The sequence below is a fragment of the Salvia splendens genome, chromosome 1 (genome assembly GCF_004379255.2).
Source record: "Salvia splendens isolate huo1 chromosome 1, SspV2, whole genome shotgun sequence".
Classification (NCBI taxonomy): Eukaryota; Viridiplantae; Streptophyta; class Magnoliopsida; order Lamiales; family Lamiaceae; genus Salvia; species Salvia splendens.
Window position 1 is genome coordinate 16,215,542 of NC_056032.1, and position 72,089 is coordinate 16,287,630.

Genomic DNA, 72,089 nt, shown 5'->3' on the forward strand with positions numbered 1-72,089 from the left:
AATCTTTTTCCATTGCAACTTTCGACATTCAATAGTCCAATCCCATAGTCACCAAAATACTTTTACCTCTTTCTTCGCGGTTGGGCGTGACGAGTTGTGGTGTTGAGCCTTCGATGTTTATACCTTAGTCAATTAATACAAGAACAGATTTTGACTCAAAAGGACTCTTGGGTCCAGAGCGGAAAGAAACTGAGGCTCTGATACCAAACTGTCACGACCGCCCTTTTAGGGTCAATAAATATGGGCGATCGTGATTAAGAGAATTTAATAAACCGTTGAAAAGAACTAGGGTTTCAATAACGAGCTTGACCAACAATTAATATTCAAAGAAAACGACCAAGAGTGTGACATAAACTGGTAAAATCCCAAGTATTCAATATCCAAATAATTTAAGTCGCAAGCCCATAAAAAAAATAAGTGAAAGCAATGTCACAGCGGAAACGAGCAAGAGAAAGAGTGACGTCATGTGTGAAGACACAACGACACCCATAATTCAAAGATAAACAAAATTCAATCACCAATTACTTGCTCAACACCACCGTACTCTCGTCGCCGCTCAACCTGCACATAAGGAAAACACATGCAGGGCTGAGTACTATAAAAATACTCAATGGGCTCATGCCGAAAATAATTTCAACAAAAAAAACTTATTTATCATGCCATACTTAAGTAGCCATCAGGGTTTAGCTTTAGAAAGGCCCGAGGCACTCAAAAACATTTTCCATTGTAAAAGTCGACTGATCAGTCATTTTCCCATAGACGTTAGCCATATCTGCCAATACATGACTTGGAATGTGGCCACAAACCGAACCACTAGACCGACCAGCCCGTACGCTAGCACACGATCTACCATAGGTGTACACTAGTCCAGGTAGGGTTTGCGGCCCTACGAGGACCCGAATTCGATTTATATAACAATGGCGCATAGCCACATCAGATAGGCACGTTTAAAAAAACAAATCACGGCATGATAAATACAGTTTCATTTCCATCGATAAAAATATTTAGGACGTTGTCCTTATTTAAAAGAAAACTCACCTCGATTGCTTAAAATCTCAAGTACTCTCTTCCCTTTGGTCTCACGATTCAGTTGCGATGATTCACCTTTAACATTTAGATAATACATAAATCAACACGCTTTTCAAATAAATAGGTAAAAAAAAACATGCATCCTAAGCGAAGTTATTTATCTCGGTTTTTGATTATTCGGCGGCCGCTTACGCCCTTAATTCCTCCGTTAGCTCCTCGTATCGAAATAAAATCCCCAAATTGCAGACAAATTCTCCATCTGTCGTCGCCTCTCCGGTTGACCCCTCTTCGCCGGCCGCCGCTGCTGCTCTGTCGTCGCCGCTGCTACGCAGTCACCGCCGCTGCATCGTCGTTCGATCCAGCCGGGGGATGCCGCCGCCGGTGGTCGTGCAGCCGTCGCCAGGAGGAGCCGCTGCTGTCGCGTACCCGCCGTCGCTGCCGGGAGGTGCCGCCTCCGGTCAGCCCCCAATTCCGCCCCGATGGTAAGTCCTTTATTTGATTTCGTGAATTAAAATTTGTTTCTTTAGTTTAGTTTGCATCGATTCATTCGATTAGGAGATATATCGCAGATTGTGGCAACAGTAGGGTGAAATATATATGGATGCAGTAGTATGACATTGGAAATTTGGATGGGAGAGGGGTATACCTTCGATTTGCAGACGGATTTTGAAAGAGTAGATGATGAATCTTTTCCCGATTTCAGAGCATGTAGAATAGAGAGAAAAAATTCTGCAGAGTTTACCTTGAATTGAAGTTGTGAAGAAGAAGGCTTGGTTTTCTTGCTGCAGAGGACGTGTAGAATAGGCAGAATGAATTGATTTGGTGATTAAATTAGAGAGATGAGTGGTTTGGATGTGGGAGAGATTTAAGGGAGTGGGGAGAAAGGAGAACGGTTTTGACGTGTGTTAAGGGGAGGAAGGATTCGAAATTCCCCTTTCTTTTTCTTCTTTGAATTAATTTGAATTTATTTGGTATTTATTTGCAGATCACGGAGGAGGAATATCTTCTCATGGAGGGGGAATATCCTTACAGAATCTTTAATTAAATAAAATTACAGCTGATTGATGATCAAATCAACTGGGAAAATAATTCACGGTCCTTTATATTTTATTTTAAATTGTGCAGTCCGCAATTTATTTATCACGGACTGGATTTTTATAATATTTATTTAATTTATCAGATCCAACACGGAATTGAGTCCAATAAATATTCCTCATGGACAGGAATTAATTAAATTCGCGCAGTCATTTATTTGACAAATCTCTAGCTCTAATAATAAAATATCAATTATTCACAAACATTTAATTTCACCCCACATCAATTATTCAAAGTAGCGACGTCACATATTCAACAAAGTTGACCCAGTCAAAATTCCAACTCAAAATTAGGTCACGAAAAGTATCCAACAACAATTCCACTCGACAATTAATCCCCGGACTTCGCGACATTAAAAGCATTAAATGCAAGTACTTTAGGGTTCGAAATTTAGGGTTCCGAAAAACGGGGCGTTACATTAATAGGCAGAATGAATTTATTTACTAAACTCGCTAATCAGGCTTTCCTCTTTGGTGAGAAAAGTGGCCAGTTGGGAATGGTCCTTCCGGCTTAATGCATCTGCCACCACATTTGCTTTGCCGGGGTGATAATTGATGCCACAATCGTAGTCCTTTACCAACTCGAGCCATCTTCGTTGCCGCATGTTCAAATCTTTCTGCTCGAAGAAATACATCAGGCTTTTGTGATCCGTGAAGATCTCACATCGGACTCCGTAGAGATGATGTCTCCAAATCTTTAAGGCGTGTACTACCGCTGCTAGCTCCAAGTCGTGGGTTGGGTAGTTCAACTCGTGTGGCCTCAATTGTCATGACGCGTAAGCAATCACCTTGTTATTTTGCATCAATACGCATCCAAGTCCCACCTTCGAAGCGTCAGTGTATACCACGTAGTTCACTCCAGGCTCTGGCACAACTAGAATTGGTGCACTGGTTAGCTTTTCCTTCAACAGTTGGAAACTTGCCTCACACTCTGGTGTCCAATTGACTTTTACCCCCTTCTTGAGTTGTTGGGTCATGGGTATCGCTATCTTGGAGAATCCCTCTATAAACCTTCGGTAGTATCCTACCAGGCCTAGGAAACTCCGAATCTCGTTTGGTGTTGAGGGTGCTTTCCATTGCTGTACTGCCTCAACCTTGGCGGGGTCCACTCGGATTCCCTCTGCTGACACAATGTGACCAATGAAGTTCACTTCCTTAAGCCAAAACTCACACTTGCTGAATTTGGCATACAGTTTCTCATTCCTCAACGTCTCCAAAGTGATTCGCAGGTGCTACTCGTGTTCCTTCTCGTTCCTCGAATAGACGAGTACATCATCTATGAATACCAAAACAAATTTATCCAAGTTTTGGGATGATGCTTTTGTTACTGCTGTATACTTGATCAACTTCGTGCCATCCAAGGTTGCCAATAACATTTCTCCATATGAAACACTCTTTCTTAAGAAACCCGACTATTCAGCCTGGAGAGCCTTTGGATGTCTGTGTTACCCTCGTACTAGACCCTATAACAAACATAAACTTCAGTTCAGGTCAGCCAAGGGAACATTCCTAGGATATAGCCTCTCTCACAAAGGATACAAGGTGCTTCTGCCTGATGGAAATGTGATAGTAACTAGAGATGTGATTTTTTATGAGTCAGTGTTTCCTTTTCAACATTTGCCACCTGCTACTGCTGTGTCTGTGCCTGTAACTCCACCTTGTCATCATTCATCTCTACTTCCCATTCCTCCTACTCCAAAACACACTACACCCTCTCATTCTACTTATTCTTCATAATCTCTCTCTGATTTTCCAGATAATCCTTCTTCCCAAGATCAGCCTCACCTTAATATTCAGCCACATGAGTCACCCTTGTCGGCTCAGTCTCAGTCTCACTCTACTTCTGATCCTACTCCTCCAGTCATTCAGCCCACTCATTCAATGACCACCAGATCAAAATCTGGTAATGTCTCATCTATCCCTCTTCCTAAAACTGCTATGGAAGCCCTCCTAATTCCCAACTGGAAATCTGCAATGCTGAGTGAATTTATTGCACTTATTAAAAACAAAACTTGGATATTAACACCACTCCCTCCAGGCAAGAACCTCATAAGTTGCACCTGGATTTTCAAGCTTAAGTTACATTTGTCAGGTGATATTGCTAGGTACAAAGCCAGATTGGTTGCACATGGTTTTTCTCAACAACCTGACTTTGATTTTAATGAGACATTCAGCCCAGTGGTTAAGCCTACTACTATAAGGATTATTCTCAGTCTAGCTGTCTCCATGGGATGGTCTGTTACTCATCTTGATGTCAACAATGCTTTCTTGAATGACACTCTGAAAGAAGACATCTATATGAGGCAACCTTTGGGATTTGAACAAGGTGGACCTCATTTGGTGTGTAAGCTCAACAAAGGAATTTATGGTCTAAATCAAGCCTCTAGAGCTTGGTTCTTCACTGTGCATTCAGTTCTACTCGACCTTGGTTTCTCAAAATCCAAAGCTGATGCTTCAATGTTTATCAGACAGAGAGGTGGAGAGATAATATATTTACTCATCTATGTAGATGACATGCTTATTACAGGAAACTATCCAGCTTCAATCCACAAGATCATATCTCAACTTAACTCTTCTTTTTCTTTAAAAGATCTTGGGGAGGTGAGCTTGTTTTTAGGAGTTGAAGTAGTCAAGACTACTGATGGAGGTCTCCATCTTTGCCAATCCAACTACATCAAAGATCTTTTAAAGAGAACTAACATGGTAGGTGCCAAAGGGTATCCAACCCCTATGGTCTCGAGCACAGAGCTAAGCAAACACGCTGGAGAACCTGTTTCTGATCCGAGACATTACAGGAGCATTGTGGGAGCATTGCAGCATGCAGCCATCACTAGGCCAGACATCAACTTTGCTGTAAACAAAGTGAGTCAATACATGGCAGAACCACTGGATATACATTGGAGGGCTGTTAAAAGGATTTTGAGGTATCTTTCAGGGATACTAGATTATGGTATTCAGATCAGAAAGTCCACTGGAGAGATCGTAGCACAGTAGTTGCTAGATCTAGCACAGAAACAGAGTATAGAAGTTTAGCTCAAGTGGCTGCAGAAGTAGCATGGCTGTCTTCGGTGCTAAGTGAGTTGAAAATTAAAAGAAAAGGAAGTCCAGTGATTTGGGTTGATAACTTGAGTGATATTGCGTTAGCATCAAATCCTGTGCATCATGCAAGGACTAAGCATATTGAACTGGATATTCACTTTGTGCGTGATAAGGTTTTGGGCAAAGAGATTGAGTTGAGACATGTGCCTACTGCTGATCAAGTGGCAGACATTTTCACCAATCCATTGAGTCACCAACCCTTCGTGAAGCTAAGAGAGAGATTGGGTGTTGTGTCTCTAGCCTCACTCGGTTTGAGGGGGTGTGTTAAAATTAATCGCTTAGTTGATCAAGCTGCGGATGTTAGAAGTAATCGCCAAGTTGATCAAGCTGCGGATGTTACAAGTCCATCGATGCATGAGAAGAAGATTGGCTTGATCAAGCCATCGATGCATGAGAAGGAGATTAGCTTGATCAAGCCATCGATCAAGCCATCGGTGCATGAGAAGGAGATTAGCTTGATCAAGTCATCGATCAAGCCATCGATGCATGAGAAGAAGATTGGCTTGATCAAGCCATCGGCCGATGGCTTGATCAAGCCCGTTGAAGGAGATGGCTTGATCAACCAAGCCTTGTTGCTTGAAAGTCGTACACGAGAAAAGACAAGTGACAGCTCCCAGCAAGCTGTCGTCGCACAAGCCAACGCCTCACGAGCTCAGCTCGTGACTGTACCCATGCTCACAACTAAGATGGAGGACCACACATGTACTTAGCGCTACGTGGTGTTGCGTGGTTTAAAGAGGAAACATGCTTTGCATAGTTAGTTTGATTAACAGTGTAAAAGCATGATTAACATTGTACTATGGAGATTAAGGAGATATTCTAGATCATTCCAATATGGAGTATATGTAATTGAATCTTGCTGTAAGTTCAATCGATTAATAAAAATTCTCTGAGCATTCTCCACAATCCTCGTTTTCAATATGAGCTCGTTTATTCTTCTTCTTGGTTTTATTGCAAGTTTTAAGTTTCTTATAGTTCACCATTTAGGAATGATGTTTTAGCATCCAATTGCTCAAGCTCCCAATCTTTCTTGGCTGCTACTGCCAACAAAATTCGAATAGAATTATGCATAACAACTGGAGAATAGACCTCATTAAAGTCTATCCCTTCTTCTTGATTGAACCACTTTGCTACAAGTTGGGCTTTGAACCTGACCTTCTGTGATTGTCCAACCTCAAACTTCTTTTTGAACTCCCATTTGCAACCAATGACCTTCCTGAACTCGGCCTTATCTACCAAGATCCAAGTCTTGTTATTCAATAAATATTCAATCTCTTCTTTCATAGCTATAATCCACTGCCTTTTCTCTGGCCGATTCACAGCTTATGTGTAAGAACTTGGCTCAGCAAGCTCTATCAGCTCAGCAACATGAAGCGCATAGAACACCATTTCATAATCACTAAATCTTGAAGGTGGCTTCACATTTGCTCTTCTAAGCCTATCTCTGTCTGATAATCTTGTGGTGTAGGCTGATGTTGCTGACTTTCACCTTGGTCTCTCAAACCAACATCTACACTCTCAGTCTGCTCTTGACTTTCACTAGGACATATGTCAGTCTCCACCTCAAACTGACCATCAGCTGCATGAACATCTGTCGCAGCTTCTGGAGCATCATCCTTTTCTTCAGAATTTTTCAATAAAAGGGCATCTTGTCTTCAATGAAAACCACATCCCTGCTCACCAAGATCCTTTCTTTCCCATGCTCAATGGACCATAGCCTACATCCCTTCACACCCTTCTGATAACCAAGCATAATACATTGAATAGCTCTAGCATTGAGCTTTCCTTGCTTCTGATGTGCAAAAACCTTATATCCAAAAGGCTTCAACCTTGAATAATCTGGCTCTGATCCATACCATTTTTCATCTGGTATAGCACCTCCAATTCCTAAAGATGGACACTTATTTATCAAATAGGCCGTTGTATACAAGGCTTCAGCCCAGAAACTCTTTCCAACTCCAGAAGAAGACAACAAACATCTAACTCTTTCTTTCTGCTACCCCATTTTGTTGAGGGTTTGCTGGCATAGTCTTGTGCCTTTTTATACCTTTATCTTGACAAAAAACATCAAACTCTTTAGACAAATACTCTAACCCATTATCTAATCTAAGAGTTTTTGGAGTCTTGCATTTCTCAGTCTCCATTTCCTTACACCATATCTTGAAGGTATTAAAAGCTTGTAATTTTTCTTCAAGATATACACCCATATTTTCCTAGAAAAATCATCAATTATGGACGTATAGTACCTTCCTCCACCCAAAATCTTCACTGGTGCAGGCCCCCATAAATCTGAATGAATGTAATCTAGTTGTGAGGTTGAAGTGTGTTTACCTGATGGGAAGGAAAGTTTCTAGGCCTTTCCCAGCAAGAAATCATCACATGGCTCCATTTTGTCTACATCACTGACATTAATCAGCCCCCTATTGACCATAGCCTTCATGGTACCCTCAGATGGATGTCCCAGCTTCAAATGCCAGCTTCTGAAGTCTAGCTTAATAGCAGCACGAACTTCACCTGATATTGCAGTAGCTTGCAAATAGTAGAGTGAAGGGTTCAGAGATGTGCTGACTGCATGATTCTTTTGATGGTGAATTCCTAAGTCCAGAGGATTCGCTAGAGCACAGGGTCTAGGAGATCATGAACTTTCAGAATGCAGTCGGTGTCACAGCAACCCCCGCTTCAAAACCTCAACCCTCTACACTATTGGCTAGTATATGGAAGTCGGGATCGAATCCACGAGGACGGAAAAGTTAGAATGCATTGAGGGAACTTTTGGATGGTTCGGCTGCTGCCACGCAACATGAGGGTTGAGTTTTAACTACTAGGTCTGGGAAATTAAATCTAATCTATTCTAACTACCAGATCTGGAGAATTGAAAATACGTAGAATATAAATGCATGCATGGTTCTGAACAAAATTCAACTTAGAATATTCACCAAACTTCCTGGGTCAAGTAAATGAGTTTCCTAAAATAGCTAGGCACAAGACATGAAAAAGTAACGACAAAACAGATTTCCCTAACTGGCTACTGACATAAAGCTGCAATTAACAAACTAAAGCAAATTCGACTATAACTACTGATCAACTTCATCTTCTGCAACAAGCGGGCACGAAATGAACAAAACAAAACATAAAAATATAGCATACTTCAAATCAAACAACGAACGCTAAGATTAAACTAAGAACTGTTAGATCTAATCTACTAGACCAAGTAAATCAGCGACAGCAGAGATTTCCATGCAGATCCAAACTCACGTACTCAGATTCGGACAATCAGAAGAAAATCTAAGCTAGATCTATCAGATTCATCACCAACTAAACCAGATCCACAACGTTCTATACCATTCCGACTACGATTCAACCTCAATTCAATAGATCAACTCTGATCTCAACTCCGATCAATAATTCAATTGCGAAAAGCATCCAACTCAGTAAACAGAACAATAAGCATCAAATTCAAAACAAAACCGAGAACGAAACTAGATTAACCATAAACTGCAAATCAAGTCACAAAACAGTCGCTGAATTTCCGGCAAAGAAATCGGCGAAAGAGAGTACGTGCGAAAAGTAAATTGTTTCTTCGCTCCTTATCTGAGCGGTGTTACACTTCCAAACTGAACAAAACACCACACTATACTACCCCAGATCTCCCATGGAACCAAGTGCGCGAGCTAAGTGCGTGAATTCAAAGAGCGGACCGAAATACCCAAGGAAATTTTCTAACTAAGAGTCTCCCGAAAAAACCTTCCCTTCCTTTGATATTTTTCCTCGTATTTATAGGCACGGATCCAATCCCTAGGGCAATCGGTCTTTGTGATTTGACAATTGTGCCCTTGAGGATTCTGCTCTTTTTCTTCACTTTTTGCTCATGTTTCCTCTGCCCTGGTAAATAGAACACGTTCCTAGGTCCGACAGATATTTCACGCACCCGGACTCATAAATGCGCGTTAGCACTGTAGAAAACACAGAATTTATATCTAAAATAGATGCATGAAGTGAGTCTTATCAAACTGCTCACACTTAAACCATACTTGCCCTCATGTATGAAAGACAAGGAAAAGAAAGAAATAAAGCAAGTTTCGATGCATCCTCCCCTTTTAACCATCCTAAAAAAAACGTAAACTCCTAGACCTAGATAAAAACAAAACACACAGAAATCACAAGACAAAGAAAAGAAAACACATAAGTGCATATATTGGTATATTTTTTTTAGCTGCCATCCCCACAAGTTTAAGGTCAATCCAAGCATTTACAGCCTCAGATTCTTCCCACTCTCTTCTTCTATCTAGTTGAGCTGTCAGTTCGTCAAGATAGCCTAAAATTTTACTTCCTGTTGGATTCGCTCGATCGCTAATTCCTCACCAGGGACGTAAGGAATAATTTACTCTTCATTTTGCCATACCATTGATGCCTTAAGATTGATGCCACAAAATAGTTCCTTAAGGTCTTTCAATGGGTTGTAATGGGGCTAGGGGATTATAGTGTATATCGGTGAGAATCCTAAGGGACCTAAGTTCAGAAATATAAGTAAAAGCATGATGCGGACATGTGGACTTAGGGACAAAACTTAGCAACAAACTCTCGTGTATGATTTTATCTTTTCCAACCTTATGGAGACGTTTCCTGGCTACTTAACCTTATCTTATTTCCATTGGGCCATAAAACTTTTTCTGCCCCTTCAAGATTATATATATATATATATATATATATATATATATATATCTGTATTTTTTTCTTGGGTCAGGTAACAACTGTTCCTGCCCATTTTATTCTTCTTTTTTTCCTGGGCATGATAACATGTATATATTTTTCTGCCCATATTCTAACTTTTTTCTTGGGTCAAGTTACAACTTTCCTTGCCCGTTTATCATCTTCTATTTTTCATATTTCCCTTGTTTCCCAATTTTCTTCTTCTATCCCCTGCTATCGACCTACTCCATCCCTGCCCCCTTGTTCACATGGCATGAAGGCTAAAGGTTCCAATAAATGGATACAGTTTAGTACAGGCCCAAAGAATTCACTAAGGTGTGCCTTTCCAATGAGGCAGGTTCAGCGAGTTCGAAAGAATTAAGCTCAAAATGACACTAACTCTTTATTATACCAGTTATGCATAAACACAGATCCTAAAAAAACTTCTACTAACTCTTAAACCTAACATAGTATGTACATGACACTAACTGCACTAACTGATTCCCCCATCCCACTTCATTTATGCTTGTCCCCAAGCAATCCTCATGAAGTGGAAAGCAGGGCAGTTAGTGGCAACACAAACAGAAAAATTGAAAAACACAAAGCACAAACTTCTCACACTTAGACCAAGCATTGAGCTAAGTGTAAGAAGGAAAAACACAACAAAATCTATACAAAACAATCTTCTCACACTTAGGCCAAACCATGGGCTAAGTGTGAGCAGATACACAAGAAACACGAAAAACATCACACGTTAATTACACAAACTCTTCACACTTAGGCCAAGCCATTGGCCTAAGTGGAAGAAGGCACACAAAAAAAAACGACATCCTAACATGCATACTAAAAAGGAAACTAAACTAAAACCAAAAATAAAACAGAAATTAAAATTACTTGGTTACTGGGGGGGTGTCGGATCAATTCTGTTCTTGGTCCCTGCGGGGGCCAGGCTTCCTTGTTACTCTTCTGGGTGGTGGTGGTGTTGCATCCATCCTGGCCTGTTTTGGTGGGCCGGTTGGTTGCTCTGGTACTTGCTGAACAAGGGTAGCGATGGGGGCTGTGCTGTGAGTCAGCAGCCTCGCCAAGCTTGACCAGCATTGCGTCTGTTAGTTTCCTCCAGTCGTTCTCGCTTTCCTTCGACGTTGATGCCTCTTCTTCTTGGTTTGCTGTACAACCACCACTTCCTGTCCTCCACCTTCGTAAAATTGGACTTCACCATCCTTAAGCATAGTGAGTCCCTTATTAAAGAAGAAAGGGAGATCAAAACTCCCTGAGGTGTCACACATGGGCAGGTTGGTGATCGTATCAGCAATTTTCATCACTATGTTTCTCTTGAGGAACGCTCCCAGCAGGTTACAAGTAAAAAGGTGGCGATCATGATGGGTTCGAACCATATGGCAAGCGTGAGCTATCCAATATCCTAAATGCACCTTGACTCTATTGACCATGCACCACATAACGTAGAGCTCTGGTGTGGTGAGAGTGGCCCCAACTTGCCCCAAAAGGTTGTATCCAATGTAAACCTGGGCTAATCGGAGGGCGGGGTCAGTGATGTGTGCTCATTTCGAGTGGCTTGTCTTAAACTTCCCCCTCTTCTGTGAGCCACTATCTTCCAGGATTCGTCGACGTTGAACCCCTTTGTCTTCTTGGGCGGGCCAATGGCTCTTTCATTCCAAGCACCTTGTTCGTCCTCATATGATGTGAAGAGACCCAACCGTAAGGACAATTCCCTGATACTCAATACGAATTCCTGGTTGAACAGCCGCAAGGAGATAGAGTCTGCATCTGGATCCGTGGTGGATTTGAACGTGAAGGTTGTAAAGAATTCTCTTGCCAGAGTCACCAGAACCTCTTCGGTAACGTCGCTCAAGAGCCATTGAAATCCAATTTGTACAAAGTAATTGGTGAACTTTTCATCCACTCCTAAATCCTTTAGGTCCTCAAGACATAGCATCTTTCCTGACTTAGCCATCTTCCCGCTGGACTGTTGCCCTGCGTACGCTGCAATTTGGTTAGGATCCTCAAATCTGGCCATGTCATACAACAACCTCTTAGTCACCAGAATTTCTATCCTCTCAAATGCCTCATCCTCTTCTTGGGTTTTATCCATCTCCACCTCTTCCTCATCATCGGTCCATGATATCTCTGGGGACCACTATAGTTTCAGGGTCAGCCTCTTGGACTCCCAAGCTAGCAGGTGTTCGGTGGGGTTTCTTGAGAATAGGTTCGCCTACTTGTTTCCCCTTTCGTTTCCCCTTTCGTTTCCTCTCTGAGGCATAGTGTTCGTCCAGGGCCTCATCTGTAGGCACCTCTCTGTTTTGGGAAAAGTCCCTTTCTGTAGCATTCGGCTCCTACCCCTCTTTTGCAGTTATGTCTTCCAAACGTCTGAATCGCCGCAACTGCCTTCTGGCCAGCCTTTCATCCGCTGAAACTTCGTTGTTATCCGTAGTCACATCATCGAGTACAATGATCTCGGCTTCTATCATTGTTTCTCCTTTTTCTTTCTCAGTAGGACTGATTTCATCATCAGTGGTTGTCGGCTCTGCTTCATCAGGGTTTCCAAGCATCCTCTCCAACAGTTCTTGTAACTCATCGAATTGCACATCATCTTCTGTCCCCAACTTGTTTTTCCCCGACACACCGGCCTCAGTTGGCTCCATATCGCCTTCATCAATTGACTCTGCAACTTCTACACTCTCTGTTCTGACCTCCACACCTTTTACTCCCAACCGTGTATCTTGTTCATTGATGGTTTCGGCTGGAATGCTAGGGTTGTTTCTTATCGAGTTTAGTGCTTGGGCTGTAGGAGTCTCAATAAGTGATTGAGGCCTCGGTGTGATTTCCAATGGGGTTAGGGTTTTGGTGGCCAGTTCCTCCTGACAAGCCGCAGCCATACGCGCAAAAAGCTAGCTGGCATTTACACCCTGGCCAAATTTGTTGAGGAATTCTCGCATAATCTCCTCTGGATTAAGTTTGTCGGCTTCCGCACTCGCGACATGGGCGGTTGAAGAGGTGGGTCTTCCTAAAGTTGGATTGGTTGCGGTTCCCCCAATTTGAGTAGTAGCGAGTCCGGCAGTTCCAGACTCCTCTCGAAATTCCTGGGCAGCCCTTTGTGATGGCTCCCCCTCCGTTTTTTCCTGTGAGTATGCGTTCTACTGTCGGGGTTGACTGGTGGCAGTTTGATTCTTCATCGCAGTTGTGTGTAGCTACGGCGAGGGTTTCTTTTGTTTCCTGCGAAGAATATTCGTAGCTTATGAGAGAGATTTTTGGGGTTACGGGAGAGGGTTAACAAATTGAAAGGAGTTTATTTTGGGGAAGGAAAGATTACGGAAATATTGAGGGGAAAATAGAAGGTTGCGCGATGACATCAGCGACCGTTCGTTCCCTTGCACTTTTGAATTTTAAATTTCAAAATCAAAACTCCCGCCTTTTCCTCTGCTCTCCCCTAACCTTAACTGTTGTGTTCATGCACACGACAAAACTTAAAAACACATTAAAAAAAAGTATGAAACATTGAACTCCCAGGTCGAAGGAATTAGATAGAAAAACATTTCAAAGTTCATCTGACCTTTCAAGGGTTGTTCGATATTTCAGAAATATTTTTGGGTTAAATGATTTTTTCCTTTGTTTGGGTTTTCTTTAGAGAACTTAAAAGAAATATTCACAATATTTACAAAAAATTGTTTAAATATTCTTGGGAATATGGTTTTATCTTTAAAATTTCCAAACTTCATGCCATTTCTTCGACCCAAGAATTCCCGAAGAATACTTAAACCTTTCAACAAACTAGGCGATCGTGGGAAGCATGCGCAGTGGAACTTCTTCCACCACTCACAGCTCCGAACTATCCCTGAGCCGTTTGACTCTATGACCATTAATGAGAAAAGAAATAGAGTTAGGAGTACATCCCTGAATTTCCACAGCTCCATTAGCTCTAAGGCTCACAATAGTGTAAGGTATTGTCCACTTACAGTTCAGTTTCCCGAGCATCAGGTTCAGCCTTGACTGGAAAAGGAGCACCTTCTGTCCAACGTGCAGTTCCTTCACCCGGAGGTTTTTATCGTGCCACAACTTAGTTTTCTCCTTGTACCACATTGCAGCATCATAGGATTCGAGTCTTAATTCCTCTAGCTATTCCAGTTGCAGCTTCCTTTCCTCTTCACATGCCTGAGGTTTCATGTTCATTTCTCTGACTACCCAATTAGCCTTGTGCTCTATTCCAACCGGAAGGTGGCACATCTTGCCAAATACGAGTCTGTACGGAGACATACCGATTGGGGTCTTGAATGCAGTTCGATAGGCCCAGAGCGCATCATCTAGCCCTTTGCTCCAATCCTTTCTTGATGGGTTAACAGTCTTCTCCAAAATCCCCTTGATCTCTTTGGTGGAGATTTCTGCTTGACCGTTGCTCTGTGGGTGATACTGGGTGGAGAGTCTGTGATGTACCCCGTATTTCTTCATAAGCGCTTCCATCCTCCGATTGCAGAAATGCGTTCCTTGGTCTGAAATGACCGCCCTTGGTACCCCATATCTACTGAAAATATTCACTTTGAGGAACTTCGTGATCTCCTTCGCCTCACACGTGGCCGTTGCCTTGGCTTCTATCCATTTTGACACGTAATCTACTGCCACCAATATGTAAGAGTTACCATAGGAAGATGGGAATGGACCCATGAAGTCCATCCCCCAAACATCGAACACCTCGCAGACGATCACAGGAATCTGGGGCATCTCGTCTCGAGTGGAAATTCCCCCGGTCTGCTGGCATCGAATACAATTCTAACAGTACTCGTAAGCATCCTTGTTCAATGTCGGCTAATAGAATCCGCTATCTAGAACCTTTCGAGCAGTCTTCCTTGGACCAAAATGTCTACCGCACGCTAATGCATGGCAGTGGTCTAGTACGTTTCTTTGCTCCCATTTTGGAATGCATCTCCTGATTACTTGGTCGGATCTCATTCTCTATAGATATGGATCGTCCCAAAAATTGTACTTGGCCTCGCTTCTTATTTTCATCCTTTGGAAATCACACCGAGGCCTTAATCACTTATTGGAAATCAGCTGTGGCTTGGACTCCTTCTTAGCCAGTAGATATTTGATCGCTGCTTGATCAGTGAATACTATTACTTTCCACCCCAATAAGTATGGTCGGAACTTCTCAAAGGAGTACACGACAGCCAGCATCTCTTTTTCTGTGGTGTCATAATTCTTCTGGGCTTGGTTCAGGGTTTTCGATGCGTAGAAAATCACATAGTTCTTCCCTTCAATTCTTTGACTTAGGACTGCTCCGACTGCATAATCACTGGCGTCACACATTAATTCAAAGGGATAATTCCAGTCTGGAGCTCTGATAATGGGGGCTGATACAAATCTTTCTTTCAGAAGTTGGAAGGCCTCTTGACATGCCTCGTCAAAGTTGAAGTCCACGTCATTCTGCAGGAGGCGGGTAAGTGGTTGTGCGATCTTTGCAAAGTCTTTGATAAACCTTCGGTAGAACCCAGCATGGCCCAAAAATCCCCTAATCTCCTTCTGATTTGTAGGGTACGGGAGCCTTGAGATTACGTCTACTTTTGCCTTATACACCTGAATACCCTTTTTCGAGACAACGTGTCCTAGAACAATTCCCTCATGTACCATAAAGTGGCGTTTCTCAAAGTTTAACACCAGATTTTTCTTTCTGCATCTTTGTAATACCAGATCCAAATTGGCGAGGCAGGCTTCGAAGGAATTTCCATAGACCGTGAAGTCGTCCATAAAAATCTGGATACATTCCTCCAACAGGTCTGAGAAAATACTCATCATGCACCTCTGAAAAGTGCCTGGTGCGTTACACAATCCAAAAGGCATCCTTCTATATGCGAACGTCCCAAATGGGCACGTGAAAGTTCTCTTTTCCTGATCTTCTGGATTAACGTAAATTTGAAAGTATCCACTGTATCCGTCCAGGAAATAGAAAAACTTCTTGCATGCCAACCTTTCCAACATTTGGTCTATGAATGGTAACGGAAAATGGTCTTTCCGTGTGGCCTCATTTAGTTTCCGGTAATCGATGCACATCCGACAACCAGTTACTAGTCTTGTAGGAACCAACTCATTTTTCTCATTCGTCACCACTTGGATTCCTGATTTTTTGGTACCATATGGACGAGGCTTACCCATTTACTGTCGGGTATGGAGTATATGATCCCCAATGACAGCAGCTTGAGCACTTCCTTCAGAACCTCTTCTCTCATGTTCGGTTTCAACTTTCTCTGTGGGTCTCGGTGGGGTTTCGCTCCTTCCTCTAAACGAATGTGATGCATGCAGAGGTCAGGACTGATTCCCACCAGGTCTGACAGAGTCCATCCTATTATTGTCTTATTCCTCCTGAGCACTTCCAGTAATTCCTCTTCCTGCTTCCTGGTCAGGTTGTTGTTGATGATCACCAGGAACCTCTCGTTTTCTTCCAAATAAGCATATCTGAGGCCTGGAGGCAATGTCTTCAGTTGTTTCTTTGCTGAACTTGTATCCTGGGGTAATGGGTTCTTCTTTACCTCCTTGGTGATTAATCCTTCAGGCTCATGTAAATTTTCCATCTTGGCTATACAAGCTGATCCCTTAGACCCGACAGATTCAGGGCTCTTACAGAATTCCATAATTGCTTCGGCTAACTCTTCATCTGTCATTCCCAGTGTGTTTACTACACTGGACCAATTGGCCACCTCCTTGTCAATGGAGTGACTTAATTCCGAATTTTCCACATGTTCGTGCATCAATTCTGTCTCAAGAAATTCTTGGACCAGGGGGTTAATCATATCTACAGCATGCATATTTTCTATATCCAGTGGCTTTTGCATAGCCTCATCAATGTTTAAAGTAAACTTCTTTCCATGATAATCTAAGCAAATAGTTCCATCTGAAACATCAATGATTGTCTTAGCGGTGCGTAAAAATGGTCTTCCTAAAAGCACTCCGCTAGACTTAGCAGAATGGTACTCACCCATCTTGATAACGTGGAAATGAGCAGGATACAAAAAAAATATGCACTTTGACTATTATATTTTCTAACACACCCTCGGGACTGATGCACGACCTATCAGCTAATTGAATTATCACCTTTGTATCAACCATTCTGACTCCTTCCAGTTTCTTATAAAGCGAAAGCGGTAAAACATTTATTGATACACCTAGATCACACATAGCATGCTCGACTTTAATGTTCCCAATCGAAATGGAGAGAGTGAACATACCTGGATCAGTACGCTTGGAGGGCATCCTTCTCTTCTGAATCACTGCCGATACGGTTTCTCCAATCACTATTTTGCCGCTGGGTTTAGTCTTCCCGGCAATAAACTCCTTGATAAACTTGCTGAAGACGGGCAGCTTTAAAGTTTGGAGAAAAAGGAACATTAATTTCCAGTATCCCAACAATTTCTATGAAGTCCGCTGGATCCTCCTTTTTCTTCTTAAGTTCCCCTCTGTAGGGAAAGGGTTTCACTTGCCTTTCTTTGTTGCTACTATCTCCCTTGGAAGACTCTCCAGCCTCTCTCCTGATTTCTTCTATCTCCACCTCAACTCCTGGGCCTGAAAAGTGTTGGTCAGCTTCTTGGGGTACTGTTTTTTCACCGTTCTTTTCCTGATCATCATCCTCTGTTCTGATCTCCCCTGTTTCAGCTTCCCATGTTCCGGTTTCCTCTTTTTCGGTTTCCTTCCCAAGTGAAGTTGGAGTTGGTCCTTCATTTTTCTCCACACTCGGTCCGCCATATCCACGCCCCAATCTTAGGGTTACCTGGCTGATGTTTGCCCTATCTGGTGGTTTAACCGAGGCGGGGATCCTTCCTTCGTTCCCGCGCATCTTGCTAAAAGAAGTCACGATCTGAGAGAGTTGGTTCGCTAACATGTCCATGGCCGCCTTCTGCTCAGTTTGCGCATCTTGAAGCTTATGCACCACGTCATTGTTAGACTACATGTTGTTCTGAATGTGCTGTTGCGAGTTCACCAGATCATTCACCAATTCGTCAATGCTTTTCGGCTGTCTAGAATTCTGCTGGCTGGTATTCGGCCCTTGAGGGTGGTTTGGACCATTCCTCTGATTCGGGCGGAACTTTCCTGGACCTCCAGGGTTGTTGTATTGAGGATTCTGACCCTGATGGGCTTGGTGGTTGGGCTGAGAATTCTGAGTGTTGCTTTGGTAATTCCGTTGCGGCACATATGAACTTGCTGGGTTATTCTGATTCCTGTTTGCCCAGTTGGGATGGTCATTTTGCTGCCGGTTGCCCCAATTATTCCCTTCCTGATTTCTGTTCATCCAGTTCAGTTGTCGCTCCTGAGGATTTGAATAGTTGTTGCTCTGTTGTTGGGGTGGCAGATTCGGATCATTGTCGGACCATTTGAAGTTTGGGTGGTCCCTCCAGGGAGCATCCCTTTGCCTGGCTGGGTTCCAACTTCCGTTAGGATTTCAGCTCCCTGTGGCATTTGCCTGAGCTTGGATATCTCCCTCGCTTTTCTGACCATAGCACTGGTATACTTCCTCTAGACCCGGCATTTGCTTGTTCTTTTCTCCTGGGTCTGAGGGATTGTTCTTCCCTAAGCAATCAGAATGGCTTTCTCCAGCTTATCTATCCTTGCATCTATCCGTTCTTCACTCTGCACATTCACTGCCTCTACACTCCCCGTGTTTAGGATGGTGCGAGGTGAGTCGTACGCCTTCTTAGCATCAATCAGCCTACCCAAAATATCTTGGGCCTCGCTGACGCGCTTCTTGGTGAAATTTACCCCGCTCGAAGAGTTTAGTAAATCCTTGGATTCCAGATTCGCCCCTTCATAAATGATGTTGTAAACCTCTGCTTCGCACATTCGGTTGTTCGGGCATGAATAGAGAAACCCCTTGAACGCGACCAATACTGGCTTAGAGACTCATCATAATCCTGTCGACATGCCAGGATTTCCTTCTTAATTGCATTCGTCTTATTCGACGGGAAAAAATAGTCCAAGAATAAAAGCTTGAAATCCGCCCACGAGCTTATAGAGTTTGCCGGCAGCCTCAGTAGCCAGGTATTTGCCTCTCCCTTCAGTGCGAAAGGAAGAGCACGTATCCTATAGTCTTTCTCGGTTGAGATGGGTGGCCTCTTCTGAATGCTGCAGAGCTTGCAAAACTCGTGTAGGAGCTCGTAGGGACATTCTATCTTGCGGCCATAGGAATGTAACATAACCGCCAGTACATTGGTCTTTATGTCTATTAACCTCTAAGCTGGGGTGATCACTATCGCTTGTGCCGGCTCGCCGTTCAAATGAGTGTTGAGCGAACCGATCTCTGGATCGTTGTCTAGTTCATCCGCCATTCTGACGGTTCTTTCTTCGTCTGAGTCTGCAGTTGACTCAAGTAAATGAGTTTCCTAAAATAGCTAGGCACAAGACATGCAAAATTAACGACAAAATAGATTTCCCTAACTAGCTACTGACAGAAAGCTACAATTAACAAACTAAAGCAAATTCGACTATAACTACTGATCAACTTCATCTTATTCAACAAGCGGGCACGAAATGAACAAAACAAAACATAAAAATAGAGCATACTTCAAATCAAATAACGAACGCTAAGATTAAACTAAGAACTATTAGATCTAATCTACTGGACTAAGTAAATCAGCGACAACAGAGATTTCCATGCAGATCCAAACTCACGTACTCAGATTCAGACAATCAGAAGAAAATCTAAGCTAGATCTATCAGATTCATCACCAACTACACCAGATCCACAACGTTCTATCCCATTCTGACTCCGATTCAACCTCAATTCAATAGATCAACTCCGATCTCAACTCCGATCAACAATTCAATTGCGAAAAGCATCCAACTCAGTAAACAGAACAATAAGCATCAGATTCAAAACAAAACCGAAAATGAAACTAGATTAACCATAAACTGCAAATCAAATCACAAAACATTCGCCGAATTTTCGGTAAAGAAATCGGCGAAAGAGAGTTCGTGCGAAAAGTAAATTGTTTCTTCGCTCCTTATCGGAGCAGTGTTACACTTCCAAACTGAACAAAACACCACACTATACTAACCCAGATCTCCCATGGAACCAAGTGCGCGAGCTAAGTGCGTGAATTCAGAGAGCAGACAAAAATAACCAAGAAAATTTTCTAACTAAGAGCCTCCCGAAAAAACCTTCCCTTCCTTTGATATTTTTCCTCGTATTTATAGGCACGGCTCCAATCCCTAGGGCAATCGGTCTTTGTGATTTGACAATTTTTCCCTTAATGATTCTGCTCATTTTCTTCACTTTTTGCTCATGTTTTCTCTGCCCTGGTAAATAGAACACGTTCCTGGGTTCGGCAGATATTTCACGCACCTGGATTCATAAATGCGCGTTAGCACTGTAGAAAACACAGAATTTATATCTAAAATAGATGCATGAAACGAGCCTTATCATAGAGACTGCATATTTTCTTGGACAACATCTTCACTTCTAGCTTCATCTCTCCATTCTCTAAAATAATTAAATATCCCTTCTTCTCAAGAGTTCCAAGGGAGACAAGATTTCTTTTAATTTCTGGAATGAACCTGACATCAGTGAGGATTCTTACTGAGCCATTATGCATCTTGAGCTTAATGCTCCCAATTCTCTTGATGCTATAAGTGTTATTATTCCCTAACAACACAGATCCCTCACACTCCATGATATCCAGGAACTAGTCCCTATTTGGACACATATGAAAGGAGCATCCTGAATCCATGATCCAAGAACTTCGCTCACTTCTATCCATCACATTCATAACCTCAGCCGCTTCATCACCATCACTACTAATCACATTACTATGGGACTGAGTTTCATCAGCCTGCTTTCCCTTCCAAGCAAAACAGTCCCTCTTCAAATGCCACAGCTTCTTGCACCAATGGCAAGAGCGGGTTTCTTTTACCCCGGATGCATCAGGCTTTGATTCCTCCATTTTCTTATTGAACTTCTTCTTATGGAACTTCTTGATATTGTGAGACTCTGGTTGTGGATCCGTGTGCCTCACAAATCTCTTTTGAAGCTCCTTTGCCATGAGAGCGGAATGAATTTCAGCCAATGTAATAGGCTTATCACGACCATAAAGAATTGCGTCTCTCATTTGATCATATGATCTCGGCAAAGCATTTAGCACCAAGATTGCCTTATCTTCATCGCTGATATTGACATCAACAGATTCAAGATTGATAAGGTTAATTTCATGCATTGGTTAGGAGGATAAACTCACGCATTTACGGGGTCTAACGCATTTTTAAGCCAGGTGTGTGGAAGATATCGCCAGGCCAAGGAAGAAAGGAAGACAACTGCCTGGCGAGGGAAATTTGGCAATAAAGTGAGCATTATGAAGGAAAAATAGCCAGACGGAGGAGATCGCTAAGCTGAAGGGCAGAACAGAGATTTCAAGTGAAGGCTTCTAGAAGATCACCTCCGCATCTATATAAGAGAGAGCATGCAATTTACAAGCGAGAGGAGAAATTTTTCTTTTGGCTCTTAGCTCACTCGCACACACTTCTACACAATTGGGTTTCGGAATTTGAGAGGGTTTCGGGTTTCATTTTCGGTTTGATGTTGCGTACCACCGTCCTCACGTAGGGCGAAGAAATAATTTACTGTTTTCATTTCAGTTTCTGCTGTGAATTTCACCGAGTCTTCGCTGTTCGAAGCATGACTTTTGTTGACTGTTGAAGTATTATTGATCCTTCTATGCAATTTCTATTTTCCGTTATGATGATGTTGATTTCGAGTATGGATGATGTTTGTTTCTGAGTTTGTAGTTGTTTACTTAAATGGATGCTTTTCGCACTTGATCTGTTGAACTGGAGTAGAATCGTGGTTGGTTTGTCGTTGATCGGAGCAGATTTGTTGAATCGGTGTTTATGGAGTTGTTTTTTATTGTAGTTGAGTCCGGATTGCTTGGATCCAGAGTGGATTGAGCCTCCGACGTGTGGATCTGAAGCAGAGTTGTTTGATTGTGCATGAATTTGATGACTCGTTTCTGTGTTTTTGTTTCCCTTCGTCTAGTATATGTAGATCTTTTCTGTTTCCTGTTAATCGCCAATTTCCGACGTCCGAATTATTATATTCTATTTGAATCTAGTTATTTGCTCTGTTTTCTCCATGTTCGTGTTTGAATCTGGTAACGAGATGCAGGTTGTTGTTAGTTAAATTCATAGTTTGTTATCTGCAGCTTTTGATCCGTACTTTACTGTTTCTGGGAAATGGTCCCCACTGCATGTTTACTTTCTGTTTAGCCAAATTAGGTAGCCGTTTACTAGGTCAAGGAAGTTTGTTTGAGGTATTGAAGTTAAGAATGTGTTTGATGTTTTCATGCTGTGCTCTGTTTCCTAGGTCTAGTGTTAGATTTTATTCCTAAGTCTAGTAATAGTTTTCCTCAACCCAAAATTTGCGTGGCAGCAGCCAATCACTTTTCTAGAATCACCTAAATGCCTTCATACGCATTCATCTTCGTGGGATCGATCCCTACTCCCCTGTACTAATTTATAGTATAGCGGGTTGAGGGTTTTGAACGCGGAATTTGTGTGTCCGACGACTGAGACTTCTAGGATCCTCCGAGTTCCTAGACCATGTGATTTAGCGGATTCTCTGGATTTGAGAAGCTTGACCTAGCACAAAAGTACACACAGTTCTTACGCACATCGAGCAAGTTCAAATGGCGCCGTTGCCGGGGATGGATGGCGTAGTTCACGATTGTGTTTAGAAGATTTTGGTGTACATATTTTTTATCTTTCTTTTGCCTTTATTTTCAGTTTATGTGCAGAGACTCACGGTTTGGACACTGGGGTAACTCATCTGGGTGGAGGAATGATCGGTTTATTTGGCAGGTGAGGGACACAGTATCTACGGTCACCACCAGATTGGGATTATCTACGGGAGATTCATTTCCGTTTAGTTCAGGAAGTGACGACGATTGGAGTTCGTCAGGAATGGAGGATCCCAAGTTGGCTTCAGAAACAGAAACAGAGGAGGAAGAGGTCAGAGACATTGCACAGGTAGTTGATCCGGATCCAGAGATCGGTTCGCTCACTGCCCATCTAGATGGTGAGCCAGCCTAGGCTGTAGTCATGAATCAGCATCAGAGGTCCATCGATATTAAAACAAATGTGCTAGGCATTCTACCGACGTTCTCCGGGCGTAGGAACGAGTGTCCATACGAGTTCTTAAATGAGTTTAGCAAGCTGTGCAGTATTCAGAAAAGGCCCAACGACACAACAGAGGAAGATTATCGCCTACGTGCAATTCCATTCGCCTTGAAGAGAGAGTCCAACACATCGCTACTAAGGTTGCCTCCAAATTCCATCCGTACATGGAAAGATTTCAAGTTGGAATTTCTGGATTACTTTTTCCCTTCAAACAAGACAAACGCTCTTAAGAAGGAAATCGTGGAATGTAAGCAGGAGTATGACGAATCTCTGAGTCAATATTGGTCGCGATTCAAAGGATTGCTATATGTTTGCCCGAATCATAGAATGATCGAGGCAGAGATTTACTACCTGTTTTATGAAGGAGCAAACCCTGAATCAAAGGATCTGATGAATTACTCGAGCGGAGGAAATTTTACGAAGAAAAAGGGAAGTGAAGCGAGAGAGATCTTGGGAAAGTTGATAGAGGCCAAAAAGGCTTACGACAGCCCGAGAAACATTATGATGAGAGGGTCAGCAAATGCGCTGAGGGAGGAAGATGACGAAAGGGTCGAGGCTAGGATAGACAGGCTTGAGAAAACACTCTTGAGTGCAATCGAGAAAAACCAACCCACCAGCCTCACAAGAGAAAAGAGAAGCCTCCGGGTCCAGGAGAAGCTTCATCCCAGCAATATTATGGCCCTCAAGAGGGAGATTACCAGGCCCAGGTTAATTCGATGGGGAGCTGGAATTCAAATGGAAGTTGGAATCAAGGGAAACAGAGGGATGCACCATGGAGAAACCATCCCAATTTTAGATGGTCTGACAACGACCCGAGCTAGCCACCTCCACAACAGAACACCCAGTTTACACATCAACCAGAAAGGCATACTAATTGGTCTAGGAGAAACCACGAGGTGCAAAACAACTGGAACAACCGGAACCAGGGCGATCATTCTAATTGGGGGAACAGGAATCAGAGCCACCAGGGGCGCTCTTATGTACCGCCACACCAAAGGAATTACCCAGGAAATTATCAGAATTCCCAACCTACTTACCAAGGGAACCAAGGGCCAGGAAATCAGTACAACAACAGTTCAGGGGATCAGGGAAACTTTCACCAGAACCAAGGGAGTGGACCAAACCTAGGTTCGGGACCGACTCCCAACCAACCTAATTCTAAACCACCAAGGAATCTTGATGATATGGTGCATGATCTAGTCAGTTCTCAACAGCATATGCAGAACAATTTGCAATCCAACAATGACGTGGTGCATAAGTGTAACGCCCGTACTTTTTAAAGTACTAATTTAATGTATATCACGAAATAATTAATAAAATTATTTCGAATTATGATGCTTCTCGATAAATGTGCTCTAGGAGAATTATGGTTATTGTGGTTAATATGAAAAGAAGCGTGCATGTTTATATTTAATTATGAACGTTGGAGACACGTTTAAGGTCTCGTTGAAAGATCGACAATGAAATTGTTGATTTATAGCAAGACGAAAAAAATATAAGTGGGAAGGAATATATGTTTTTATAGATAACGACGCGCATAAATCGAGGAATGGTCAAATGGATATTATATTTGGGACAACACCAAATATAAAATGATGCCGTTAAACGTACTTTGATGTTTGGTTATGAAGAACGCGATAACAAAATAAAATAAAGACCCGTGAATTTTAATTAACGAAGGAAAATACGAAAAATATAAAAATGTATGAATTTATTTTGGACTTTCCAAAATAAATTTGAAGTCCAATTAAATATAAAATAACTTGAATTTTAATTACTCTTTAAATCCATCAAGTAGTAGTTTTTTTTAACTTGGGCTTGTAACTTCTTTATTTATTGAGCCCAATTGAAATTAAATCATGGAAGCCCAAGTATGGTTTTTAATTTAGTGGACCAAGCCCAAGTTTCTTTTTCTTTTTCTTTCTTTCTTCATCTCCTTTTTTTCCTTCATGGCTGACGGCCTTCAACCCAAGGAGGAGACTCTCCACTTCGCACCCCTTCCATCTTCCACCATTACTTCCACCACCCCAAGAGTCACCACTACCTTCCATAACTCCACCTCTAACTCCTCTCATCATTCACACTTAGCAAAAAAAAAAAAAGTGAGAGAGAGCCGAGAGGAAGTCGACGGGAAGAAGGGAGGAAGTTTTGGGCCACCATCCTTTGTTTTTCCTCTACCATTTTCACCCATTTTGGAGGTATAATCCATTTCTATCTTAAAGCATGAGTTGTTTATTAGCTTTGCATGCATAAAATACGTCTTTGTACCATATTTCTTCCATACCCACTTCAAGTAAGAAACCAACTAAGAAACAACCAAACGATCGCCGTATGTAATCGAAAGACTCAAAGAACGTAACTTTGTAATGAAAACGTACCATGCGGGTTGTTTCGGGGTGGTTTCGGGTTTTTCGGAGTAAATCAGGGAAAGCGGCGGCTGGCAGCGGCTTTTGGTGGACGGCAGAGACGCCGCTGGTTCCCGGTGGCGACGGCGGCAGCTCCTCTTCCCCGTGGCAGCAGCGGCAGCGTCGTGGCGACCCAGCAGCGGCGTCGCGGCAGCAGCGGTGTCACGGCGAGGCAGCAGCGGCGGTAACTCCACGACGGACAGCAACTTTCCGACGGCACAGCAGCTTCGATGACGGTGCAGTGGCGACGACCCCGACGGTGGCGTCGAGCCGGAGAGAGGGCGACGGCGGCGGGGCTTCGTCGTAGGGCAGATGGCCGAGAGAGAGGGAGTCGGGGAGAGAGAAATAAGATAAGAGGAGAGAGAGAAGTGGGGAAGGAGATAGAGTTTTGGGCCATGTGTTTTTTTTTTAAGTTGGGCCTTGTTTTAAATCTTTTAGTTGGGCCTCATAAGTGATTGAAAAATTTATTTGATTTTGGGCTCTTTTTTTAAATTGTTGGGGCTCACTAATTTAATTTGGAGATATAAGGTGGCTAAGGAATTAAATCTTTTGGGCCGGAAATTAAAATTTAATCGGGGGAAAATATTTAAATACTTCCGTAAGTTCTTGTTTTAAGAGTGAATAATTTACCTAAGTATGAAATAATACTTTTTCAACGGTAAATAATTACAGAAATTAAAGTATGCGCTTAAATAATTTTTGGAAATTATTTTCGACGTTATAGAAAATACAAGGAGCCAACGAAGGAAAGAACGAGCGTAAGCGGCCGACCGGCGTCGCACGCGACGCCTTGGGAGGCCGCCGAATAATCGAAAATGCACGAAAATCGAGAAAGAGAATTAAAAGATTTTAATTAGAGTGCATGCATTCTAATTATCGTCGTTACAGAGATTTGATATGAATTTTATGTGTTTTCCCGAAAAGGTGATTCGCACGCACGTTAACAGTCGGAACGAAGAAGTTTTACGGAAATCCGAAGCGTTTGAGGTGGGCTTTATTACTTAAATTCTTTTATTTTGAAATGATATGTTTATGGTGAAATAAGGGTGGTTTAATATAGTATGTCATGCCGTTTTTATGTTTTGAATTGCCCATCTGGTTGTCTACTAGGATAATATCCTACTAGACTTTGATAGTTAACGAATTCGGGTCTGACTAGGGAGTGAGTCCCTACTCGGACTAGTGCACTGATAGGGATCGTGAGCCGTCCCCTAGGTCGGCCGGTCCAGTGATCGAGATTGTGGCCACATTCTCGTTTCACATGATAGTTCAGATATGGTATATGATGGAGGATGATGTTAGTCCGCGCGGACACTTTTTAAAGGAATGATTTTTGTGCTTCTCGGTCTCTTTTAAAGTAAAACTCGGGATTCACACGATGATGGCTTGACATATCTTAACGATAAATGTATTTCAGGCATGAGTTCACTAGGTGCATCAAGTACTCAGCCCCTGCATATGTTTTCCCTATGTGCAGGTTGAGCGAGGTCGGGAGGCGGAGGAATGTTGAGCGACGAATCAAGATCTATATTCAATAACTGTTCTAGTTAGTATTATGTCTTCATACATAGTAGTAGCTAAACTCTCAATTGCTTCCGCTACTCAATGTTTTAAGAATTTCTGTTATTTTTCTTGAATTGTTGAACTCTGTCATTTTCGTTATGTACTTTCGGGTTTGACCTTTGGTTTGAATAAATGGAATTTCATCGTTGATTGTTAAGTTGCAACGCCTTGAATTGTATTCCCCCCTTCTTCCCCGCTTCTTATTTCCCCCACGAGTCACGATTTCCCGTGCCTCATATCCTTAGGAAGTGCGGTCGTGACAATAAGCTTCAAGACATTCATGTTGGAAGTAGAAGATCACGAAGAATCACAAGGCTGATTCTCCTACATTCACAATTAATAGGAGATTAGAAATTGATTTTAACCATGTATATGAATTAGGGTTAGGGTAGTAGAACTTACCTTAATTGTATCTCCCTTGTAAAGCCTATAAAGGAGGCGTGTATAGTCGCTCATATTCAATAACACAGAATGAAATCATTCCCCAAAATCGATCCTTTAACCTATTTTATCATGGCTTCAGAGCAGTGTTAGAACTAGGGCTCAGATTTTTGCTTCATCACTGCCCATACCAATCCCGGCCAAATCAACAAAAAAACAAGTGAGCAAACGATTGATACCAGTGAGCAAACAATTCATACCATACCAAAAACATGGCAGACGACGACAAGAAACCAACAACAGAGACAGAGTCATCGAGCAACAAGATACGAGCAAGTAAGTACGTGACAGTAGCGTTCAAACTTAACGGGGGAAATTACCCGTTATCGTCGTGATTGATGAAAGTCGCGATTGGGAGCAGGGGAGGCTACTCCCATATAACCGGAAAGCCAACTCCACCACTGCCAGGGAGCAAGGAATACGACAATTGGGAGGAGACGGACTTGATCGTGTTCTCATGGATTGTGGATAATATCGAGAACGATATTATTGCCGACTTCGCCCATCACCAATCGGCTAAGGCGATTTGGGACAGCCTAGCCACAACATACGAAAGCGAGGCCGACCTCTACCTTGTTTATGACCCGGAAGATAAAGCAAACACAATCAAACAGGGGTCAATGGATCTGGAGATCTATTACCGCAAAATCCACGGGATGTGGATCAATATTGATCGGTGTCAAAAGCAACCGGTCGATTGTTGTGAGAAAGGTGTGAACCAGTTCAGAGTCTACACCAACACTAAGAGGCTGCTCAGATTTCTCGCGGGACTCAATGATGAACACGAGGGAGTCCGGTGGGACATCCTCAAAGAAGTATCACCCCCTCCGCTAGAAACCGTCTATGGGTAGGTTAAAAAGGAGGCGGCCCGACGAAGGTTAGGGCCACCAGAATCCCCAAACCAAGTCACCCATAACCACGGAGGAGGAGAAGCGCAGGGAATCGGACATGGACTGGCGGCTCAAGGATAGCGACCAGGTGGCCATCGGAACTGAAACCCAAGGCAAACCGCCACTGCTCACCGCCCGGGGAACAAACTGGTGGACAAATCAAGGTTTTGGTGTTCCCACTGCGGAATGCAAAAGCACACTCGCGAAACATGCTTCCAATTGCACGGATACCCCGAGTGGTGGGAAGAGAGGCAAACGGCGAAAGCCAAAATGGTGGTTGGAATATCAGCCGGAGAAGAGACTGCTAAATCAACTGGAAATCACGATTTGATCGGACGGGAGAAACAGAGGGAAGAACCAGAGGCCCCCAGCAGAGGCGGGAGCGGTGGAGGGGTAATTGGAGCAGACAGGGGGACGGCGGCGAATCTCTCGGAGGTAACGGGTTAGGGTTTATCTCCCCTAACCCTAATTGCAATGTTATACCCCGAATTTGGCACAAATCATGTAACCCTCCCTCGAACTTTCCTAAATTGCACCCAGCACCCCATTTTTTGCATGGAGGACCCCTGACAGTGTTTGAATTACAAAATGAACCCCATCAATATGATATGTTACAGCACGGCCCCCAAATTATAGATTATTGCGAAAACCCCCCTGATTATTTAAAAACAGTGCATATTAGTCCTATCCCACTGAAAAATCAATTTGAGCCCTTGGACCATATTTCCGCTGCATTTACAGTAAAACGGGATAAAGGGGGTGAGAAAAAGGGTTGGATATTTGATTGTGGGGCAACCGACACCATGACACCAAATAAGAGTGATTTTGTTAATTTTAGTGATATCACTAAAACCTACATACAGACTGCTAGTGGTGAATTGATTACAGTGGCTGGGGCAGGAACTATTGAAATATCCCCGACCTTGAGATTATCCAATTGTCTCTATGTTCCTACTTTGTCTCAAAGATTGATGTTTATATGCCATGCCACTAAAGAATTGAACTGCACATTGCTGATGCATCCCGACTTTTGTATTTTGCAGGATATTCGGACGAGGAAGATACTTGGGCGTGGCACTGAGAGCCAAGGACTCTACTACGTGGATGAGATAGCTCAACAAGGCAGTGCAATGCTGGCTCACGGGTCCACGAAAAGGGAGATTTGGCTTTGGCACCAACGACTGGGACACCCTTCCCATGGTTATTTTAGTTTACTTTTCCCTAAACTTTCTATTCCAAAAGACTTTTCTTGTGAAACATGTGTTTTGGCCAAGAGCCACAGACAATCGTTTAAACCTTCGAATACTCGTATGAATTCTATTTTTTCCCTTATTCATGTTGATGTGTAGGGTCCTGCACCTGTTATTGGGGGAAATGGGTGGCGATATTTTGTGATTTTAGTAGATGATTGCACTAGGATGACGTGGATATATTTCCTAAAACACAAATCTGAGGTAATCGATAAATTCATCCTGTTTTTTAACCTTATCCAAACACAGTTCCAAACCACAATAAAAACTCTTCGATCAGATAATGGGAGAGAATTTGTAAACCAAAGAATGACAAAATTCCTCACCGAAAAAGTCCTTATCCACCAAACCTCCTGTCCTTATACTCCAGAACAAAATGGAGTAGCAGAAAGAAAAAACCGAACCATTCTCGAGATAACCCGAGCCTTTATGTTTGAATCCAAAGTCCCCACACACTTCTAGCCCGAAGCAGCTGCAACCTCTATCTATCTCATGAATCGACTTCCCACGAAAATCCTACACAAAAAAACCCCACTTGATATTCTCTCCAAACTCACCAAAATACCTCCACACCTTAACCTCCAACCAAAAGTTTTTGGATGCACTGTTTACGTCCATATTCCAAAACATGAGAGAACAAAACTTTCACCTTGTGCCACCAAATTCGTGTTCGTGGGCTACGGGGTTAACCAAAAGGGATATAGGTGTTATGATCCGCTACAAAACGCATAGTCTCCACAATGAATTGTAACTTCTTGGAAACAGAGTTTTACTACCAAACCCAACTTAGTAGTCAGGGGGAGAGTGAGTTATACAACACAGTGGACTACCTAAGTTGGTTTGTACCTAATTCAAATCACTCCAACGGGGATCCAACAGAACCGGTTAGCACTGTCACCGAGCAGATCTCGACCACTGCAGAGTCTTCTCAACCGCGTCCCAGTATCTCGCCTCAACGGATATCCGAGGAATCTGAGGTAATTTCTCATCCACCTCAAGAAAATAGCACTGCTGATCCTGTTGTTACAGAAACTATTGATGAAAGCACTACTCTCGACGAGGATACAGGTCGGTATATCCTTCCACCTCGAAGCAACCGTGGAATTCCGCCAAAGAGGTTTTCACCTGAAAAGACGGGCAGAAGGAGCCAGTATGCGGTGGCTAACTTTGTGAAAGGGAACCTGGCCAAAATGGCTAGGGCATTTGAAGCAGCACTCTATGAGGAAGAGGAGATCCCCTATACAGCCGAGGAAGCATGGAAAGTTAAACATTGGAGAGATGCCATGCTTGTCGAGATGGATGCTTTACTAAAAAACAAAACTTGGGAGATTAGCGAACTACCAAAAGGGGCTACTACAGTAGAATGCAGATGGGTGTTTACAATTAAAAGAAGACCCGATGGATCCATTGACCGGTATAAGGCGAGACTCGTGGAAAAATGGTATACACAAACCTATGGCATTGACTACGCAGAAACCTTCTCACCAGTTGCGAAGATCAATACAGTGAGGGTGTTATTCTCGATAGCAGCTAATCGGGACTGGCCGTTACACCAGTTCGATGTGACGAATGCCTTTCTGCATGGAGAATTGACTAAACCAGTTTACATGGTTCATCCACCAGGATTTACTGGAGACTTCCGAAATGGGGAAGTTTGTAGACTCAAGAAGACACTGTATGGCCTCAAACAATCTCCAAGAGCGTGGTTCGGAAGATTCACTGAAGTGATGAAGAAGTATGAGTACTGTCAAAGCAACTCAGATCACACCTTGTTCCTTAAAAGGAAGAATGGTAAGATTACATGCCTCATTATTTACGTTGATGACATGATTATCACTGGTGATGATGTAGAAGAAATAGAGCAACTGAGGAAGAACCTGTCCAAGGAATTCGAGATGAAGGATCTTGGTCATCTAAAGTATTTTTTGGGAATAGAAGTACTTAGATCAAAACAAGGGATCTTTATCAATCAAATGAAGTATGTGCTTGATATCTTGGCGGAAACCGGAATGGTTGATTGCAAACCAGTAGACACTCCAATGGCCCAGAATCACGGACTACAAATCCGTGAAGGAGCTAAGCTAGCTGATCGAGGGAGATATCAAAGGTTGGTTGGGAAACTTATCTATTTGTCCCACACCAGGCCGGATCTTGCGTATGCAGTTGGGGTAGTTAGCCAATTCATGCACGCACCACAAGAGGAGCATTGGGAAGCAGTGTTGAGAATAGTACGATACTTGAAGGGAACCCCGGGCCATGGAGTATTGTTCAAGAAGCATGGACACTTGGAAATACATGGTTATACTGATACCGATTGGGCAAGAAATCCAAACGATAGAAAGTCGACAACAGGATACTTCACCTTTGTAGAGGGTAACTTGGTGACATGGAGGAGCAAGAAACAAAAGGTAGTTGCTTTGTCAAGTGCTGAAGTGGAATTTCGAGGAATTAAGAGCGGATTGACAAAAGTATTATGGCTCAGGAGATTGATGACCGAACTCGAATTCAAATCTACACAACCATGTAGACTATTATGTGATAACAAGGCTGCCATTAGTATCTCAGAAAATCCAGTTCAACATGACCGGACTAAACATGTAGAGGTAGACCGACACTTCATAAAGGATACCGTTGATGCAAAGATAGTGGAATTACCCTATGTCAAGTCAGAGGATCAACTGGTGGACATCTTCACCAAGGCAGTTAATTCGAACTCTTTTCGAGGTGTATTGGACAAGTTAAGCATTGGTGATCACATCACTTAACTTGAGGGGGAGTGTTGGAAGGAGAAGATCACGAAGAATCACAAGGCTGATTCTCCTACAATCACAATTAATAGGAGATTAGAAATTGATTCTTACCATGTATATGGAATTAGGGTTAGGGTAGTAGAACTTACCTTAATTGTATCTCCCTTGTAAAGCCTATAAAGGAGGAGTGTATAGTCGCTCATATTCAATAACACAGAATGAAATCATTCCCCAAAATCGATCCTTTAACCTATTTTATCAATTCAGTTGGAGCAGAAGGCAGCAATGGGCATGTTGGCCAAGCAATTGTCCAAGATCGCTACCTCTTTGAGCGAGATGCGAGGGAATGAAGAAAAGATTCCTGCCTCAGTAAGGCCACCAGATAGAGCTAACATCAGTCAGATTACTTTAAGATCTGGGCGAGGCTATGACGGTCCAGTGATGAGGTTAAATGAAGAGACAACCCCCACGGAAGGCAGGGAAGGGAAGAATTCAGCTTCCGAACTTGGAAACTCAAAGGAGGGCAGCGCCGTAAGAGGAGATGACCTTCGGGAAAGTGATTGGGAGAAACCGCTACCTAGAGAAGCTGAACCATTTTTCCTAGACCCAGAGCCAGAAGCAGAGAATGAATTAGCTGGAGGATTTACAAGTGCCAGGAAACAATTGAAACCATTTCCGCACCGAGGAGAGGCTAAGAAGAAGAAGGATGAACCAGTGGCTTTTATGGATATCTTTGGAAAGTTGGAGATCAACTTACCGTTCTTACAGGCTTTGAAATTGCCGGTCTTCATTAAATTCATCAAGGAGTTCACAGCTGGAAAGACAAGACCCAGTGGGAAGATTCTGATTGGCGAGAACGTGTCAGCAGTGATTCAGAAACGCAGGATGCCTTCGAAATGCACTGACCCAGGTATGTTCACCTTACCCATTTCCATTGGTGATGTCAGAATTGAGCATGATATGTGTGATTTAGGGGCATCGATAAATGTTTTACCGCTTTCCATATACAAAAAGTTGGTAGGAGTAGGAATGGCGGATACAAAAGTGGTGATCCAATTTGCGGATAGGTCGTGCATTTGTCCAGAGGGGGTTTTGGAAAATGTTATAGTCAAAGTGCATGATTTTCTGTATTCGGCCGATTTCCATGTTATTAAAATGAGTGATAATGAATCTGCTGAGTCTAGCGGCGTGCTTTTAGGACGACCTTTTCTGCGTACCGCTAAGACTATTATCGATGTCTTCGATGGAACAATATGCCTTGACTATAATGGGGAGAAATATACATTTAGCATAGATGAAGCAATGAAGAAACCATTAGATGTAGAGAATTTGCATGCTATCGATGTTATTAACCCCCTGGTCCAGGAATATCTTGAGACCGAGTTGATGCAGGAGCAGATTGATAATTCAGAGTTAAGTCACTCCATTGACAGAGAAGTAGCTGGTTGGTGTGAGGCAATGCACACAAAGGAATTAACAGATGAAGAGCTAGCCGATGCTATTTCAGAGTTTTGTAGAAATCCGGAGTCAGCCAGGTCAAGGGAATTAGCCCATGGGGCTAGCGCGGAAAATTCTTCTGGGTCTGCTAAGGGAATGATGACAGATGTGATGAAAAAAAATCCCTTACCCCAGAAAACAAGTATCCCCAAGAAGGAACTGAAAACGCTCCCACCAGGCCTCAAGTACGCCTACCTGGAGGAAAATGAGACTTTCCCAGTCATCGTCAACAGCAACTTAACCAAAGAATAGGAAAGAGAATTACTGGAGGCAATCAGAAAGAACAAGAAGGCAATCAGATGGACTCTCTCAGACCTAGTAGGAATCAGTCCGGATCTTTGCATGCACCACATCAGGTTGGAAGAAGGTGTGAAGGCTTACAGGGACCCGCAACGCAAGCTAAATCCAAACATGATGGAGGAAGTTCTGAAGTTGTTTGCCTTAGGCATCATCTATTTCATACCAGATAGTGAATGGGTCAGTCTAGTTCACATGGTACCCAAAAAGTCATGAATTCAGGTAGTTACGAATGACAAGAATGAATTGGTGCCCACTCGACTTGTTACTGGGTGGAGGATGTGCATCGATTACAGGAAGTTGAATGAAGCAACCAGGAAGGATCATTCCCCCTACCCTTCATTGATCAGATGCTAGAGAGGCTGGCTGGAAAGCAATATTTTTGCTTCCTTGACGGATACAGTGGATACTTCCAGATCTATATAGATCCCGAAGACCAAGAGAAGACTACGTTTACGTGCCCCTTTGGCACGTATGCTTATAGAAGGATGCTATTTGGGCTGTGCACTGCGCCAGGCACTTTTCAACGTTGCATGATGAGTATCTTCTCGGATCTACTAGAGGATTGTATCGAGATTTTCGTGGATGACTTCACCGTATATGGGAACTCTTTCGATTCCTATTTAGCTAGCCTGGACGTAGTATTGAGGAGATGCCAGGAAAAGAATTTGGTCCTTAACTTCAAAAAATGCCACTTCATAGTACCCGAGGGAATCGTCTTGGGACATGTAGTCTCGGAGAAGGGCATACAGGTGGACCAAGCAAAGGTCGATGTGATTTCGAAATTGCCTTACCCTACGAATCAGAAAGAAGTCAGGGGGTTCCTAGGGCATGCAGGTTTTTATAGCAGATTCATAAAGGACTTCGCGAAGATTACTCAGTCGTTTACCCATCTGTTGCACAATGATGTTGATTTCGTCTTCAACGAAGAGTGTAAGAAGGATTTTCAATTATTGAAAGATAAACTAGTATCTGCCCCTATCATCAGGGCACCCGACTGGAGTCAGCTTTTTGAAATAATGTGTGATGCAAGCGACTTCGCAGTGGGGGCGGTACTAGGTCAAATGATTGATGGAAAAAGTTGTGTGATCTTTTATGCCTCGAACACACTCAACCATGCCCAGAAAAACTATGACACAACGGAGAAGGAAATGTTAGCAGTCGTGTATTCATTCGAGAAATTTCGACCATACTTACTGGGGTCGAGGGTGATTGTTTTTACCAACCACGCGGCTATCAACTACTTACTGGCGAAGAAAGAGTCGAAGCCAAGGTTGATCCGGTGGGTGTTACTTCTGCAAGAGTTTGACTGGGATGTGAGAGACAAGAAGGGGACGGAGAACAAAGTGGCTGACCATCTGAGTCGGATCTTCCAGGAAGAGACTGAGGAAGCTATACCAGACGCGTTCCCAGAGGAACATCTGTACTACATAAGAGAATCTCCTAGACCTATCAGTTGGGAGGAAATAATGGCGATAACAGGTCCAGGAGATGCTGAGAAAGGGAAGTGTCAGCTGAACGCTGAACCATGGTTTGCAGACCTAGCAAATTACTTAGTCATTGGAGAAGTGTCTAGTTCACAAGAAATTTCTCGGGCCCAGAAGTTGAATCTTCAGAGCGAAGCTAAGTATTATTTCTGGGACGATCCTTACTTGTGGAGGATGGGAGATGACCAGGTAATCAGGAGATGTTCTCACACTTAAACCATGCTTGTCCGCAAGCATGAAAGACAAGAAAAAGAAATAAGGCAAGTTTCAATGCATGGTTATCAACTGACCGACTCTAAAACGGGAAACAAAAAAAACTCCTAGACCTAGATGCAAAAAGGACTTGGACAATGAAAACAGACACGAACACACATACAAAGACAAAACACATTAACGCATAAAATAGTATTTTTCCTAGCAGCCATCCCCACAAGTTTAAGGTCAATCCAAGTATTTACAGCCTCAGATTCTTCCCCCTCCCTTCTTTTATCTAGTCAAGTTGTCAGTTCGTCAAGATAGCCTTAATTCTTACCATCTGTTGAATTCGCTCTATCACTCATTCCTCACTAGGGATGTTAGGATTATTCACTCTCTATTTTTCCATACCACTGATGCTTCGGGTTATGAGAGTTTCTTCTACCTAAGTCCCATTTTCTTTATTCCTGGGTCAGGTTACTATTGCTTCCTGCCCTTGGATTTCTTTTCCTTCTCTTCCCCTCCTTTTTTTATATTTTTTTTCATATCCCCTGGACTTCGTCCAGCTTATACCTCCGAATTTTATTTTATTTTTCCTCTGGACTTCGTCCTGCTTATACCTCATTTTCCTGGACTTCGTCCAGCTTATACCTCCTTTTCTGGACTTCGTCCAGCTTATACCTCCAGAAACCCTCTTTTTTCTCCTTCAGACTATTTTCCCTAAGCATTCAGGGGCGGCCCCCCTTTTTACATGTTAGCTCAAACTGTTTAGGCTTATAACTCACTCTTATAGTGGGGCTTCACAGTTAGTTTAAATTAAGGCTTTTCTATCGTTCTTACTTCATCCAACTGCCTTTGATTTATTAAGAGAAAAGGATTCACAAATTGGCATGTATTCTCTCTTCAATTACTCTCCCTAAGGGGCTTTTGCTATTTATTATACCAGTTATGCATACACAAACACAGAACCTAAAAAAAACTACAGACTCTTAGACCTAACAGATTATTTACATGCTTGACACCAACTGCACTAACTGCTCTCCCCCTCCCACTTCATTCATGCTTGTCCCCAAGCAATCCCAATGAGGTGGAAAATAGGGCAGTTAGTGGCGACAACAAAATAGAGATCACAGACACAAAGAAAACACAAACTTCTCACACTTAGACCAAGAATTGGGCTAAGTGAGAGAAGGCACAAACATCAACTAACAGAACGTATATACACAACAATCTTCTCACACTTAGGCCAAGCAATGGGCTAAGTGGGAGAAGATATACACAGAAAACACAAATAACAAACGCATGTTATATTAACAAAAAATTTCTCACACTTAAACCAAGAATTGGGCTAAGTGGGAGAAGTCACACAAAACATACATATATACAGACACAACGAAGCATGCACGATAACAGAAACACAACATGCATAGCAGACATCTTAAAAAAACAAAAACTGAAAAATAAAAATTACTTGGTCATTTGGCGTGGTTCAATTTTGCTTCTGACTCCTTTTGGAGTCAGCCTTCCTGGGGGTGCTGGTGGTGCTTGCCTTCTTGGTCCTCCTGCTGGTCATGGGGGTTGCATCTTCTTTGGGGATTCCTTGCTCTCTTGCTGGTACATCAACATCAACAGTTCTGGAGTTTGTAGAGCATATTTGGCCACCCCTTGCTGGGCGGAATCCTCTGTTTCCCCTGTTTCTGACTTGCCATTCTGATGGGTCAGGTAGTCGTCTTCCTTATTTCCTGAATTGGGAGCTTCATCATTGGAATACCTTGGAGGTCCCTTGTACTCTCTTCCCGACCTACGAAACTAAAACTTGAAATTCTTAAGCAAACTGGTCAAGTGGATGTAAGATCCAAATGATTTTTTTTTCATTTATAAACTTCTTTCCCAGATTTACTTAGAATTTCGAAAATATTTTTGGGATTAAATTTTTTTCTTTGTTTGGATTTTAATAAGAAATTTCAGAAAAAACATATTCACACTAAGTACAACTTTTGCTAAAGTATTCTTGGGAGTATACTGGTTCAGTCCAAAAATTTTCAAATTCCTTCCTATCTACCTGACCCAGCAGATTCCCGAAGAGTACTTAGCAAACTGACCCGCTAGGCAATAAAAAGGTGCATGCGTAGTGGAGTTTCTTCCATTACGCGTAACTCCGAATTATCCCTATTTTTTTTTTTGAAAAATTTTTTTTTTAAACAAACTTAATTAGAAAAAGGGATTTTAATAAAAAACTAAAAATCTTTTTGAAATTTTCTAATTTTTAATTTTTTTTAATTTTTAATTTTTAAATGTTTTTGGATTTTTTCATAGAAAACTATTTACATGAATTAAAAGTCGACTAAAAGTATTTACAAATTGAGCTTCTAAAGTATCCAAGGATCATATATGCAACCATTAATCGTAAAATTAAAAGAACAAGAAAACTCCCTGGCCCCATAAGCATTCTTTCAGCCACATGTAATCGGAGAGCTTTCCTTCTCCACTTCAGCCTTGATTTTTTTTCAACATTGGAAAACACCTTGGATAAGAAGTCATGCCTGGACAAAAGAAAACGATCAAAAACATAAAATTGAAGAAAGCCGAAAGCTATTTACAGTGTCATAGAAACAAAATCAAGTAGATAACGCCATAGTCCCCGGCAACGGCGCCATTTGAAGGGAGGATTTTTGCACGTGTGTCGTTTGCACGTGTTCCTCCTTTCAACGAGATTTATAATTTTCCCACTATTGCAACAAATATTACTAAGTATAAGCGGCAAGAGCAGGGTCGAACCACAGAGACTAGGGACCTACTCGAGATTGTTTCTACGACACAAACAAAAAAGTGATCGGCTGCTGCCACGCAATGAGAGGGTTGAGTTTTAACTACTAGACCTGGAAAATTAAACCTAATCTGTTCTATCTACTGGGTCCAAAGAATGGAAATTGCTTGAAATATAAATGCATGCATGATTCAAAACTGAATTTAACTTTGGAACATTCACCAAATTTCCTGGGTCAAGCCAATAAGTTTCCTAAAACAGCCAGATAGCAGAGCGTAAGAAAAGCAACAGAACAGATTTCCCTAAATAGCTACTGACAAGAAAGCTGCAACTAACAAACTAAAGCAGATTTGATTCTAACTACCAACAGACTTCATCTTCTTCATGAATCCAACGGGAAATACAGAACAAAATAGAGCATTAAACACCATGAAAACAGAGCAATCTCAGATCTAAATTTAAACATGAAATTAAAGCCTAAACTAACAGATCTAAGCTATTGGGTCTAGCAGAAAGCGGAATAAACACAGATTAACCTTGCATGCATCACCTAAACTAACAAAACTCAGAAATCGAACACTTGAACAACTAGATCTCAACCTCTAAACTACTGGAAATCATGTAAACATCATGGATCTAAACATCTAAGCCACCAATTGCGAAAACCATCCAAGAAACATGAGTAAATAGCATCATCAACATGTAAATAAACACCAAAGCTTCATAAAACCAGAAATAGGTCGAGATCCAAAGGCGGAGTCGTCAATTCCTCCATCGAAACCATTGAACTAAGCTAAGAAATCAACAACTAAACTAAACTAAGCTAAGAAAGCGGTGGCGTTAAGCGCCTATGAGAGTTTCCTACCTAAACTACGAGAATGGTAGCATTAAGCGCTACCGAGAACTTCCTACCCAACTACCATAGCATTAAGCGCTCCCTTTCTTCGTTCATATTGGTCCCTTTATATAGGGAGGCTTCAAGCTCGAATCCCTAGGGTATGCTCTTCATGATTTGACGTTTGTACCCTTAAAATATGATATTTTAAATCTGCTCCTTTCTTCACCTTTTCTGCTCCATTTTCCCCGCCCCGGGTAATTTGTGCGCGTTCCTAGGTCCGTCAGATATTTCACGCACCTGCTCTCCTGATAATTCTCCTTGACCTAGTGGATTTTTGACACTTTTTACTCCTTTTCTGTTCATTTTGCATCTGCTCGGTCAATTTGCAGCATCTACTTGACACAGCCAATATTTGCACACTTAATCTCAAATTTGCGCATTATCTCCCCAAAAAGGCATGTAATATCACCAAAAATCAATGCATGAAACGAGCCTTATCAAGATATATCCCCGAATGGGAGCAGAGGGATGTGCTTAATCATTGCCATGCGTTGGCGTGTCGAGGTCATTTTGGACCAAGGAAGACTGCGAGGAAAGTCCTAGACAGTGGATTTTATTGGCCTACATTACACAGGGATTCTTTTGAATTCTGTCAAAGCTGTGAGAGATGCCAGCAAACTAGAGGAATTTCAAAGAGAGATGAGATGCATCAGGTCCCAGTAATCGTATGCAAAATCTTCGACATCTGCGGGATGGATTTCATGGGTCCATTCTCATCTTCGTACGGGAATACATACATCCTTGTGGCCGTAGATTATGTTTCAAAGTGGATAGAAGCCAAAGCAACCACTTCTTGTGAATCCAAAGAGGTGGCTAAGTTTCTTAGAGCTAACATTTTTAACAGGTACGGCGTGCCTCGAGCTATTATATCTGACCAAGGGACGCATTTCCGTAACCGAACCATAGAAGCTATGATGAGGAAATACGGAGTCCACCACTGGCTTTCTACTCCGTACCATCCTCGGTCTAATGGGCAGGCAGAGATTTCGAATAGGGAGATCAAGGCAATATTGGAGAAGACGGAGAACTTGTCAAGGAAGGATTGGAGCAAGAGGCTCGGCGATGCATTGTGGGCTTACAGGAGTGCATATAAAACTCCTATTGGGATGTCGCCCTACAGACTGGTGTTTGGCAAGATGTGTCATCTGCCCGTGGGAGTGGAGCATAGAGCATATTGGGCGGTGAAGGAGATTAATATGAAACCCCATGCTTGTGAGGAAGAGAGGAAATTGCAACTTCAGGAGTTGGAAGAGCTCATGCTTGAGTCGTATGAATCCGCAATGTGGTATAAAGAGAAGATAAAGCTCTGTCATGATAAAAATCTCCGGGTCAAGGAACTACAAGTGGGTCAGAAGGTTCTCCTTTTCCAATCCACGCTCAACCTGATGCCTGGGAAGCTGAAGTCCAAGTGGATTGGGCCATACACGATTGTTGGCCTTCAAGCAAATGGAGCTGTGGAAATCCAGGGAAGTGCCTCGAACTCTGTCTCTTTCCTTGTTAATGATCATCGAATGAAAGTTTTTAGGGATAATTCGGATTTGTGTGTGGTGGAGGAAGTGCCACTACGCACACTCTCTATTATCGCCTAATCGGTCTAGTGAGTAAGTGCTCTCGACGAATTCCTGGGTCAGGTAAATGGGAATGCATTTTTAATCTATACACTGAACCATGGATCTCGGGAGTACTCAATGGAAAGTGTAAATAGTTTAATTGCTTTTCAAAAAGTAAAAAAATTACCAAACAAAGAAAAAAATCTAATCTTCCAAAAATATTTTCGAAACACCAGACTTCTTAGGGAAATTGTCTTGACTCATAATGAATCCTTGACCTGGGAGTCTGGCGTTTCATTTTTGTTTTTTCATAAGTGTGGTATTGCGAAGAATAGCATTTACATGGGGATGGAGATATTTTCGGACCAGACGTTTTGGGAGGGAAGTGTGAAATTTTTGAAATTCAAATTTTAACTTTATGGGGAGGCGTACGGTTGCTTACATCACGCCTGCAACCGAACTCTAGAAAACCGAACTCTCTATCTCTACTCTATTTTCTCCCCCAAATCTTTTCTCTCGCAATACCCACAATCCATCTAACCCTAATCACCAAAATTCTTCCAAGTTTTTGTGGAACTTGCAGATACAGATCATGGAGAACACACCAAAAGCAGGGATTCCCACCACCACCGCAGATTCCGACGCGGCGGCGTTCACGATAGATTTGTTGCAGAAATTCGGTAGTACGGAGGAGGCGATGAAAGCTTTCGCCCTCTTTTCAGCAATGATGGAAAAAAGCAAAACCTACCGCAGTCACGACCGCAGCACCACCACCGACGATTCCAGAGGATTCGACGACCCAACCCTCAATCTCAACTGCAGTAATCGTGCCGACCACAAATATGCCGGAGCGAGACGCAGCAGAGGGCGGTAAACAGGGGGATGAGGTTAATCTGGCAGCGGAGCTTGTGCGCATGGCGGATGATGATCGGACTACAGTGAAGGTTTTGGAAGGGGAAATCCCTGTTTCTGCAGAGGTTGTTGTTGAGAGGGGACACCCTAATTTCGATGGTAGTTTGGAGAGGGAAACCCCTATTGTTGAAGGAGTAGTTGCTGAGGGGGAAACCCCGGAGAAGTTTGTGGGCGGAGAAGCCCCTGTTTTTGAAAAGTTAGTTGCTGAGGGGGAAACCCCTGTCTATATTGAGGGGGGGACCCCGAGTTTGGAAGAGGAAGGGAAGAGGCCCCCGTTCTTGCTGAAATTTTGGTGCCCGAGGAAAGTGGGCTGAAGTTAGTGGTAGATCTAGTAGAAAATCCAAAGGATAAAGACTCGCTGGTGGATCAAGGAGAGGCCAGGCGTAGGGCCAGACGGAGCTTGAGGGACGAGATTGATGATCTCGCCCAACATACAGCAGAGGAGTTCCTTGCCCCAGGGACAGAAGGTGAACAAGAGGAGGAGGCTCTTGGGTCAGCAGGGAGGAGGATGAACAAGAAGAACGCCGCTTGGCGGCGGAAAGAAAGCGCAAGGGTAAGCATGCGGCCGCTCCCCAGACCAAGAAGTCCAAGAAGACCGCAACGGTAAAATCTGTTGAAGCTCCACTCACAGCCCCAACCAAGGTTCCTTTCTCTAAGGAGCAGGTCGGCCCTAGCCCGGCTGGTGAGTCCGAGGATGAAGAAGCAGATGAGCAAGAAGAAGAGCTAAATTACGAGCCAGCGGAGATCTGGATGACAAAAGGGCTGCTTGAAGCGATGGGGAAGTTTGACTATCCAAAGAGGGCAACAACTTACAAGGAGCGGAGTGGATTTGGTAAGCTGGCGAAGTCGGGGAAGCAGTACGATCCGGAAGAACTGCGGGAGATTGACTCAGACGAGGAATTCCGCCAATATATTGGTGCTATTGGGTTTGATTGGCTATTGAAACATAGCACTGCGGAGGTGCCGACGGCGTTAGCACGGGAGTTCTTCTCGACATTCCGGTTCAAACCCACCACTGTCCTCGATGCTGATTCCATCTCTTTCAGACTCTTCACCGAGGAGCACGAAATGAGTATAAGTGAGTGATCCCTGCGAATGGGGTTGTTCACCCGCGCCGAGGACGATAATGGCATTTGGAACAAGCGAATGGTAGGAGCTCCGAAGTACACCCCCGGTTTCAAGGCACAATCGGCATGGGAATTCATTACCCACCCCAAGGTGGGAACGTTTAAAACAAGCTATTCCAAGGGCTTCCATATTGAGAACCAAATCCTCCGTTTCGCCCAGACGTTTATAAGTTACAACCTGATGGGGACATCCAACTCTGCCTTGACCACGGCAGACCTGTACTTGACTTGGTGCATGGCGAAAGGTGTTCAGGTACACCTGAGCTATTGGTTGGCTCAGGCTTGTCATCAGATGGCCGCCAATCCTTCTCGCCACATGTATACTTGCCATCTTCTTGGTGCATACCTCCAGCGTAACGTAATCATGAAGATAGCCAAGTCCGCACCCGAGGTAATCATGTGCGAGCCCCCGGAGTCATTCAGCATTGATTACTTTTTCAACAAGGGGTTACTCTACATGCACGGGAAGGACGTCTGTTTCTATGAGGTGGGAAGGATGGAACCCCAGGTGAAGTCAGAGCAGGATGGTGTCGAAACAGTGACCAGCGTAGATTATGAAGAAATGAAGAAGGAGATGGGCGCGATGCGGAAAGATCTCGACGGGGTCCGAGAGGAGATGCAGGCCCTCAGAGGGAGCATCAACGACTTGGTGGGAAGGTCATCTGCGCACAGTGATCACATGGCGGAAGCTGTTAAGATAATGATGATGATGACCAATTGGTTGGAGAAGAAGTTTCCCCAGCCCCAGAAGAAGCTGCCCTTTGGACCCAGCAGCGTGTCCCAGCAACCAGGGCAGGGAAGCTCATCACTTCAGCAACCCCCACCAGCGTCTAAGCCCCTGTTAGCCCCATCTAAGCCCTTGTCTGTGAAGAAGATTGCGTCGAAGCAAAGTGAGAAGGAATGAGAGGCCGGCTAGGAAAAAAGTAAAGGTGACCCGCCCCTACGTTCCACCCCAGTTTCGCTCCCGCGGGGGCCAGACCCCGAATTAAGACCTCCCCCAATGACCAAGTAACTTTTACTTTTCAGTTTTTATTTTCGTTCGCTTTCTTTTTTTATGTTTATATGTTTGTCGTCTTGAGTTTGTGCTTTTGTGTTTGTTATTCCAGCATGCTTCGTTTTGTATATATGTGTATATGTTATCTCCCACTTAGCCCAATCTTTGATCTAAGTGTGAGAAGTTTATGTTTTTTTTACATGTTTTTGGTTTTTGTTTTGTTCTAATTTCTCTTTGTGTTTATGTTTTGTTTTCATTAACTGTCTTTTCCCCCCTTCACTAGGATAGCTTGGGGACAAGCTTGAGTGAAGTGGGAGGGGGAGGGAGTTAGGGCAGTCTGTGTCTAATGTGAATAGGAGTCTTTAGGTCTAGGTTTTATGTTTATCGCATGAGCTAGTGAATACAATAAGGCCAGATTCCCTTAGTAAGAGCGATTGAAGATAGAAAGCATGTCAACTTTGATGCATTTTTCCTTAATAAGCTGAATTCGATTTGGATGAAGTAAAAACGATAGAGGATGCCTTAGATAACCTAGTTGTGATGCCCCACTATAAAAGTGAGTTATAAACCTATACACTTTGAGGTAACATGTATAATAAAAGGGGGCCGCCACTGGATATTTAGGGAGAAGAGTCTGAAGAAAAAATTGGGAAAAGGGTTCTGGAGGTATAAGCTGGACGAAGTCCAGAAAAGGAGGTATAAGTTGGACGAAGTCCAGGGGAGAAATAAAGTAAATATTCGGAGGTATAAGCTGGACGAAGTCCAGGGGAGAAATAAAATAAATATTCGGAGGTATAAGCTGGATGAAGTCCAGGGGATAGGAAAAAAATATATAAAAAGGGGAAGAGAAGGAGAAGAAATCCAAGGGCAGGAAGATAGTAACCTGACCCAGGAATAAAAAAAAGCAGGGGACTTTAGGTAGGAGAAACTCTCATAACCCGAAGCATCAGTTGTGTGGCAATAACTTAAGAGTGAATCGATCCTAACATCCCTGGTGAGGAATGAGTGATCGAGTGATTCCAACAATTGGGAAGTCAATAGGCTATCTTGACGACCTGACAGGCCGATTAGGTAGAAGAAGGAAAGGGAAGGGTTTGGAGACTGTAGATGATCGGATAGACCTTAAGCTTGTGGGGACAGCTGCCTAAAAGTTGAAACTAGTTCATGCCTTTGTGTTTTTCTTTAAGTGTTTATTTTCTCTTTGTGAGTCTGTTAGTGTGTCTAGGTCTAGGAGTTTGTGTCTGTAGGATCGGTCATAGGATAACCATGCATTGAAATTCGCCTTATTTCTATTTCTTGTCTTTATACTTGAGGACAAGTATTGTTTAAGTGTGAGTAGTTTGATAAGGCTAATTTCATGCATTGGTTAGGAGGATAAACTCATGCATTTACGGGGTCTAACGCATTTTTTAAGCCAGGTGTGTGGAAGATATCGCCAGGCCAAGGAAGAAAGGAAGACAACTGCCTGGCGAAGGAAATTTGGCAATAAAGTGAGCATTATGAAGGAAAAATAGCCAGACAGAGGAGATCGCTAAGCTGAAGGGCAGAACAGAGATTTCAAGTGACACTACTAGAAAATTGGCTTGTAATGGCACTTAAAATTGTCACTAGAAAATTACTGTGCTGACACTTCATCTATAATGGCACTTGATGCAAGTGCAGCACCGGGTACTTGTAGTAAGAGGTAGTGTGTAGATAGTACATCTATGATAGCACTTTTTATGTTGAAGTGCAGTAACAATATATTATAAAGTGCAGTGAAAAGCTAGTGTGTAGATAGTACATCTATGCTGGCACTTTTTATAAAGTGTGATAAAAAAAGTGTAGTGAGAAGCAATTTTTCTAGTAGTGTGAAGGCTTCTAGAAGATCACCTCCGCATCTATATAAGAGAGAGCATGAAATTTACAAGCGAGAGGAGAAATTTTTCTTTTGGCTCTCAGCTCACTCGCACACACTTCTACACACTTGGGTTTCGGAATTTGAGAGGGTTTCGGGTTTCATTTTCGGTTTGATGTTGCGTACCACCGTCCTCACGTAGGGCGAAGAAACAATTTACTGTTTTCATTTCAGTTTCTGCTGTGAATTTCACCGAGTCTTCGCTGTTCAAAGCTCGGCTTTTGTTGACTGTTGAAGTATTATTGATCCTTCTATGCAATTTCTATTTTCCGTTATGATGATGTTGATTTCGAGTATGGATGATGTTTGTTTCTGAGTTTGTAGTTGTTTACTTGAATGGATGCTTTTCGCACTTGATCTGTTGAACTGGAGTAGATCGTGGTTGGTTTGTCGTTGATCGGAGTAGATTTGTTGAATCAGTGTTTATGGAGTTGTTTTTTTACTGTAGTTGAGTCTGGATTGCTTGGATCCGGAGTGGATCGAGCGTCCGAAGTGTGGATCTGAAGCAGAGTTGTTTGATTGTGCATGAATTTGATGACTTGTTTCTGTGTTTTTGTTTCCCTTCGTCTAGTATATGTAGATCTTTTCTGTTTCCGGTTAATCGCCAATTTCCGACGTCCGAATTATTATATTCTATTTGAATCTAGTTATTTGCTCTGTTTTCTCCATGTTCGTGTTTGAATCTGGTAACGAGATGCATGTTGTTGTTAGTTAAATTCATAGTTTGTTATCTGCAGCTTTTGATCCGTACTTTACTGTTTCTGGGAAATGGTCCCCACTGCATGTTTACTTTCTGTTTAGCCAAATTAGGTAGCCGTTTACTAGGTCAAGGAAGTTTGTTTGAGGTATTGAAGTTAAGAATGTGTTTGATGTTTTCATGTTGTGCTCTGTTTCCTAGGTCTAGTGTTAGATTTTATTCCTAAGTCTAGTAATAGTTTTCCTCAACCCAAAATTTGCGTGGCAGCAGCCAATCACTTTTCTAGAATCACCTAAATGCCTTCATACGCATTCATCTTCGTGGGATCGATCCCTACTCCCCTGTACTAATTTATAGTATAGCAGGTTGAGGGTTTTGAACGCGGAATTTGTGTGTCCGACGACCGAGACTTCTAGGATCCTCCGAGTTCCTAGACCTTGTGATCTAGCGGATTCTCTGGATTTGAGAAGTTTGACCTGACCTAGCACAAAAGTACACATAGTTCTTACGCACATCGAGCAAGTTCAAAGATCATCAATAGACTTGCTGAAATCCTCCAACTGCTCGACAATGGACTTATCTTCAGCGAAGCTATAGGAATGGAGTCTTCTTTTCAATAGAGACGATTAGCTAGAGATTTCACCATGTAAACCTCATTTAGCTTTTTCAAGATCGCAGCCGCCATGGTCTCTGCCTGAACTTCACGTAATACCTTATCTCCAAGGCATAGAATTACAGCGCTATGAGCTTTCAGCTGCATCTCATCGAGCTTCGCCTGAGCCTTCTCATCAAGGGCAGGCACCTTTTCTTTCCCATCTGCTTTCGCCGTAGATAGAACCGATGCCAAACCTTGCTACACCAAAACTGCTCTCATCTTCATTTTTCATAAGCCATAATCGTTCTTCCTCGTAAACTATTCTGCTTCAAGTCGTGCTGCCATCGCTGCTATCGTTGATCGATTTCCAATTCCCACCAGACTGGCCCAATTGTTGAAGATCGAAGATGATCTCAATCAAGAACAATACAAGAAATTTAGGGTTTTGAGAGAGGATATGAACACACAAACTACCGAGAGTAAAAGAGTATTATTGATCGTTGATGTGTGATTGTTACAAGAAGATTTTACTCAAGCAAAGCTATGCATTTATAGTCCTCTAAGCCGAGTGAATGATGGTTCACTCATTTAGTTACATTAGTAAAGAGAACCGCCACAACGGCTAGTTCTTCCTAACAAACTCTCAAGCTCCATTTGATCGACTGCATGCTCCCTCACTCTACGTTGCATGGACGTTCGCTACTATGCTCGGCCATATATCATAACATCTACCATTTCAATCATTTAATAAAAATCGTATTTACTAGCTAGTGAAATATATCCACATTATATTTCTCTTTAACTATCAAAGTCCCGCAACACCATTATCGATTCACATACTCAACATCTAGCTAATTTGGAAAGTTATCAAGAAAGAAAGATACTATAACACAAGTTATCAAGAAAGAAAGATACTATAAAATAGGTGTTGGAGCTCAAACTATTGGGAAATAAACACAGGCAATCACGAATATGAAAGAGAATGAACACAAGAAATTGTTGACCCAGTTAGATACAATGTGTATCTACGTCTGGGGGCGATGCCAAGCCAGGGATTTCACTATATAATTTCAGAAAAAGCATAATTTAACAATGAGGGAGCACCTCTATTTATAAGCAACTAGAGAGCCCCAATTCTAGTCAAACTAGGAAACATATATCACAAGGAAAAAATACTTCAAGGAAACAAATCCTAAACATGGTAGGAGATAAATTAGGCTCCATAATTAACAATCTCCCACTTGGAGACTAACAACTCCTAAACAACCATTTCCTCGTGATCTCATCCCTTCATCCGCTTAGCATCGCCTAACCTTCTCTTCAAGTTCCAAGGCCAATTGAAGCTATGCATAGCTTCAATTTCTCTAAGGTCACCACCTTAGTAAACATGTCTGCAGGATTCTCACTTCCAAGTATCTTCACAAGTTGCAGGATTTTCATCTCCACTAGGTGTCGGGTGTAATGATACTTCAACTCCACATGCTTTGTCCTGGAATGAAACGCTGGATTCTTCGCCAAGAAAATAGCACTCTGACTATCACTGTAGAGTATGCTACTCTTGTTCTCCTTCCCAAGTTCATCTAAGAAACTCTGCAACCACACCATCTCCTTGCTTGCCTCTGTCGCAGCTACATATTCAGCCTCCACAGTAGACAAAGCAACGGTATTCTGCAACTTAGAAGTCCATGAAATAGCAGTACCACCATAAGTAAATACATACCCGGTTGTGCTTCTTCTCCCATCAAGATCATTGGACGCCAAGTCTGCATCCACATAACCTGCCAGCTCGACATTTCTACCATTGAAACATAAGACACTTTCTGTAGTACCTCTCAAGTATCGAAGGATCCATTTAACTGCTTCCCAATGTTGCTTGCCCGGATCACCCATGAACCGGCTCACTACTCTCACTGTTTGTGCAATATCAGGCCTCGTACACACCATTGCATACATAATACTGCCAATTGCTAAAGCATAAGGAATTTTCTTCATTTCAGCACGTTCTTCTTTTGTACTCGGTGACTCCTTCTTTGACAGCTTAAAGTGACTGCCTAAAGGCACACTTACTGGCTTCGAATTATCCATGTTGAATCTTTCCAAAACCTTACCAATGTAAGCAGCTTGCGAAAGATACAATTTTCCTGCTGCCTTGTCACGCTCGATTCTCATGCCCAAAATTTGATTAGCCTCTCCAAGATCTTTCATGGAGAATCGTTCAGACAATTGCCTTTTCAACTTATCCATTTCCTTTTGATCACCTCCTGCGATCAACATATCATCAACATATAATAACAGGATAAGACAGCTCTTATCAAACCTCTTGTAGTAACGACAATGGTCAGCGTAGCATCTTTTATAGCCAATCTCCATCATGAATCCATCAAACTTCTTGTACCACTGCTTTGGAGCTTGCTTTAAACCATACAAGCTCTTCTTCAACTTGCACACAAGATTTTCCATTCCTTTTACTACGAATCCTTCAGGATGTGTCATGTACAACTCATCCTCCAAATCACCATGAAGGAATGCCATCTTTACATCCATCTGATGTAACAATATATTTTCTGCAACTACAATACTCAACACTAAACGAATAGTAGTTAGTTTCACAATAGGAGTGAACACATCTGTATAATCAATACCGTATCGTTGCTCAAATCCCTTGACAACCAGCCTAGCCTTGTAGCGCTTGCTACCATCAGCTTCACATTTGATTCGATAGACCCACTTGCAATGCAATGCCTTTTTCCCTTTAGGAAGTTCCACAAGCTCCCTTGTGCCATTCAGGAGAAAAGAGGCAAACTCATCATCCATGGCAATTTTCCACCTTCGTTTATCACGGCCTTCTCCTGCCTCTGCATAACACTCGGGCTCACCACCATCAGTAAGTAACAAATAGAAATTAGAGGGCGAGTACCTATCAGGTGCACGTCGCTCTCTAGTCGATTTAGGCAGCGGAATAGTCGGTGGTGGAGTGCTTGGTTCTTCTTCAAGCACCTCTTCAGCATTCTGACTCTCCTTGCTCCCACTCGAATTTGAGATGTCTAGCTCGACCACTTGTGGCTTAGAACTGCTGGGACTCGACGCCTCCAATCTATCCTTGTACAATACTTGTTCATTGAAAATGACATCTCTACTGCGAATAACCTTACGGTTCTGCCTAGAGTCTATAACCGAACTCATCGCCTCCATAACCAATGAACGTACACTTAATAGATTTAGCATCCAACTTGCTTCTCTCAACGGAACTAACATGAGCATAAGCAACACAACCAAAGATGCGTAGGAAAGATAGATTTACCTCTTTTTCTGTCCAAACCTCCTCGGGTATCCGAAACTCCAAGGGAACTGATGGACCTCTATTAATTAGGAATGCAGCTGTGTTGACTGCATCTGCCCAAAAACTCTTTGGCAATCCACTTTTCAATCTCATGCATCTTGCTCGCTCGTTCAACGTTCTGTTCATGTGCTCTGCGATTCCATTCTGCTGTGGAGTTTCTTTCACAGTTTTCTCCATGTGGATTCCATTCTCGGCGCAGAACTCCTTGAACTTTGCAAGTTCATATTCTCATCCATTATCGGATCTTAGACACTTCACCTTCAGCCCGGTTTCAGTTTCAACAAGGGCTTTCCACTTCCTAAAAGCGTCAAACGCATCGGATTTACTCTTCGGAAAATAAACTCATAGCTTTCGAGTAGATTTGTCGATGAAAGTGATATAATATTCAGAGCCTCCTAGGGACTTCACAGGTGCTGGTCCCCATAGATCCGTGTGGACCATCTCCAACTTCTGTGTCTTCAATTTTCTGCCTCCTATTGAGAAACTCACCCTTTTCTGTTTCCCAAACACGCAATCCTCGCACAGGCCAACTTCAACAGTTTTCAGGCCAGGCAGTAAACCTCTTGAGCACATTATGTTCATCCTTTTCTCGCCCATGTGGCCAAGACGACAGTGCCACAAATCTGCATTATTTGCCTCACTTGCAATATCAATGCAATCTTTGGAGTTAGTTGTGGTATACAACGTACCCCTCCTTCTTACCTCGAGCTACCCTTGGTAATCTTCCAATTGTTGCAACAAAACGTCACGGTGTACCCTTCTGCATCAAGCTGCCCAATCTAAATCAAACTTCTCTGCAATCCAGGAATGTGTCTGACTCCATTCAGTTTTATCACGGATCCATTGGACGTCACTACCTTCACGTTTCCATTTCCCACGATATCTAAGGGCTCGTTATCAGCCAGATGTACCTTCCCAAAATCACCAGAAACGTAGTCTTCCATTATCTCCACATTGCTGCAGGAGTGGAACGACGCTCCAGAATCCAATACCCACGATTCCATCGGACTACTGACACTCAAGACCAACACCTCGCCATCGTCATCAGACATGGTAGCGTTTGTTGTCTTTTTGTTCTTCTGATCCTTATTCTTATACTTCTTCGGTGCCTCACACTGATTTCTAAAATGCCAAACTCATCACAATTCCAGCATTTAACTTTATCCAAATCCTTCTTGGATTGGCTCCTCCCTCTGGAATTTGATCTTCCACGATTTTGCTTTCCCTTCGATCTGCCTCTCTGTTTTGTATTCAGTGCTGATCCCGAAGTAGAAGATTCTGATTCTCTCCGGCGAACTTCCTCACCAATCATCAGATCTCTTACTCTGTCAACTGTTAGGTTTGTCTCTGCAGCAGTAACTGCTGTCACTGTGCCAGCCCAACTCTCAGGCAGAGATGATAGCAAAATCAGGGCATGAATTTCATCATCGAATTTTATATCAACCGAGTTCAGTTGCGAAGTAATCATGTTGAACTCGTTGAGATGTTGTTGCACCAGCTTTCCCTCTTGCATTCTAAAATTAAACAATCGTCTAATCAGATGTACCTTGTTTGCCGTTGATGGTTTATGATACATGTCCTCCAAGATCTTCATCATCTCCTTTGTCGACTTTGCTGCAGTCGTGTGATAAGCCACATCCTTGGACAACGATAGCCTAATCGCGCTCATCGTTTTTCTTTCCAGCAGCTCCCACTTCTCTTGTTCCATCTTTTCGGGTTTGGTTTTTAAAGGCTTCTAGAGATCTTTACCATACAGGTAATCCTCAATCTGCATCTTCCAAAATCCGAAATCAGATCCGTCGAACTTCAATACAGCAATTTTCTCGTTGATCCCCATCGTGATTTCTGCCTCTTAAACCCTAGGCTCTTGATACCAGTTGTTGGGAAATAAACACAGGCAATCACGAATATGAAAGAGAATGAACACAAGAAATTGTTGACCCAGTTCGATACAATGTGTATCTACGTCTGGGGGTGATGCCAAGCCAGGGATTTCACTATATAATTTCAGAATAAGCATAATTTAACAATAAGGGAGCATCTCTATTTATAAGCAACTAGAGAGCCCTAATTCTAGTCAAACTAGGAAATATATATCACAAGGAAAAAATACTTCAAGGAAACAAATCATAAACATGATAGGAGATAAATTAGGCTCCATGATTAACACAAGCTAACTCACATCATAGAATTAAAAAATATACAAGGAATATAGAAGTGCAATATCTAGTCCAACATGAAATCTTTTATCAAATATTCCGAAAACTAAACCGCATAGACTAAGCCAAAACAAACAACATTATAATTTTGTTGAGTTTTGGTATTCATCGTCTAACCCACACAATAGGTATTTGTGCCGATTAGCTAGCGATAAAAGTTCCTTTAACCGACCATCACCGCCATATAGCATGAATCTTGTTGTGCAATATCCCCATTATCTTAGCAATAGATATATTTTTGGATAAGGATATTCATCTAATATTAACGGTGGAGCTGTCTCAATTTAATTGGAGGCCAATCAAATTAAGACTTGATATTCGTAACTATCTACAGGTGTCGGTGTTTCATTCTTCCCCAAGTAAACATCAAATACCTGACAACCTATTACAAGTTTACATGCAAAATGCTAATCAATTCATCCTAATTTCTTCTTGCTAAGCTTCACATAAATTTACTAATACACCCCATCCCACTAAAATGTCCACGTGTTTTAATAGCATAAAATTTTATGAGGAATTATTAAATGGAGTATGTAGAGAAAAATGAATTTGAATATTTTTAAAACGAGAGAAGAAAGAGAGATTCATTTCTAAATATATAGACATATAAAGTGATACAAATTAAAAAAAAAAAGAGGATATCTATAATAGAAGGAATATTAAAATACAAAAGATGGTTATGAAACTAATATGTAGTGATCAAGCTTTATTTGAAAATCACATTTTGAGGATGTGGAATTGGATATGGAATTATTGGTTTTGAACAATGTCGTCACTCAATTTCATTTTTTCCACTTTTATTTTCCATTTCTTGTGCTTATCTTGTTCAAATTTGAATAAATTTATGCTGACAATGCTGAGTAAATTTTGGCCATTTCGGTACACACAAATCATATGCTAGTATATTAATGCTAAACGAAAACGAGGTTGATTTAAACAATTACGGCATCGTAAACAAATTGATAGCCGCTCGGGTCCACAATGTGACATATATATTAAGATGGTGTTTGGTTTTTAAGATAAAATAATATTAAGCTATAATTTAGAATTACATTGTGAGATTATTTTAGTCATAGGGGTTAGCGATGACTAATTATCCCATGATTATTTGTCTAGGATTGAGTTGTGGGATTATATCTCATGAACCAAACACACAATATATTTAATCCCGGGATACAATATTGCTAACCAAATACCCCCAATAATACTATATACTATTAAATAATCGTCTAAAAATGGTTTCCCACCTGTGATTTCTGGTGTAATATATATACTCCCTTCCTGTGATTTAAAATTTCACTTTAATTTAATACAAATTTTTTAAAAAAATTGTTTTAAATCTTAGTGCAATATTGATCCCATTTTTATATAATACTTAATTTTATAACAAAATATAATTGTAATGAATTTATGAAAAGTGAGTTCAATCTAAAAATTAAAAAAAAAAACTAAATAAGATATTTCTTATTTTGTGAATAGACTGACAAATGTGAACATTATTTTTCGTACGAACAGGGTACTTTGAAAAAGTAATGAATCACTGTATTCAAATTATATCTAGCCAGCAGCTTTTTGTATAGTCAATTTATTTACTTAAAAATAATAAATGCAAGTTGCATCATTATGATTATAAGTAATGTTATTTTATTTATATTTTGAGGTAGTTGTATCTTATTTTAAGAAGTGGAAAACGATAGATTGGTTCTATCTGGAAATTTTACAACTGTCCAAACCACATATGTTTATATTAATCACCATCTAGAACGATAATTAATAACATTAATTCCTTCAGAAAATATTGAATATATACTTAAGCTAGTGGGTAATCCAATCTGTAATACCTATATTTATACGAAATATAAAAAACATGATCAATAATTATAGACGTGATAGATGATATCATACGTTGAAATTGAACTATAATAATAAAAAACGTGTTACGAAATTGAGTAGTCGACATGAATCGTGATATACAATTGGATATTAGTGGGATCATATAAATTAATAGTAATCGGTAAGAACGGTGTGATATTGACCACACAACTTTGGTGATGAAGACTAAAGTTGAAAAAGCAACAATGATTCTTTTGCCTAACCTTACAAGGAGTACAAACTTTAGAACTAAGTACAAATAGTTGCACACTGTATCATTGCATGTCATTTCTCTTTTTGGTTGTTTAATTAAAAATAATTGATTTCTCTATTAGTTATCATATTGCAAATGATTGATTTCCATTTAAATAAAAAGAAATATATCCACTTTATAGTATTTTATTTCCTTTTATTTTTCTATTTTATTATTTCTTCTATTTCATTTTTTCTTTCACTTAGTTCAATAATTATTATTTTCTTAGATTTCATGTCCAAAAGAAATTAATCATTTGTAACGGGACTGATGAAGTACTAAGTACAGTGGTAACACACACATATATATTTAATGGCACGTTCAATTTGAGAGATTATATCTCATAATTTAATATGTACCCCCTCCGGTCTCCGACCGGCAGACAATAATATTGGATCCAGGAACTGTTTGTTGTGGGGCCGAATGAAGAAATTTTTCTTTATGAATGCGGTATGGTGATGAAAAATGAATTTCAGAAAATATAATACTTCATATGTCCCATTCAAAATTACACATTTTCCTTTTAGAATTGTCCAATTAAAAATGAAACGTTTCCTAAATAGAAACATATCTATATCTAATTTTTCATCTCTCTTCATTAATTCACAAAACAACATTACATAAAAACTCGTGTCGATTCCCAAATGATGCATATTTAATGGGATGGAGGGAGTAGCATTTAATTTTTTGCGGAGAGAGGAAATAAATATTTTAGGTCATGCAAATAATATACTTGAGCACGTTGACATCCTTGCTTTTCTATGAAAGCTTTGTGAATTACGAATCACGGTTGTTTAACCAAGTGGATATCTTTTTGAGTCTTAATAGTAGGGGTGGCAAATCGTGCAGATTGGGTCGTTATCGGGTCAACCTGATAACGACCCAACCCAATAAGGCCTAACACGAATCCGACCTGTTAAGAAAACTCTAAACCCGAACACGAACCCAACCTGCTACCTTCAAACCCGAACACGACCTGCATCCGACACGAACCTGTTAACGACACAATATAATTTGGGTTGACACGACACGATAACGACCCGAACCTGATATTACACGATTATAACCTAATATTACACGATTAAATCTAATATTACACGATCAAACCTTATTTTTTAACCTAATTTGCACGATTAAAATTTGTTTTATATGATTTACACCCGATTTATAATAAATTTAAAAATTAAAGTAAAATATATTTTTTAATAATAATAAAAATAATAATATTATTTCTTAATGGGTTATCTGTATCCAACCCGAACCCAACCCGGAATTATCGGGTTCTTAACGGGTCAACCTGATAAGGACACGAACCCAATAAGACTTGATCCAAACCCAATAATTTCATGCGGATTCGTGTCGGATTATCGTGTCGTGTCAAAAATTGTCAGCCCTACGTAATAGTACTTGAAATAACATTTTGGTTGTGCGAAGGGGGAGTTTCGTAGAATGGATTATATATATTGATAATTGTGTGATGTGAAAAAATTGTTAGATGAGGATTATCTATCTTCATTGGTTTGTTTGAAGTGCTATGCGTAGCACGTTGTTTGAGGCAATCGAGTGTTGAATAATGGAAGTAGTGCATGGAATAACACCATGTACTAATTCATCTACGTTGTGCGAATTAAGTTTTGTATAGGAAAGGGACAATTAAATTAATTGAAGTCTTTCATTGTAATTTAATTAATAAACAAAATGAGAATGAAAGAAATACACTTGGGTCTTTCCAAGTAAATAAATAATAGTAATAAGGTTCAAAGACCTTTTACAAATTGACTTTTGCCCATGCAAATTAAATAATTAATTCTACAAGTTTTGGGATTCTCAATTTAAATGAGTCCAAATAAATAAATGGGATATAACAATCCTTCTTGAACCCAATATATTTTCTTATGCTCTCTTCTTCAGTTTGATCCTTCGTAAATCTGCCTTAGCCGTTTCTTACTTCTCATCACGTGCGGGATTTAATTCTCCAAGTTAATTCCATTCATGGCAATTAATCACATATTTATTTGGTATTGATTACCATTAATCATGTTTAATTCTGAATTTATCCACCAAATCTCTTTTTTTTATATTGACTCCTATATAAAGAAGGAAATTACAAATAAACTCTTATACTATAGATAGGAGGAAATTACAACGGATGTCAAGAGAGTTCAAATTCGGCACCTCATGCTTGCCGCTAGGATAAAGGCTCTTGGACAATTTATCCACCAAATCTCTTCACTACACGACATGCCCACTCTTCCTACACTCCCTCAAATCTGCACTCTCCCAATTTTCACAAATGGGCAAATCTCTCAAAACTCTCAAGTTCACATCCAATTTCACGTTGAAAATAAATTCCTAGTTCGTAATGATTTAAATTCAATTCAACGTAATTTTTTTTTCATCTACAATCTACCTCCCTAGTACTCCACTTTGAAATCAAACTCATGAGATGTTCCTATAGCAGCAACCAAAATCAAGACACAGAATTCGCACTTCTTCAACAAATTCAACACCATGGTATAATAGTTTGCTCCCCTCAATTAGAAATGAATCACTTACTCCTTAAAAGGCAAGAAGCTAGGATCATCACCAAGTCGATGTGGTACAAGATTTAAGACGTGTGGGCTGGAAAGACACATATCATCACCAAGTCGATGTGGGACAAGATTTAAGACGTGTGGGCTGGAGAAGAGATAAAGAGATAAAATCTATCATTGACTTGGTCCTGCTCTAATACCATATTAGAAATTGGTCACTCCTTAAAAGACTTTATAAGAGGAGGGTTATCCATACTTATGTAGAGAAGTTAAGATCATCACCAAGTCAATGTGGGACACGATTTAAGAGTTTTAACACTCTTAATTTCTTAAAGTGCATACGCATAAATGATACAAGTAGAGAAATTTTGGGGAAGGAGAGACCGAATGGGAGAGATGAGAGGTGCAGGAGGCGTTTTCCTTTTTTGGGCTAAAATAAGCTTGGGCCTATCCTCTAAATTAAAATGTTAGGCCAACAACAATTAAAAGACTTGGGCTGCATAGTTAATCAAATCTTGGGCTGTAAAATTAAGAAATCAGTGTTGGGCTGATAAACATTTCTTACTAATTATTCAAGACTTATTAAATCTATTATCCTAAGTCCCAAAATAATTAATTTGAGAAAATAAATTATGAAATTTAATTGTGAAGCTTTTACGAGGAAAGAACGAGGAACCACATGAGGAAATGTGGACGTGCAGGCGACCAGCCGCAATTAATCAGAATTTAGAGATAAGGACTTTAATTAGGGTGTATGCATTCTAATTAGAAGTTTTTCTCGAGCTAATTGTTATGTTATTACTTTATTCTCCATGGGACTTTAACGTCGGAGTATGGAAATCAGTGTTAATCAAACTCTTAAACGAACGAGGTGGGTTTTCTGTACTATAAGAAATACCTTTAAAGAGTTATTTTTGGTTTTGTTTCCAACTATGCTAAAATGCTTTGAGCACTTTTTGACGCAAAGCATTATGAAATGAGTTATCTTGTCGTGTTTTAATTTTGTGGAATACCTATCTGTCATAGCTTTGTCGGATGCCAGACTTTTTCAAATGCTTAAATCGAATTCAAGGTCTCCATTACCATTCACAATAAAAAAAATCAGGGACCACAATGAAATCAACATAATAAACACGTTTTCTATTTGAGAGACAATCAGTTATGGGCAACTTCAATCGGTACCAACCAATTTGAAATGAGGAGTCGAAGACATCGCCCAAAGGGGCTTTGACTGTGGCATAGCTGTGGAGACAACCGATTCGAAATGAGGACGACTTTGCCAAGCCGGGAGAGGCTTTAGCTGCGAAGGTGGCATACGTGGGGTTGACGGCATCTCAAATGTTCGATTATAATAGAAACTCTCGACATTCGTGGGACGATAGTGGGGTCAACCGACCCCGCGCGACCCCACCTCCATCGGTCATTGCCGATAGATGTCTCATATTTGACCGGTGCGGTGTTAAGAAATTATTTGACATTAAGAAGGAAACTGAATGGAAAAAGTTTATATAGTGTGGACCCTACATTTATTTAGTATTATAATAATTGAGAGTGAAAAAGAATTAACGGAATGTGATGTCTACTTACTAAAAATAATTAAAATAAAATGTTAATATATATTAGGATCCATCCAAATATTAAAAATATATAGAATATATATTGTGGACAAAATTCATACCATTAATACTATTTCCATTGATCATTTATGTACAGCACATGAAGCAGTGATCTAGAGACCTATGATTAGATTTTGGGAGTTCAATGTTATCTACACTGGGAAATATAGCTTGTAACTTTAACACCCTACAAATGGTCTTTAAACTGGAGGGCGAGTTGAAAGGAGAAAAGTGGTCTGCAAAGAAGAAACAACTCAATTGTTTGACTCTATATTCTCAGCAAGAATTGGAAAATGAGGAAGAATTTCCTCTCTCAACTTTACGAGGATTTATTATTTTCCTAACCCAATTTATATTTTTTTTGTGTGAATCCATTTATATAAAAAAAAAACAAGTTTAATTAAATATGAGCTAATTTTTTATTAACTAAATGATCAACTATTTAAGGAGAATAAATTGAGGCTGGATATTTTATTTATTTATTTATTATATATTAATAAATTATGATAATGATTTGTAAATAAAGATTTAGCTTATTATTTTGGAGCTAAATTGTTAGGAATTTAGGCTGTTTATGATTTATGTGAATTTAGGTTGCAATTTGTTACATACTACTCGCCGTCCACGAAAAATGGTCACATTTTGTCATTTTGGGATTTCTACAAAAAATAGTTCTAATTCTTAAAATGGAATGTTTCTCTTTCATACTTTTCCCACCTTTTCTCCATTCTCTCGTATTTTACCCACTTTTTCTCCATGTCTTTCTTACTTTACCCATTTTTCCTCTCTTCTCTTTTATTTTACCAATTTCTCATTAAAACATGTGCTGTCCCTAGGGCTGGCAAATCGTGCGGATTGGGTCGTTATCGGGTCAACCTGATAACGACCCAACCCAATAAGGCCTAACACGAACCCGACCTGTAAAGGAAACTGTAAATCCGAACACGAACCTGACCTGCTACCTTCAAATTCGAACACGACCCGCACCCGACACGAACCCGTTATCGACACGATATAATATGGGTTGACACGACACGATAACGACCCGAACCCGATATTAAACGATTAAAACATGATATTACATGATTAAAGCTTATTTTTCAACCTAATTTACACGATTAAAATTCGTTTTATACTATTTAAACCTAATTTACAAGAAATTAAAAATTAAATTAATATACATATTTTTAAAATAATAATATTATTATTATTATTATTATTTCTTAATGGGTTATCTGTATCCGACCCGCATCCAACCCGCACCCAACCCGAAATTATCGGGTTCTTAATGGGTCAACCCGATAAGGACACGGATCCAATAAGACTTGACCCCAACCAAATAATTTCGTGTGAATTCGTGTCGGATTATCGTGTCGTGTCAAAAATTGCCAGCCCTAGCTGTCCCCAAATGAGATTATTTTTGTGGACAGAGGGAGTATATTATTTATGTGAATGTGATAATGAAGAATTATTATTTTTTTTATTTTTGACTTATGATTTATGTGCATTTGATGATGAAGAATTATTAGATTTTTATTTATTACAGTTAATATTTGGTCTCTCGTTATCATTATGAATACATTACAAGTATATAAAAAAAGTTTCAGCACCGGCTTATTTTGTGTGATTAATTAATAGGCGTGAGTGCAACAAAACATTTAATCTAATAACAATTTACTTCTTTTAAGACAATGAATCTATTAGTACCAATGAAGTTTTATTGGACTTGGTTCCTAGATATCTTCCTCAAAATCTATAATCGACTCAAATAATCTTTATTCCACAACGCCTTGTTTTAGCCTTTGAATGGTGATGGGATACCTCTTTTGAGTTCTCGTCGTTGGAAAGAAAACTAGCTTGTCTTGCTCTATCGCCTCCCAGCTGCAAAATCATCAATAAATAATTCAATCTCATTTCACACTAAACTCAAATTAAATATGATACGATTGTCATCTTAAATCAAAATATACATAAATATTAAAGACCATGCCACGTGAACTTGATGATACCTAAATTGAGTGACTAATCGATGAAGAAAAACCGAAAGCTCAACCCTAGCAAGCTCCGCTCCTGGGCAACGTCGAGGGCCGCCACCGAACGGGTTGAACATGTTTATCGTGCTAGTTGCTTCCGAATAATTCTATTGGATAGAAACAAATTCAGTCATAAGTCGTGGAATCAGTATATAACATAATTTAAAAATATACCTGCCATCTCCACGGATTGAAAACTCGAGCATCTTTAAAGTGATGATTATCCATATGCACCCCTCGGAAAGAAGCGAAGACCTTCCATCCTTTAGGAATTGTATAACTTTCTAATTTGCCAAAAAAAAATTGCACCTTTTAATTTTCACTTCCTATAATTCTATCTCCAATTTCACCAAGAGAATTAATCTTGCATTGGTTTAAAATTGCAACAATGTGAAACTCACCTTTGATAGTGACATCGGTTATTGCTCGTCTAAACACACCACTAATTATGTTAGCCACTCGAAGAGTTTCATTAACCACCTGACAAAAGGAGTGCCAAATAATTGAAGATCAATAAATAGCAAATGAGATATTTTTTTACTCCAAAACAAATTCATAAGAAAATGATATAAATTGGTGTTGCAAAATGAACTTACACATTGAGTGAAAGACATGGACTTATAGTCTTCCCATAGAAGTGCATCAGTTTCCCCTCTTTTTAGCCTGATTTCTTCATGCTCGTGCTGTCAAGAGAAAATGATACCCCATCATACATTTTTTGGTAAAAAGAATTACAACTAAACTAGTATCCCCTCCGTTCTACAATAAGAGTCACATTTTATCAGTTCGGTCCCACAATAAAAGTCACATTTCACTTTTACCATAAATAATGAATAGGTTCCACATTCTACTAACTCACTTCCCTCGTATTTTATTATAAAATCAATATAAAAAAGTAGTCCTTATATTCCACTCTCTTTTAAGACACCATTTGAAATGGTCTTTCATATTTCCATAAGATATTTCATGAGAAATAATCTTGATAAAATCCAGCTTCACGAATTTGATTTCAATTGATAATAATTAAATGGTGAAATCTTCAATCTAATTTCAATCTAATTTAATGATTTAAAGTGTAATTGAAAAAACTGAAATGACAAAAATGCCCCTTGGGGTGTTAGTTCTGACAAGGCTGAGACATAGGCGTGCAGAGTGTTTGTCTACTGGTGGGACTTTATTCACTGTTTCTTTGTTTATATTAATATTTAAATTCAGCCAATTTTTTGTTGCATTATCATTTATGCTAAATTCACACACATGTAAACCCAGAGATGTACACAGTATAACTAAAAAAATTTATTGGATGCAAATAGTAAGAAGATGATATTCATCTGTAGGGATGAATAATGTTAGAAAAATAAAATGGTACTCCATATTCTATGATTTCAAATAAGATAATTGTGATATACTCTAATTACTACACTTACTGCTTCTGTACAATATTTTTGGACAAGGAATAAATAATGACATCAATAATCTAAATTCCTAAATCATAAATCGGTAAAGTAGAGAGGGGCTAAATGGTAAAGACCAGAGAATTCTGAATTTTGGTGTATAAGGGTATCCACGATAGTAGAGCCCGTGGCCCTAAGCCAAGCCATAAAACTTGGCCTAGGCCACGAAACTTGGCCTAGGCCACGAAACTTGGCCGGGCCACCAAAAATACTTGTTCACACTATAGTGGACAAGCCCAAGCCACCAAATTAATTACTTTTTTTTCATTTTTTTGTATATTTTAATTTAATTAGAATAAGAATTATCGGACTATAATAATTATTAAAAAAATGCATAATTTTAAAAAAATTAAAAATTTATAAATAATTTTTGAAACTATTAAAAATGTGCGTGAGGTGAAAATGGGTGGAATGAAGTATTTATAAATCATTTTCAAAATTATTAAAAAATAAAAAAAATAAAATTTAAAATTGGGCTGAGCCGCGGCTCTCGGCCGCCACAATAGAGAGCCGCGCCTCTCGCCCAAGAGCCGTGGCCGAGCCGCCGTCGTGGCTCTCCCATGGGCGCGCCCACCCACCGCGGCCTTCCGTGGCTCTCGTAATAGGGAGCCGCGGCTGAGCCACACATGAGCCACGAGCCGCGGCTCCCCTTTTGTGGACACACTAAAAGGGCAATATAGTTCTGTGTGGATATACTAGTATGACATAACAGGCGCACGTGTGAACATGATATTGGAAACTTTGAATGGTGAGCCATCCTTTTCAGTGAAATTGACATTTTTTAACTTATATACTCACTTTTATTTATTACTCCAACTACTTTTCTAATTTATTTATTTAAATGAAAATCTTATTAATTTTTTAGAAAAATAAAAATTATAAATTATATGAGATTTAATTTGCAATTAGTAAAATATAAGAAAAACTAATATGAATAAAAATAAACTAATTTTATTAGGAGGGTTAAAATAAGAAAATAAATCCATTTATGCACATGTATATTTTCATTAATTGTTCATATTGTGTCGATCTCTATTAATTAATTTATTCTTTTATTATATTTGAATTAGATATTTACCTAACTTATTCAACTGAAAATTATAAATATATAAACTCATAATATTCCGTTAAATTTTTTCATACATTTCTTAATAAATTTAAATAATTATTTAAAATCTCTACTAATGAAAAACAGGATAACTAATAGGACCAATAAATAGCAAAGTTGTATTCGGATCCCATCACAATTTTTTACAGGCAATCCCGTGTGCTAGTCTATGTCGGTTTGTCTTTTCTTCCAAAATTCTCATTGAATATAAACTTATTGACAATAGTAATACATGGAAAATCTTGTTCTGATACCAATATAATCTAATTAAAAATTTGTATACATGGAGTACTATTTGATTGCATGTTTGTATATTGCAAAAATAATGATAATATGAATTACTTATGACATACATAAAACAGTGCAATTTTCAAAATCAATTATTCCTTAGCTTTTCTGATTTATTCTTAATTATTACTAACATTTTAAATAAGTATTACTTTTATGATTTTATTAAAATATTAACCATAATAATAATATACTATAATCTCGACTAATAATGTACTAACCAAATTTTATCTAATCTCAGTACTTTGTATAATAAGTTGTGTTGTATTATTTTCAAAAATAAAAAAGTTGTGTTGTATTTAATATTAATAATATTATTATTTGTATTGGACCCATATATGGAATCATCCCAATCCTACCAAACAAGTAATTTTGTTCAGAATTACCAACAAGGCCTATTCCATCAATGTTAACCCAAAAAGGTAGTAACACTTATGATTAAAAATGTTTATTGGTATTAATTTAGTGAGTTATAGTAATTTTATAAACAAGATATAGGCCCGCACCCTGCAACCTGCCGGCATAATCATGGCAAATTGAAATTAATGTAGGATAACATCACCTATAACTAGATAAAAATTACACCTCCTTTAATCATTTTCCAGACTCATTAAGAATTCCAGTATATTATAGTAGTAGTAAAACATTTATGATATGAAATTATTTTTTGAGTTGTGTTGTTTTTACACTTTTTGTTTTCGAATAATTAATTTGCTTATTTGTGTGTCTATAGAATTTAGTTGGATGAGATTTTGGATAAGGTAAAGAGAGATGCCCACCTTGTGAGTCTTGGGTCCACCAATATTAGTTGGCTCCTCTTTTAAGATTAGAGTTTAGTCCACCAACATTACTTGGCCTCTCTTTTAATACTTGGATTCTTTATAATTTATAATAAAAGAGGTTCTTAATGTGAATATACCGGAACAATCTATGTATATACTAGTACTATAAAACATGGAAATGAGCTCTACTAATTCATGGATACTAAATCTCACTGAAAATCAACATGGGATCTCAAATCACAATATGCAAGATATTATTCATAGTAACAATCTCACCCTAATATAAAATAAATACTAGTAATAGAATTTTAATTAAATAACAAAAAAGGAGGAAAACAATGTGTACCTTGAGTTGCGCTAAGGCAAGAGGGGTCTCGGTAAGGAATTTAACGGCGAGAGTCATAATAGTGGATGTGGTCTCATAGCCAGCCACTAGCAAAGCCAACATAAAATCGACTATTTGCTCGTCGGAGAAGCCGCCTTGCTCCTCCAGCAGCGCCGCCAGCATATCGTTCTTTATCTCTCCTCCTTCAGCCGCTCTCCTCCTATCCCTCACCACCAAACTCAACGCCTCCGCCACCTTTCCTCTGGCCTAAAACACACACATTATTCAAAATACAATTTTTAAAAAAAAAAACATAAATCTTTACAATTAAATTTGAGATTGTTACTATTTTAAACGAAAATATATATACTTGAATAGCTTTTCGATATGTGGTGGAGAAAATGGGGAGTGGGATGGTGAAAAAGCCTTCAATAACTAGCATATACTCTTTCATGAGATTCTCAGTCCATTCACACGGATCAAAGCTCATCAACTGCTTCACTGTTAACTGAAAAGTTATCTGCACATTCAAACACCATAATCAATTTATTTCACATATCTTAAAAAAAGATTAAATCCCCATCTCATAAAAAAAGCATGTATAGAACCTTCCTTCACAATATCCATACAATACAATGATGAGAAAACAAAAGATAATGGGCTAAAAGGGCAAGAAAATCAATGGGTCACACTACATGCACATGTGTGTGGGTACATCGTGCTTCTAAAGCTCAATCCACAATAATACTATAAGCAAATTATTATTTTAGCAACAAAAAGTGATCCTAACATAACATGAAATGATGAAATCATCACGCATGCACTCAAATCAAACCATGAATTTGTTATTTATTTTCATTTCTATTCGCCCCTAAAAATTTGTCACACCTTTCACTACACTCAAATCAAACCATGAATTTGTTATTTATTTTCATTTCTATTTGCCCCTAAAAATTTGTCACACCTTTCACTTTTATTATTTTTTGGTGAGTGGACCCATATTCCAATAACTCATTTTCATTTTCGCATTCGATTAAAAAAAATGCTAGTACCTTTTTGGCTTCCTCCATGAGGAGAACCCGAGCGGTCCAGGAGTCCATGTTGAGGCGGACGAGGCGGTCTATGTCGAGCAGGAGATGATCGCGGATGATGGCCGAGTTCGCAAAGCTCGTGGTGAGGGAATGCATCCGCTTGTGGAGGCTGCCTCTCATCAGCAGGAGCGAGTGCCGCCCCAGCAGATTCGATATCGAACCGGGGTAGCTCGACTCGAACAGCCGTCCCTCGTTCAGCAGGATGAACCGGTTCGTCTCCGGGTCGGCCGAGAACACGGTCGGCTCGCCAAACAAATGGGTCGTGAAAACCGACCCGTATCGGCCCACCCGATCGTCGATGAAAGGCTCCGGATTCTCCGTCTTGTAGGCCGAGATGAGCTGGACAGTCTCCCCGATCCAGGGGAGGCCCAGGTTGCCCGGCGGCAACCGCCCCCGCCGCCGCCCGCTCCGGCGGAGGAGGATGTAGATTGATAGAGAGAGAAAGGAGAGGATGAGAGAGAAAACGAACATTACTATTCCTGCGGAAGTAATGAGAGCACACGGATGGAGATATATATGTGTGTGAAAGGAAAACTGTGCAGGAAAAGAAGTTGGGATGTGAACCAAATAAATGTCGGACTTTATTATTATCGATTATTTATTTATTTTTTCAAATCAAGCCAACATTGCCCAAATTCATAGGGTAATTTAACCCAACACCATCATTATTATTCTTACTTATTTGTTAAGTAAATGTTAATTTAGTACTCTTTGTTCAATTCAAGTAAAATATGCATTGATTTACGAGAACTAGATCGATGTGATTTCTTTTTATAAGGTTATGATTAGGCCTAGTACCAATATATCCGAATCCTTGCCATATTAAATACGTATCTAATTTGGTTTTCGATTGGTTTGTCTCTGGTTTATATAGATAGTAAATCGTGAGTAGTGATTAATGGTTATACAATAGAGTCATGTTGCTACATACAATTAGTAATTTGATAGAGTGATTTTGCGTATATTTTATTTGAGCATCTGGCATCAAACTCATTTTTGCCAATACTTATCACAAATTGATCCATCACAAATTTTAATAAATACTCTTTCCATGTATCAAATATAGATATAGTTATGTATAACATGAATTTTAATGTACAATTGGTAAAATAAGAAAAGGAAAAAGTAAGAGATAAATAGTGTTAGTGACTTACGGGGTCCATATTATTAATAGTATTTAAATATTTAACACTTTTCATATTTAGAAACTAGTCTAATTTTGGTGTACAAGTCAAAATGATAAAACTAATCTATTTTTGTGGACGGATGAAGTATACTATAAATTGGGTTGAAAAATATAGTATAATATGAGTTCTACTTTTATATAGTACTACCTAGTTTTATACTCCCTCCGTCCCCGAATAAGAGTCGCTAATTTCCATTTTGGGTCGTCCCCCATTAAGGGTCACTCTTTATTTTTACCATAAATGGTAGTAGGCCCCACATTCCACTTAATCACCCCACTCACATTTTATTATAAAACTAATATAAAAATGTGGGTCCCATATTTCACTAACTTTTTCAACCAACTTTTCTCTACATTTCTTAAAACTCGTGCCCGGTCAAAGAGCTACTCCTATTAGGGGACGGAGGGAGTACTATAATGAGAATGAGTAAGTGAATGTGAGGTCAATTGGCGGATGGAATAATAGTACTACTAGTTTTATACTATAATGGGAATGAGTAAGTGAATGTGAGGTATATTGGCGGATGGAATAAAAAGTAAATTAGTGACAACTAATGGCGGACAAAAAAGCATTTATTTTTGTTTTTGATATGTTTAATTTAATTCTAATACATTAAAATTATTTTTATTTTACAATTTTCTTATTAATCAAAGCTCAATTCATTCATTTAACTATAATTTCAAAAATAATTGACAAATTTAACTTTGATTATTTAAGAAAATTTTGAAATTAAAAATGTCAATAAAATTTTGAATATTATCAAACCAAAATGTATAATACAAAACAAATGAAGTTAAAATCTTAAACGAGTGTGGTACTCACTAATAATAGTATGTAGCACATCAGTTCTCTATGCACAATATCCCTCAATTTTAAGTTTTATACATTTATTTATATAACTCTGTTACAAATTTGCATATTCTACCTTTTATATTTGGAAATATATAATTGATAATATATAATTGATGTGATTCTTGAAAACCACCACTATAATTATTCTTCACATATTTACATATCAAATTTCTAAATGTAAAAACATGCTATCTTTTTTTTATGAATATATCACAATGATAAGAAGATATTCACACTTCATTGGTATAATAATTGTATAAATGTAAAAAATAGTATTGACACGATCAAGGGTACCGTGTGTCAAAGGATGTGTTCAAGACGTAAATCATGGATAGATTGTGGGCAAAGCCATGACAAGGAGTTGAGTTGCAATTGTGTCAGGTTTCAAACAGTAATTGATCTATCAATATGACTTCCAAATGCTATTTTAATACCACTAATATCTTCAGTTCGAAAGAGCTTTGCATTAATACCTTGCACACCTCAATTGGAGTCCGGTAAAAACATTTATGCTCATTTTATGAAAACTGCGCAGCCCATAACCTTCTACCCAGACGGGCAGAAGTTGCAGTCAAAGTTTCAGACCCTAGAAAGTACATAAGAGCATAAGAGCATCCGCAAGGATGTCAAAGTTTCTTAACTTAGAAAGTACATAAGAGCATCTGCAACGGTAATCTCCGCAGCGTGCTGGCACATCACGGAGGGATGGGTAGCCGACTGATCACCGTTGCACGCAACTGTCGTAGAGAGACGCCCGCTGCGAACATCGCCGCCCCTTTTGGAGGACCGACGCGCCAGCGCCACGTGGCGTGTTCTGGAGGGCGCCGTGACGCCCACTCGTCCCTCACGAGTGGGCGTCGTTTTCAATCGTTTGAAAATTATTTTTATAAAAATCAGAGAAAATAAAAAACATCCCATCCCAAATATAACCGTTTATTACCGTTTTCTCCCAATATTCATTTATTTATCCTTCAATCCATCCCCAAATTACCTATAAATATCTCGTTCATTAAAAAAATCACACCGAACTCTCTACACTTTCATTCTCTCTCTAATTTTCTCTCCACATTTTCCTAAGCAAATGTGCAAATATAACCGATCAACAACCACCATCCAACTAGAGCTGGAGCTAGTGGAGCATGCCGACGCCGGGCACTCAAGGATCGGCAACACCCAACATGCTGGGATCACGGTCTGACTTAATATTTGTCCCAATGCTTAAGAGAACAACGCTCCGGAGTTCAATTTCTGCTTTCCTTAATCCCCTGCTGAGATAGATTGTTCGAAGTGTGGGTTGCCATTTTGAAAGATCCGATTGTGGGAACCTACCAAAACACGAAGAAGACTTAGGATCGGGTCACTGAAACCTACAACGCTACCTGACCGGATGGATCTGTTGTCCGCAATCCCAAGATGTTTCACAATCATTTAAGACGAGCAAGTGAAGATATCCAAAGGTTCAGTGACATCTACGCCAATGAAGTGAGGTGAAGCGGCAACGGATCATGCGAAGCCGACGTTATGACTACATGTAGGCATGCACACGGTTTATAAACCGCCGGTTCCGGTTCAGAACCGGCGGTTCACGGTTCAACATTTCCATGAACCTGAACCGGCCCGCCAAGGGTTCCGGCGGTTCCGGTTCTAGTTCATGCGGCGGTTCAGAACCACCGGTTTCTGGCCAAAAACCGCCGGTTTCGAGCCGGTTCGGCGGTTCGTAATTTTTTTTTGCATTTTCATATTTATTTATCTATGAAATGTGCGTAAATAAAATTTAAAAAATTACGATGAAAATTACAATTTTATTGAGATTACAAGTTACAATAATTACAAGTCACAAAAAACTTGAAGTCTTAAACAAAAAATTTAAATATAACGAGACTACTAGTCTACAATGAAGCTAATTAGAAATTACAAAAAAGACTTGAAGTTATGAATAATAAATTTATAAGTATATATACTCGTAGTCGGCGAATGAGATGTTTCTACATAACTAAATTGAGGACACCTTTAGCAATTCAACCTTAAATGTTGAGTTTAGTCTAACAATCAACAATTTTAGTAGAATTGTCAAAAGTTTCCCGGATTTAGCCTTATAGAGAAATCTACTTCACCGACTAGAGTATATACAAATACAATTATTTAATTGTATTTGCATATTTTTAAAGCAGAAACAAATGGAAAAAAAATTAAGGAAAAAGGACTTAAACTCAACTTAAATTTAAAATTAAAGTTGAGGTGCCTACGTATCTCTAATGCTCCTTTGCATTAGGGAATCAAAGCCCACGTAGTTTTCTTACCTTACTTACCTATTTGGCTTGGCCGGCGGTTGACGGTAGGCCTACGATTCATCCCCGGTGAAATCTTCTTGTGATTCCTCCTGACTATCATCCCAATCATTTTCTTGTTCTCTGACATCAGCTTTGGCCCAATCATCAAGTAACATCACGGCTTCCATATTTTTCGCGGAGAGCTTACTTCTTTATTCAACCAACACACGTGATCCAACACTGTAAGCAGACTCGACGGCGACAGTGGAAACCAGAACTGAAAAAATCTCCTTGGCCATTGACTCAAGTATGAGAAAATCTTTCTCGTGTGTTCCCCACCAATCGAGGATGTCGATTTGGGCGGGAGGAATAGGACCTTCATCACCAAAGATCATTGGTATCCGCTTGCAATGCTTGAAGTGGACCAAGATCAATAGAACTCAAATTGTTATAATAAAAATCTAAAATCCTGGAGGTACCGGTTAATTTCCATTTTGGATCCAAGACCTTTGCAATCAAAAAACCATTGACCTTTGCAATAAAAAACACCGTTGGAATCTCACTGAAATACTTAAACCATTTGTCAATCATATAATATAAAACACACATCAATTCAGGAGAAGAGCAAGCAGTTTTCATCGCCGTTTTAAAACCAAGTGATATATACATGCAATGCTCTAAAACACGAACAACAGTGCAATAATAAACACCCGATAATTCAACAGTCGCATTTTTGAAATATTTGAATAATTTAAATAAACTCACGCTATGATCCCAACAACTATGCGACAGATATAAATCAGAAACGTGATAGGTTCTACAAAAATCACACAAAGAATCTTTATGCTCCAAAGTAGAATTCAGACAATCATATGTCGAATTCCATCTATGAGACACATCCATGGTAAAATTCGTATATCTTACCTTCTTTTGATGGCAATACTTCTTCCAAGCTTTGCCAATAGGCGGCTTTTGATTGATTAATCTAACTGCAGTTCTAATAGGACTAACATGCTTTTTCCATAATTCAAGCGCAACTTGTACACATAAATTCAAAATATGACATATGCATCTTTGATGAAAATACTTACCACCAATAACCGGAGCACAAGCCGCAATCAAGTCATTAATACTTGCAGTGTTAGCAGTTGCATTATCAAAACCAACAGAAAATATCTTATTGCATAATTGAAATTCATTCAAAACTTGAATAATTTAAGAAACAATTTCGGGTGCAGTGTGTGGTGTTTCAAATTCTCTAAAACCAATCAAACGCTTGTTCAAAGTCCAACTATTGTCCACAAAATGAACCGTAATACCCATGTATGAATGTCTATTAAAAGAATCAGTCCATACATCTGAGCAAATGTTCACTTTGTGTCCCAAATTGAGTAAATAACGTGACAATTCAACTTTTTTCTCCAAACATTGTCGAACGGTAGATCGTTGAACGGTCATTCGACCTACTCTTTTGACAACTACATTTAAACCACTTTGCATAGTAACCTCAATTTTTTTGTCATCATAAACATTAAAAGGAAAATGCTTCATTGCAGCCCATCTAGTCATAACGTCAGCAAAATA

General features: G+C 40.3%; 2 protein-coding genes across 2 annotated transcripts; both read right to left on the reverse strand.

Moving 5' to 3' along the window:
* Nucleotides 1-14,954: 14,954 nt before the first annotated feature.
* Nucleotides 14,955-17,796, reverse strand: LOC121806312. Its single transcript, XM_042206345.1, has 5 exons — nt 17,389-17,796; nt 17,141-17,273; nt 17,007-17,077; nt 16,067-16,894; nt 14,955-15,671 (listed from the first exon to the last, which is right to left on the reverse strand). Exons 1-5 carry the CDS (start codon nt 17,794-17,796, stop codon nt 14,955-14,957), a joined length of 2,157 nt encoding a protein of 718 aa, XP_042062279.1.
* A 42,927-nt stretch (nt 17,797-60,723) lies between these two features.
* LOC121796729 (cytochrome P450 90A1-like) lies at nt 60,724-66,728 on the reverse strand. Its single transcript, XM_042195520.1, has 8 exons — nt 66,158-66,728; nt 65,476-65,625; nt 65,127-65,372; nt 61,745-61,831; nt 61,550-61,628; nt 61,323-61,432; nt 61,125-61,255; nt 60,724-60,996 (listed from the first exon to the last, which is right to left on the reverse strand). Exons 1-8 carry the CDS (start codon nt 66,665-66,667, stop codon nt 60,891-60,893), a joined length of 1,419 nt encoding a protein of 472 aa, XP_042051454.1. The 5' UTR covers nt 66,668-66,728; the 3' UTR covers nt 60,724-60,890.
* Nucleotides 66,729-72,089: the final 5,361 nt, after the last annotated feature.

Bases quoted from the DNA above. Each gene is read 5' to 3' on its own strand.
- LOC121796729 (XM_042195520.1), bottom strand. From the start codon at position 66,667: ATGTTCGTTTTCTCTCTCATCCTCTCCTTTCTCTCTCTATCAATCTAC. The intron at 61,629-61,744 runs GTAAGTTCATTT...TCCTTTTGTCAG, and splicing joins CCATGTCTTTCACTCAATGT to GTGGTTAATGAAACTCTTCG. The intron at 60,997-61,124 runs GTATCATCAAGT...ATGATTTTGCAG, and splicing joins CGATTAGTCACTCAATTTAG to CTGGGAGGCGATAGAGCAAG.
- LOC121806312 (XM_042206345.1), bottom strand. From the start codon at position 17,796: ATGGACATGTTAGCGAACCAACTCTCTCAGATCGTGACTTCTTTTAGC. The intron at 17,078-17,140 runs GTATGTTCACTC...TGTGTGATCTAG, and splicing joins CTCCAAGCGTACTGATCCAG to GTGTATCAATAAATGTTTTA. The intron at 15,672-16,066 runs GTAAGCCTCGTC...GAATGTATCCAG, and splicing joins CCATACCCGACAGTAAATGG to ATTTTTATGGACGACTTCAC.